Source organism: Episyrphus balteatus, chromosome 1, assembly GCF_945859705.1.
Source record: "Episyrphus balteatus chromosome 1, idEpiBalt1.1, whole genome shotgun sequence".
Taxonomy (NCBI): Eukaryota; Metazoa; Arthropoda; class Insecta; order Diptera; family Syrphidae; genus Episyrphus; species Episyrphus balteatus.
Genome location: NC_079134.1, coordinates 99104416 through 99176504, shown reverse-complemented (window position 1 = coordinate 99176504; position 72089 = coordinate 99104416). Strand labels below are relative to the sequence as shown.

Sequence of the window (72089 nt, the reverse complement as noted above, 5' to 3'; positions counted from 1 at the left end):
CACATTCTGGACGAAATTAGACGAGAATTTGACCAAAAATGTTTAACTTTACTTTGCCTTCTTGACTTCTCAAAAGCCTTTACTTTGCCTTCTTCACTTCTCAAAGGCCTTTGATAGAGTTAATCATTCAATTCTTTGTTGGAAAATGCGACATTACTTTGGCTTTAGGGCGTTACGACTAATTGCCAGTTTTCTGATGGATAGGTTTCAAAGAGTTGTGGTAGGGGACAATTGCTCTAATGTTAGGGCACTGGTTCAAGGTGTTCCTCAAGGCTCAATCCTTGACCCCATTCTTTTCTGCCTGTATATAAATGACCTACCATCAGTTTGCAACTATGCATCTATCCACCTCTATGCTGACGATGTCCAACTGTACTATTCGAAACCCTTTTCTGAATTAGATGAGCTTGTTGCCAATCTGAATAAAGACTTATCATCTATTAACAAATGGGCTTTAATCAATGGGCTTACCTTAAACCCTACTAAATGCCAGGCAATCCCTATTTCTAACCGAACTTTTGAACTTTCTTCTGTACCTAAAATTATTCTGTCAGATTCATAGGATAGAGCTGGTGTTGAAACTGTAAAAAGTCTTGGCTTTATCATAAATCGTAACTTATCTTCTTACAACCATATTAACACGGTGGTTGAGAGAATTTATTCTTGTCTTCGGAGATTATAGATTTCCGCTAGTTTCACACCATTTGAAACCCGAAAAAGACTCGTTGTAATGCTTATCATGCCCATTATTATTTATGCTGAGGTAGTTTATAGCGATCTAGATTCACTTTCAAGCCATAAGCCACAAGTTGCTTTCAATGATTCAGTTAGATACATTTATCAAGTACGTAATTACGACAGAATTTCCTTGATGGCGAGAAATATTTTAGGTTGCACATTAGAACAGCATAGAATTATTAAAAACTGTTTATTTCTATTTAAATTAATTAGTACAAAAACGCCTGACTATCTGTACTCCAAGCTTCAATTTATGCGCTCTGTTAGAACTTTCAATACTGTAACCCTAAGATACAACTACCTTAATTCATCTCGACTATTTTTCATAAATGCGGTCAAAATTTGGAATTCTTTGCCTCAAAACATTAAGCGGATATCAAACTCTGGAAAATTAAAAAATGAGCTGTTGAATTTGTATGCATATCAATGAAAAAAAAAACCCTTCGATTTATCTTTCATTCGCTCCTGATTCTTCTCCTATCTTCTTTTTTCTCCCTTCATTTTCTTTTTCTTCTTTTGTATAATTGTAATTGATTGAGTAAGTAGTATTTGATTGAGTGAGATTATTATTAATTAATATTTTTTTGTTTTCTTTGATTTATAAATGTATTTCTTTGTAATACTGTACTATAAAAGACTTTGTCTTAATGTATACCACTTAAAATTTAATAAACTTAAACTTAAACTTTAGCGATGATTTAACAAAACGCTTACTTTGGTATGCCTTTACTCATGTTAACCCTTAACCACCTACCTGCGATCTCACAGACCGCAACGGTTTTTCAAATGCAAACATTTCTTTGTGTGTAGGTTAGTAAAATGGAACGGGTCGTTATTCTGTATTCCAAAATTCTGTATGACCAACATTCTGTATCTGAAGAACAAATTCTGTATGAACATAATTCTGTATTCCATTATTCTGCTTTTCTTTTATTCTGTATTTCAAAATTCTGTAAATCCAAAATTCTGTTTTTCAAAATTCTGCAAATCCATTATTTTGCTTTTAAAAATTCCTTAATTCTGAATCTCTACATTAAAACATGTCCCTCAATTAAGCAGAGCAAGGTCAGCAGACCATAAGTTTTGTTATTGGACCTTGTAGTGCTAATTAAGTACCCCAAAATTAAATCAAGTGCTCCCCTACTTTTGGAAAAACTTAATGTTCTGCTAACTTGATTTAAAGTTAGCAGAGCAATTACCAGAAAATGCCTTAAACTGTTAGTAAAAAAATTGGGTTCGGTATAATATTTAGGTGCTAATTAAGTGCTCTACGAATCCCAACAAAATTTCCAAAAAAAGTAACTCTATCAAGTAACTCTAGCCATAAACACCTGGTGGTAGCACCTTCAAGATGTTGTTGTTGTTCAAAGATTATAATGAAATTGACGGTATAAAATAGCAGCAATTATGGAAACATACGAAACTTAAACATAATCCAAAAAAAAAATTTTTACAAAAATAATTTTTTTATGTGATTTTTGAAAAAGAAATTATTTTTTTTTTCAAATTATCTTGAATAATTAAGTACTTTACTAATTTGAGTTAAGTACCTAATTTTCGGAAGAATTTTCCGAGATTTTCCATTAAAAAAATATTTTCATTTTCCATACAAATTCATGTGCTACTAACTCCAATTGGTGCCTGGCAAAAATCCTCGATCGAACCCTCCAAGTGGGTGCCGGGCGGACAATGACCACCACAGTTTATGCTTTGTACGATGTCAAAGCGGTGGCAGCTAAGGTTAGGTTGGATCGCTGAGTGGTTCTTACTTCTTAATAGTACAATCCTCAGAAATTCAACTTCACCATAGATTCGGGGTCCCTAATTTTAGTGGTGGTGTGAGCTTTTTGAAACCGTGCCGAAGAATGCAAGACTGGGGGGTAAACCAGTCACTTACGAGCTCTTTCGGATGCCTGGCAAGGTCCGAAATAGACAAGCCTTACCCCGGTACACGGCTCTGCCGGGGCTGACCTTTTCTTTCCGTTTCTACTCGTGGGACCTTCTATGAACGCTTTAAACAAAAAAACAAAACAAACAAACAAACAAAACCAAAAAAACATGGCGGGAAGCAGGACTTGCCGGCCACTTGCTCTAAAATAGCGAGTGATGCGGCAGTCATGCCAACGTCTACTACTTGCAGGACGGAGTCAAATCCTAATGCTAGTAGTACAAACAATCTTCCGGGAACGGCGCCTCTGCTGCCACCGGTTCGCGATGAGGAAGTGAAAAACAACCAAACCGTAAACCTAGGTGGCGGAATGTCTCTCCTGGAAAGAAACAAACTTCCGGAGTTGCCAACTCTGCTGCCACCGGCTAGCGGCGAGGTAGTCAAGAACGACCAAACCGCCAACCAAGGTGACGTAACGTCTCTCCCGGAAGGAAGTATGAAAATGTGTGGAAAGGGGACGGTGTCACTGCTGCCACCGGTCTGTATCACAGACCAAGGTGACGGGGCACCCAAACCAGGAAACAACAATGTCCAAGGGGGGGGGGGGAGGCAGGGATGCTATTAGCAACTCTGTCTCTACCTCCAATGCCCGTAATACCAGTGAGACGGGGAAGAATATCATGGCGGGAGGGGTTAGTGATACTAAAACCGCTGGCCACGATAAGTCATCCTCGAATCCAGCTGCTCCTTCCCTTGGTGGAGCTGCAGTTCTGAACAAGAACTCCAGCTCGGCCAAGGAAGGGGGCAAAACAAGATCCAGACCCGCTAATGAGCGTCGCCGAGCGATGAAGATCATCGAACTCGATGCTGAAAAAGCCCCGGGGGAGAGAAGTCGTTCTGAACTCGGCAAGCTTAAGTGGGCGAGGAAAGTGATGGAAAGGATCAGCAAAGACACTACACAGAGAAAAAATAAGGCAGGGATGACTATGCTTCTGGTATATTTAACTTTATTTCTGGTATATTCAACTTTATTCTGATTAAATATACTAGAAGTAAAGTTATCCCTGGCGTTATGTTTTCTCCGTGTACGTCTAAGCAAGAAAGGTCCTTTGAGGAAGAAAATCCTCAACCCAAAAAAGCAAGGGTGTTGGATGGCGTACCACCGACACTTCGAATTGGGAATACCTTTAGTGACGTAGTCAAAGAAAAGGTTACTGTTGCGGTCATCGACAGAGGCAATTTAGATGGAAACATCTCGCCTGATCATTGGGCGGACGTCAGGGCTCACCTCGGGTTCAGGTTCATCCCTGTTCTCGAGGCGAACCCAGGCCCCCTTCCAAAGGTAAGCGACGGAGGATGGCACCAAAATAGGGTCAAACTCATCGTTTGCGATGATCAGAGATCGTTACATCTCTATAAGCTTGCTGTGGGTGATTTGGGTGAGATCTGGCCAGGTGCTAAGCTGGAGGTTGTGCCAAGGGAGGAAATCCCCTGCAGGCCAAGAGCTCGTACTCTGGTCCCGGCCTTACACACGTCACCAGAGATGGTTCTCCGACTGATTCAATTCAGTAACCCTTCGATGCCCACTCACGACTGGAAAGTCCCAATCATCGAAAAAGAGCCGGTGGGGCGCTATCGTTCGGCTCTTGTCATCATTAACAAAGAATCACTGGATCCTCTGGCTGCAACCGGGGGAGTTATCCAGTATGGATTTGATAGCCTTGTGCTAAAAATCTATAAAAAAGATGAGGAGATGGCAAGGCTTGCAGGCCATATGGCGCAGTCTGAAATGGAGGAATTGGGCATATGTAAAGCACTTTCAGCAATGGAAGTGGATGCATCATGCAGCTCTTCCATTCCAGATCAGCGGTCATCTTCGAAAGTTCCCGAAGAGGGAACAAAACAAACCCCAGTGTCAGTAAATGACACGAACCAAAACCCAGCGTCCGAAAAGGACGCGAAAACAATATCTTTCGTATTGGAAGATGATGAGATGGCTGGAAGTTTGTCCGACATGGACACTGTCAGCGTTGCGCAGGAGGATCTTCTATCTGAGGATGAGCTATTAAACTCTACCTCAGAAACGGAAGACCTTAATGCCACAGTGGTGGAGGTTGATCGTACTGGTTGTAGCCATGCTGCAGGTGGTACAGATTAATCTCCAACACTCCATAAAGGCTTCGGCCGCCCTTCTTCTCCGACTAAGCAAGTCCGGAGAGGATATAGTCCTGATCCAGGAACCTTGGATTGTAAAATCCTTGGTGAGAGGCCTCGGGACGAAAGATTATTCTCTGCTGTATGTGACGGATAAAGGTGAGCCTAGATCCTGCATACTAGCAAAGAAAACACTAACAGTATTTTTACTCCCTAATTACAGCGATCGTGATATCACAACCGCTACACTGCAGACCTCCAAAGGAACATATTGGATTACGTCTGCTTACCTAGGCCATGATTGTGGGCCGCCTCCGGGGGAGACACTTGGGCGAATGATCGCAGCAGCGAGCCAAAAAGTAGATCTCCTCATTGGCAGTGATGCTAATGCTCATCACACAGTGTGGGGGAGTACTGACGTAAATGAAAGAGGTGAGTCACTTTTTGATTTTATTCTAAGTACTAGTCTCCTTATTTGTAATATTGGTAATGAACCTACCTTTGTTACAAAGAACCGACAAGAGGTATTGGACATTACCCTTGTATCACAAACAATTCACCACAAGATAAGGAATTGGGCTGTATCTAATGATCACTCATTCTCAGATCATAGGTATATCCAATTTAGTCTCGAAGATGAATGCACAAAACCCACCGGTTTTCGTAATTATAGGAAAACGGATTGGGTGAAATATAGGGAAACTTTTACTACCTGCTACGATAATCAGGACAATATTTTCCCTTCTAATACAGATGATCTTGACTTAAAAGTCAACGATCTCACCAAAGCTCTAAACAATTCCATGGCTAACTCTTGTCCCCTTACCATAATAAGAGGAAAGAAAAAACCGCACTGGTGGAACAAAGAGCTAGAACCGCTCAGGAAAGACTGTAGAAAGGCTTTCAATAGGGCTAAACAAACAAGGAACCCATTAGACTGGGACCTGTATAAAGTTTCTCTAAAAAGTTACAAGAAACAACTACGGAAAAGTAAAAGATCCTCCTGGAGGAACTTCTGTAGTAAAATTGAAGATTCCTCTGTGGCATCTAGACTCAGAAAAATCCTTTCAACTAATCCAACCATGCCGAGCTCCCTAAAAGACTCAAATGGCGATTGGACTAGCTCCTATGAGGAATCGCTAAACTTGCTACTAGACACTCATTTCCCTGGTAGCTCGAACTCAATAAGTGACATTGGTCACCGACCCAACCAATTTTATCAAATTAGCAAAGATCTTATTTCCAAGGATAGACTAATATGGGCAATAAATAGCTTCCATCCATACAAATCACCTGGGCCAGATGGTATCATACCCGCTGAATTACAACACGTCTCAGATATCATACTACGAAAGTTGGAAATTATAATGATAAGCTGCATAAGCTTCTCGTATATTCCAAAGGCCTGGAGAGAAGCAAAGGTGGTTTTTATACCAAAGGCGGGAAAATGCTCTCATGTCACTCCAAAAGATTTAAGACCTATTAGTCTATAATCTAAGACCTATTAGTCTATTATCTAAGACAGGAAATTGAACCATGTCTGATCTCTAAGGCACAACATGCCTACACTAAAGGGAAATCGGTGGAAACTGCTCTCCATTCTCTGGTAAGCACCATTGAATACTCTCTACACTACAAAGAGTACACTCTTGTCGCCTTTTTAGACATAGAGGGTGCTTTCAATAATGTCAGGAACTCAGCAATCATGAATGCTCTTGACAATCTCAAAATAGAAGACCCGCTTAAGAACATGATAGAAATCATGCTTAGTAGCAGGATTATCAGTTCAGAGTTGGGAAACTTCAAAACCCGTAGAGCAGCCAACAGAGGGACCCCTCAAGGAGGGGTCTTATCGCCTCTCCTATGGAACTTAGTAGTCAACGAACTGCTGCTAGACCTAGAGGGAGAAGGTTTTAAGGTTATCGCCTACGCGGATGATGTGGCAATTGCCGTATCGGGCAAATACCCACAGACACTTGCAGAACTTCTACAAACAGCTTTAAACAAGCTAATTCACTGGGCTAGAGGATGTGGATTGGATATTAATCCCCACAAAACGGATCTTGTCCTTTTCACGAGGAAATACAAGATTCCAGACTTCAAACTCCCTACAATTAAAGAGGTAACACTTACTCTATCCGATCAAGCTAAATACCTAGGACTCATTTTTGATAAAAAACTGACCTGGAAGCTCAATATTGAAGAAAGAGTTAAAAAAGCCAATGTGGCACTCTTTTCATGCAAAAAAGCCATTGGTGGCAAATGGGGATTTTCTCCTAACATGGCACACTGGCTGTACACATCGGTCATAAGACCAATACTTACATATGGGATGGTAGTTTGGTGGACCGCACTGGACAAAACGATAAACTTAAACAAGCTTATCAAAGTCCAAAGGTCAGCAAGTATGTGCATAAGCGGTGCGCTGAGGTCAACCCCTTCTGACGCCCTAGACATACTTCTAAATCTCACACCCCTAGACATCTTCAGCAAACAAGTAGCAGCTAGCTCAGCTACTCGTCTAAAAGCAACCTCTCAGTGGACCAGTAATCATATTGGCCACACAAACATTCTAAACAACTTCGGATTCCTTCCGGATCGTCTAGACTATACCACACCTCAACTGGTGTTCGATAATAATTTCCAGAACTCCATTCCCTCCAGAACTGAATGGGAGAACCTTAGTACTCTGGATAATGACTCTTTACACTTCTATACTGATGGTTCAAAAACAAATGAAGGTGTAGGAAGTGGCATATTTTCGGAAAAACTGAATCTCAGTCTCTTCTTCCGCTTACCAGACCAATGTAGCGTGTTCCAAGCAGAAATTCTGGCGATTAAGGAGGTTCTCTCTTGGCTCAGAGAAAACGTAATATCCAACACGGATATTCGGATCTTCTCGGACAGTCAAGCAGCCATTAAAAATCTTGCCTCTGTCTCTACAAACTCAATCACGGTCCTCGACTGTCAAACATCTCTAAGGGAGATGTCTGAGCAGTTTAACATTCACCTCGTATGGGTGCCGGGACATAGAGACATCCCAGGCAACTGCAGGGCAGACGAACTTGCCAAACTAGGAACAATTACTCCTCTTCAACCAGAAAGGAACAATATAGGAACACCTATCGCTACATGCAAACTTATGCTAAAGCAGGACGCTTTAAAGAAAACCAACCTCAGATGGACTCAGAGTAATACTTGCCTAGCTACTAAACAAATATGGCCTTGTATAGACTTGAAACGTTCAAAGGGTTTGTTAAATTTAAACAGAATGCATATTAGCTCCACCATAGGTGTTCTTACAGGACACTGTCTAATAGGTAGACACGCAAAAAGAATGGGCGTGTTCTCTAACGATTTCTGCAGAAGTTGCATGGATGAAGAAGAAGAGGAAACTGTTCAACATCTTCTGTGCACCTGCCCTGCTCTTTCTAATAGAAGAAAACTCTATCTAGGAGAATTCTTCTACGAATACACTAGTGATCTAGTGAAAACGGACGTTAAAAGTCTATCTTCATTCATAAGAAGCACCGAGTGGTTCGGCTAGTGAGTCCCAACTTGCTAGTCTTTTGTGGTATCACAATGGATCCATAAGGGTCTAAGTGTGTCGGGTAATTTGCCTGACAGCCACTACTACCTAACCTAACCTAACTCCAATTGGTTTTTTTTTTTTCAAAAAATTCCCCTTTTTCGAACAAATTGGACATAAATAATTGAATATTCGACTGATTTGAATTAAGCGCTCCATTTTCCGGTGAATTTTCCGAGATTTTCATAAAAAATCTCATTTTCCATACAAAAAAATTCGTGTTCTGCTGGCTTGAATTTAATTTTTTTATAAAATTTAATATTTTCCATTTTTTGCGAATTCACTTTACATCACGATTAACTCATAACACTTATCTTAAACTGTCGAACGCAAGCTGCTTCAAGGTTCTGCATAGAAAATATCAAAAATCTGTACTCCAAAATTCTGTAAATGATAAAAGAAAAATTGTATTGATAATGAAAAAATTGCGCACTTTTTTCATTATCAAAACAATTTTTCTTTTATCATTTACAGAATTTTGGAGTACAGAATTTTGGAATACAGAATTTTGAAATCCAGAATTTTGTGTTTACAGAATTTTAGAATACAGAAGGTAGTTATGTGACTTTTTTCGCCGTTTTCTACAAATAATTGAATATTTATCGAGCCTATCAAGTGTAGAAATTCTTAAAATGCGAAATACAAGTTCCAGTTGTTATCCAAAATGAAACGGGAGATAGTTTACTAATATTTCATGTAAAAAAAAAAATTTCTTTTGGTGCCCGAGCAAAATTTGCACTAATTGTAGCGAAAAATTCTGAATGTTGGTGCCTTGCAATTTTGTTCAAGATTTTTTTTATTATCCATTTTATATTTTTATTTAATTCTTTGATATTGTAATGTTTTATTTCGGGTTCACAATAAAACTTATTTAATTTCCACTTATATTTCCGTTCAAATAAGAACACACTTTATTTCAAATCAAATTAAATTTATCAATTTACTTTTATTATTCGCTCAAACAAACACACTTTAAAATCACTTTATTTACTACTAACAATTCGCAACACTTTATTTCACTTTGTACTGTACTATTTCACTTTCAAGATTAAACTGTATCCGGTCGGTTTAGTTTTTTTTAGTTTAAGTTTGGTTTATTGAACATTATATATATACAATTTTGACTTATAACTAATTTGATAAACTTATGATAATTTTACATTTGTTGGCACATAGGGGGCCTAACGTTATACAGTGTCTTAAGGTTAACAATTTATAAATAATAAAGTACATGTCAAAAAAAAATTTAAATTAAAAGTCGGCTGACTTTATCGTTCTCAGGGTGTTCATTCCCGGTTGTCCATGTTGTATCCGGTCGGTGTCTACGCTGCCCTTTTATACCGGAATCTCGAGACTCGAGAACGTCCTCGAAGGCTCTCGTCCCTGCCTCTCGAAACTTACTTTCCAGGAGCGGCACTTCATACTTCCAGTCTAGTGGGATATTTTGAGATGTGTTCAGTGGGATATTTTGAGATGTGTTCAGTGGGATATTTTGAGATGTGTTCAGTGGGATATTTTCTTAATTACTAAAGGTCCGTTCACATTTCTACCTTTTCAGTAGTAGGTAGTGTGTTCAGACTTTTATCTTAAAAGTAGTTCAGTAATTCATCGTTACAATATGTTAGTTTATAAGAATAAATAAATAGAATTCCAAATTTAAAGCTTCTACAGTATAGTCTATTGATTATGTCGAAAAAAACAGGGTAGTAAGGAACTAAGACGTTCACGGGTTTTTATTGCAGGAATCGTTCAATGGGTTATAAAAGAACATAAAACCGCGTAGTGCTATGAGAGGGTGGAAACTGAAGATAGGGGTGCAAAAGCACAAAAATGCACACGTAAAAAAGCAAAAAAAACTCAAAAAATCGATTTTTTGGATATTTTCTTATGATTGTTTCGACTATTTTGGTATGGAAATTTTTTTTTTCAATTTTCAAAAAACATTATTCCAATAGGAAATTTAATTCTCTACAAAAAGTAAAGTGCAATATATCAAAATTTTGCTTGGTTTACGAGGTATATTGAAAAAACCAAAAAAGGGGCTTTTGCACCCCTACCTTCAGTTTCCACCCTTTCATTTAATAGCACTCCGCGGTTTTATCTTCTTTTATAACCCATTAAACGATTCCTGCAATAAAAACCCGTGAACGTCTTAGTTCCTTTCTAAACTACATAATCAATAGTCTAAGTAACAGAGTTCAATGTAGGAGCAGAGTCATTTTTTGCTCTAAAAGCGCCAATATATGAAGTTTTTGATAAAATCACAAAACATTAATTTCATTTATGTTATTTTAAGCCTGGTACGCTGCTCGCGCTAAATTTTAGCTCCCATACAAATTATCGAAAATTTTTAGCCGAGATTAAATGGATCCCATACAAGTTATCGATAACTTGTATGGAAATTTTATCTCAGCTAAAATTTAGCGCGAGCAGCGTACCAGGCTTAAGTCTTTAAAATAATGGTTAAATGTATTATAAACAATATTATTGATTTTTAAAAAAATATAATACCAGAATTTGCGAGATAGAGGTAAAATTCTGTAGCGGTCTCCTGGACCCCACGTAGGTGGTTAAGTGACTGAAATAGAGGGTAGGTGGTTAAGGGTTAATGTTAATAACTCCGTTAATTTTTATGATAAAAACTTCATTAATGAGTTATGAACATTAACATGAGTAAAGGCATACCACAGTAAGCAGATAGACAGTTACTGTAGAACAATTTTTTTCTTAGAAAAAAGAAAATCTCCTTAGAAAAAAAAAATCTCCTTATCTCATCCCGGGACACCCTGTAAAATGGATACCTTAACGTAAGAATGTATTAAGCGACATTTTTTTCGAAAATGACTTTTTGATGTGGAAATATAATATGAGTAAAGCGCCACGTTTTGGTAATATTTTGGTTGTTCTATCATTTATGCAAATGAAACTAGAGAGAAATTTAAATTAATTTTCCGATACGTTTCCTCACTAGAATAATATTGTTCTTTGCGTTTCCTGAACAATTTTAGAAATGTCGCTTAATACATTCTTACGGGAAGGTGTCGAAATAATCTTACTTTTTACCTTGTCTCAAACCTTACGCAGACACTTTATTTAGGCATGAACTTCTGGAGGAAGTTTAATTTATTACCTCAATTTGGTGAAATACAAGCTAATGTCAATGACGATAAAAAAGAAGTTAATATTAAAGAAGAAGCAAAATTAATTAATCTTTCGCCAGAACAGAAAATGAAGTTATAGACAGCATAAAAGTTGGGTTTGGGAAAAACTCATGTAGGCATGCACATCATTGATACTGGCGAAGCGGCACCAATCAAATCAAGGCACTATCCATTTTCTCCCGACCGACAAGAGGAAGTCTATAAAGAATTAGACCGCTTGGGGTTATTGAGGAGTGTTACTCTCCATGGTGTTGCCCACTGGTTTTGGTAAGAAAGCCTGGCAAAGTTTTGGTAAGAAGGTAAGAAAGCCTGGCAAAGTTAGATTGTGCTTAGACTTTCGTAAGGTAAATGCAGTTACGGAAAAAGACGCGTACCCCATGCCTCACATTGATGGCCTATTAAGCCGAATAAAGGATACTCACTAGATCTTGTTACGGCTACCTATAGGCAGAAGAAACTCCATTTAGATGAGGACAATTTATAGTTTCTCATCTTCACCCTAATCCTTATTATAAGTTGGGTTTGGGAAAAACTCATGTAGGCATGGCGAAGCGGCACCAATCAAATCAAGGCACTATCCATTTTCTCCCGTCCGACAAGAGGAAGTCTATAAAGAATTAGACCGCTTGGGGTTATTGAGGAGTGTTACTCTCCATGGTGTTGCCCACTGGTTTTGGTAAGAAAGCCTGGCAAAGTTTTGGTAAGAAGGTAAGAAAGCCTGGCAAAGTTAGATTGTGCTTAGACTTTCGTAAGGTAAATGCAGTTACGGAAAAAGACGCGTACCCCATGCCTCACATTGATGGCCTATTAAGCCGAATAAAGGATACTCACTAGATCTTGTTACGGCTACCTATAGGCAGAAGAAACTCCATTTAGATGAGGACAATTTATAGTTTCTCATCTTCACCCTAATCCTTATTATAAGTTGGGTTTGGGAAAAACTCATGTAGGCATGGCGAAGCGGCACCAATCAAATCAAGGCACTATCCATTTTCTCCCGTCCGACAAGAGGAAGTCTATAAAGAATTAGACCGCTTGGGGTTATTGAGGAGTGTAACTCTCCATGGTGTTGCCCACTGGTTTTGGTAAGAAAGCCTGGCAAAGTTTTGGTAAGAAGGTAAGAAAGCCTGGCAAAGTTAGATTGTGCTTAGACTTTCGTAAGGTAAATGCAGTTACGGTAAAAGACGCGTACCCCATGCCTCACATTGATGGCCTATTAAGCCGAATAAAGGATACTCACTAGATCTTGTTACGGCTACCTATAGGCAGAAGAAACTCCATTTAGATGAGGACAATTTATAGTTTCTCATCTTCACCCTAATCCTTATTATAAGTTGGGTTTGGGAAAAACTCATGTAGGCATGGCGAAGCGGCACCAATCAAATCAAGGCACTATCCATTTTCTCCCGTCCGACAAGAGGAAGTCTATAAAGAATTAGACCGCTTGGGGTTATTGCCCAACTAACAATTTGATTTGCAATAGTGTCAATACAGGCTAGTTTTTGATTTGTAAAGTAACAACAGCAAATCTTATACAAACCATTTTGGCGTAAATTATCGAGGTTATTTAGTTGCCTTAAGACTTTCTTTCACAAGTGCTATGAAATTAATAAGCTTTTTTAACAACATTTTAACAAGGTCTTTCAAAAGTTAGCAAAGACACATTTAGTATGTTCAGAAAATGCTATTTAGCTTCTTAAAGAACATCATAATATAGTATGATTAAGGCTTTCATAAAATGTTAAAAAAAAAAATTTTAACATGTGAATTTATTTATTTTATTTATTTCTTTTATAATTTGTATTTTTTCCCTTTTTAGGAACTTCTTCTGCATTTTTTTCTTCTTCCTGAAATGAAATAAATTTATTTTAACTGAAAAAACATAACTTTACTTACATGCCCCAGGTAGGAATTGAACCCACGTATCCCGCATACCAGCCCAGCACGCATCCACCAGACCAAACTCAATGTAATAGAGAAGTGGAAAATTGTGAATATATTGATTTTGTCATTTGTCTTTTACTATATTCTCCAAAATTGAGATAGCTAATACTTTGCAAAATTATTTTGTCAAATAAGCTGAAAATATATATTTGTTTGCATTTTTGTTTGCATTTTTGTTCAATAAAAATAAAATTGGGTAGGTTTATTATTTATAACTTTTTTTTATTCAGATTTTCCACTGTTATTGTTCATATACATATGTATGTAATTCATTAAATATCCGACTTTCTTCTTAAGTTGAGTTTGGTGATGGAGCTATCCGACTGCAAATATCAGCGAAAGCGATTAATATTTTGCTAATTACAATTTTATCATTTCATGATAGCCACAAAACCAATTAAAAGTGCTAAAAAGAGATTTACTAACAAAAAATATTAAAGTAAAATTCAATTGGACACCATTTATGTTTACTCACAAATTGGAAATGTCACAAATTAAACAAGCAAACATTTCTATTAAACGTTTACTTACAACAGCAAATAGCTTTATTAACAAGGCGTTGATAAAATGGGTTGTGTATTTGGTGAACCTCTTTAAACAGGTCTTAATGATGCTTAAACAAACAGGTCTTTTTGTAAGTATCTTTAAGCTGTTCTTAAGAAGACCATTTGTAATTTAAATATACAAGTGTTGTTCAGAACTCTATGAAAAGGCTCTAAAGAGGTCTTTTTTTACTTCCAAATGGTTGAACTGCATAATTAAACTTTAAATAAACTTTTTATTAGCTATACCTTGCCGAATTGAAAAAATCGAACCTAATGAAAGCTAAATTGTTAGTTGGGTGAGGACCCAACTAACAATTTAGCTTTCATTAGGTTCGATTTTTTCAATTCGGCAAGGTATAGCTAATAAAAAGTTTATTTAAAGTTTAATTATGCAGTTCAACCATTTGGAAGTAAAAAAAGACCTCTTTAGAGCCTTTTCATAGAGTTCTGAACAACACTTGTATATTTAAATTACAAATGGTCTTCTTAAGAACAGCTTAAAGATACTTACAAAAAGACCTGTTTGTTTAAGCATCATTAAGACCTGTTTAAAGAGGTTCACCAAATACACAACCCATTTTATCAACGCCTTGTTAATAAAGCTATTTGCTGTTGTAAGTAAACGTTTAATAGAAATGTTTGCTTGTTTAATTTGTGACATTTCCAATTTGTGAGTAAACATAAATGGTGTCCAATTGAATTTTACTTTAATATTTTTTGTTAGTAAATCTCTTTTTAGCACTTTTAATTGGTTTTGTGGCTATCATGAAATGATAAAATTGTAATTAGCAAAATATTAATCGCTTTCGCTGATATTTGCAGTCGGATAGCTCCATCACCAAACTCAACTTAAGAAGAAAGTCGGATATTTAATGAATTACATACATATGTATATGAACAATAACAGTGGAAAATCTGAATAAAAAAAAGTTATAAATAATAAACCTACCCAATTTTATTTTTATTGAACAAAAATGCAAACAAAAATGCAAACAAATATATATTTTCAGCTTATTTGACAAAATAATTTTGCAAAGTATTAGCTATCTCAATTTTGGAGAATATAGTAAAAGACAAATGACAAAATCAATATATTCACAATTTTCCACTTCTCTATTACATTGAGTTTGGTCTGGTGGATGCGTGCTGGGCTGGTATGCGGGATACGTGGGTTCAATTCCTACCTGGGGCATGTAAGTAAAGTTATGTTTTTTCAGTTAAAATAAATTTATTTCATTTCAGGAAGAAGAAAAAAATGCAGAAGAAGTTCCTAAAAAGGGAAAAAATACAAATTATAAAAGAAATAAATAAAATAAATAAATTCACATGTTAAAATTTTTTTTTTAACATTTTATGAAAGCCTTAATCATACTATATTATGATGTTCTTTAAGAAGCTAAATAGCATTTTCTGAACATACTAAATGTGTCTTTGCTAACTTTTGAAAGACCTTGTTAAAATGTTGTTAAAAAAGCTTATTAATTTCATAGCACTTGTGAAAGAAAGTCTTAAGGCAACTAAATAACCTCGATAATTTACGCCAAAATGGTTTGTATAAGATTTGCTGTTGTTACTTTACAAATCAAAAACTAGCCTGTATTGACACTATTGCAAATCAAATTGTTAGTTGGGGAGTGTAACTCTCCATGGTGTTGCCCACTGGTTTTGGTAAGAAAGCCTGGCAAAGTTTTGGTAAGAAGGTAAGAAAGCCTGGCAAAGTTAGATTGTGCTTAGACTTTCGTAAGGTAAATGCAGTTACGGTAAAAGACGCGTACCCCATGCCTCACATTGATGGCCTATTAAGCCGAATAAAGGATACTCACTACATCTTGTTACGGCTACCTATAGGCAGAAGAAACTCCATTTAGATGAGGACAATTTATAGTTTCTCATCTTCACCCTAATCCTTATTTATGGTTCCTTATCGGGGCCTGAACCTGAAGCAAATACACCAACGGGTTCATTTCGGCCGTGGTTGAATTGCTCCAAGGCCAGTCTTCCTTTTCTGGATTTCTAGGATGAGCTGCTAGAGTAATTGGATTAAATAAACGGAGAAAGGGTAATTGGGGGAAAATAAAAAACAATGCTACGTACCAAGAATAAAACCTGAAGAAACTCGGGGATAGGTTGTTGCTTCCGGGTAGGGGATTATTTAAGGTGACTATATTTTTAAATTTCAAATAATGAACTAATACAATAAGTTAACCGAGTTTCTAACGATTGGTTTTTTTTTATTTCCAACCGTAACACAAAAACAAATCTTCCCGAAAATTCAAGTCAAATTCCACATATTTAATAATGTTGGAATTTTTGTTTGAAACTTCCCGTCCAACTAGCTACTGTTGTCTTCTGACTTTTTCCCATAGTGCATTTCACAAAAAAAAAACTTGTTTTGAATGCTCGAATATTCGTCAAAAGCCTCAGTGTCACAAGAATTAAAATCGTTTCTCTTTATACCGACTTCCAAAAAGGAGGCGGTATTCAATTCGTCTGTATTTTTTTTGTGTGTGTGTTTCCTCATAACTTTGGATTGAGTGAACCAATTTTGATAATTCTTTTTGTATTGGAAAGCTGGTGCCTGCAACTTGGTTACAGACGAATTGAATACCTCCTCCTTTTTGGAGGAGATGAGCATATTGGGAGTTGAGGGAGCTTTCGTTCCACTCTCAAACTGAACGGCTTGAAGACTACGAAAAAGTAGAAATAATAATTTTTGCTGCCAAGTGGATGGTTACCTATACATACAAACGACGAACCATCTGTTGCAGGCAGGTTAAATAAAAGATGGCTCGAATTTTTTGACACGATGGGATGATGTCATATTCAACGGAAAAGTCATTTTTAATTTGTCTCGCCGAGTGATCACTTCGCCCAAAAGGGAGATTCCCAGTATATAGTGCGAAGTGCAGAAGTATATCCCAGCGACTGTTATAAGAAATTAGCTAAAATCGTAGATTATAGTTAATATTCCGACTAACAAAATTGCTCCTATAAAGCCTTACAAGTGTTAATGTTGCTCCTGTAAAGCTTTATAGAAGGGATAATGTTTATTGGGATTGTCTTTGCTTTGAGAAAAGGAAAATAAGTATTCATTTAAATCTGTTGGAAAAGGGTGAGCAGTTTAAAAGAAAAAAATAAATTAAGTGATAAGACGTTAAATAGTGATATAAATTACAGTGAGGGTGAATTTTTAGCGGGGAGCGGCAGTCTCCGAGGTCGTGGCCGAATTCAAGACGAGTAAAACAACAAGCATTCCATACCTTCCTTGGATGGAAAATCGAATATATATTGTAACGATGAATTACTGAACTACTTTTAAGATAAAAGTCTGAACACACTACCAACTACTGCAAAGGTAGAAATGTGAACGGACCTTTAGTAATTAAGAAAATATCCCACTGAACACATCTCAAAATATCCCACTAGACTGGAAGTATGAAGTGCCGCTCCTGGAAAGGAAGTTTCGAGAGGCAGAGACGAGAGCCTTCGAGGACGTTCTCGAGTCTCGAGATTCCGGTATAAAAGGGCAGCGTAGACACCGACCGGATACAGTTTAATCTTGAAAGTGAAAGAGTACAGCACAAAGTGAAATAAAGTGTTGCGAATTGTTAGTAGTAAATAAAGTGATTTAAAAGTGTGTTTGTTTGAGCGAATAATAAAAGTAAATTGAGTTGAAATAAAGTGTATTCTTATTTGAACGGAAATATAAGAGGAAATTAAATAAGTTTTATTGTGAACCCGGAATAAAACATTACATATATATATATATATATATGGGCCATATTATTAGGCCCAAGCGAAAAAAATACATTTTTTTGGTACATGTTATTGGATTTTTAAAGTTTTTGTCGAATAATCTCAAATTTTTTTTTGTCTCATTTACTTACACTTACCATGTAGATACGGATTGACTAAAAAAAAGTTAAAGAATTGATACTTTTTCATACAAAATAACGTACAAAAGGGGAAAAGCTCAAAAAGACGTTTTCTATGGAATTAATGCCTAGAAATTTACAAGACCGGTCTAATACTTAAATTTTTGTACCGAGGAATAACGTGACATTCTTAACTTTATGACAAAGACCCCATCTTGCATAAATATAGAAGCTCTGATCGTCTGGACAGTAGGTACGTAATATTCCAAGATTTGTGGTAGTTTTTTCTTTCTTGTAAGATCAGACGAGAAGAGCTATTCACAGTTCGTTATTCCAATAGCAAAATATCCTCTTATCATTATTGGCTGTTCTGCTATCTTAGGAAAAGGATAAGGTTCCTTTTATATTGTGCAAAATGCTCTAACTCCGAACCAAAACAAAAAGGTGCTTGGAAACGTTTTGATTCTACGATTTCGAAATAGGCTCGAGGCTCAAAGCTTATATATTTATGCAAGGTGGGGTCTTTGCTATAAAGTTAAGAATGTCACGTTATTCCTCGGTACAATTAATTCCATAGAAAACGTCTTTTGGAGCTTTTCCCCTTTTGTACGTTATTTTGTATGAAAAAGTATCAATTCTTTAACTTTTTTTTAGTCAACCCGTATCGACATGGTAAGTGTAAGTAAATGAGACAAAAAAAAATTTGAGATTATTCGACAAAAACTTTAAAAATCCAATAACATGTACCAAAAACATGTATTTTTTTCGCTTGGGCCTAATAATATGGCAAGGTACTGTATATATCCTGAGTGCTCAAGTTCCAGCGTTCGGTTAAGTTCACTGTGGGTGGAAAATTTAAGTCCGTGTAAGACCCGGACCACACAAGTAAAAAGAATTATCATTATTAATTGTAAAAAAAAAACGGCCCACGAACATTTGTGCGACTGCGCTAGTCAGTAGTTACGTGTAAGACCCACAGACAAAACAAAGTCACCCTCACCAAACAGATTAGAACGCATAGTATTAAAGCGACCCAAATTTTGTGGTGTCATAGGCCCTGACGGATCTGGGTCAGAGACCAAATACAGCCAGCGCCAGAGGCGGCGAGTTCCGGAATAGACTGTTGTTATATTTATAGAAAAAAAAAAAAAAGAAATCGATTGACGTGATTTAATTAATTACATTCCAATATCGACTTCTAAAGACAGTGGCATAAAAAAAAAGAGGGCGTGATTATTACTTTTCCATATATTAGGTGTGTTTTTTATTACCACCGGTCTTAACTGGACAAAAAAAAACGCTTCGGGGCTTAACCTTAAATCTTGGCAGCATTGCATATGGAATGTTCCGAAAACAGCAGACACAACAAAAATTTAAAGTTATAATACTTTTCGCTTCCGGGTTTTTCTTGTATTTTTCTACATTTTTTACAAAGAGATACAAAAATGGATGCAAGCAAAACTACTTAAATACATTTTGTCATTCAAAACTAACGTTTTCACGTTTGTAAACAAATTCTAAGCAATTTATGAAAAAATGAGTTTGGTAGCACAGATTTAAAACTGTTCAAAAAGTTAAGCCCAGAGAAATCTCCGGGCTAAACAACTAAACAACTAAGCCCAAGGGGCTAACGTGTTGTTGTATTTAACATGTAAATTGCTTAGCCCAAACTGCGTTTTTTTTTATCTGTTAAGACCGGCAGACACAACACAAATTTAGAATTTTCATATTTTTCGCTTTCACCTTTTTCTTGTATTTTTCGTGTATGTTTTACAAAGAGATACAAGAATGTATGCTAGCAAAAATAGTTTAATACATTTTATCATTCCAAACGTCAGTTTTCAGGTTTGTAAGTAAATTCTAAACAAATTATGAAAAAGATAGTTTGGTAGCACCGATTTAAAACTGTTCAAAAAGTTAAGCCCAGAGAAATCTCCGGGCTAAACAACTAAGCCCAAGGGGCTAAAGTGTTGTTGCATTTAACATTTAAAATGCTTAGCCCCGACTGCGTTTTTTTTGTCCATTTAAGACCGGTTGTAATAAAAAACACACCTATTGTTACCGCTAGCCTGAAGTGGTTTAGGTTCTGCTAACTACCCGTTATTGTGGCAACATTTTTCGAATCCGTAAGATACTTATAAAGAGCTCTCTATAGGTTGGAGATTCGGGCCGGGAATCACCTTCGAGATTGGAAAGGAAGGTGCTCTCGCAGAAAAACAGGGATTTAATGAACCTACATCCCGGGCTCCTAAAATTGAATAGCGACGTCTTAAGCTGAAGTAAGAAAATTTTTCACGCTCTTGGTATTTTTTTGGTCATTCGTAATAACTAAATATCATTCTTTAAATTTTTTGTCGAAGAAAGTAAGAGAAGAAGGCCTGATTTTGATAAGTTTAATTCTATTGTTTGGGTTTCAACGAAATTTGTAATCGAAAATAGATGTAAGGTCATTGTCATTGTGTAAAATTATTATTATTATTATAATTATTATCATTAGGTGTGTTCTTTATAACCACCGGTCTTAACTGGACAAAAAAAACGCCTCGGGGCTTTACCTGAAATCTTGGCAGCACTGTATATTGAATGTTCCGAAAACAGCAGACACAACAAAAATTTAGAGTTGTCATATTTTTCGCTTTCGTCATTTTCTTGTATTTTTCATGTATGTTTTATAAAGAGATACAAAAATGTATGCTAGCAAAACTATTTGAATACATTTTGTCCTTCCAAACGTGAGTTTTCACGTTTTTAAACAAATTGTAAACAATTTATGAAAAAATTAGTTTGGTAGCACAGATTTTAAACTCTTCAAAAAGTTACAGGCCGCCTCCACAGGAAATAGTTTTTGTCATGTTGAAGTGTCTTAACAAGAAATGTCTTGTGGAGGCTCGCCATTTCTTGTTATGATTCAATGTTAGACAACCGTGTCTTCGATTTTGTCTGAACTCGATTGTCTAACATCGAATTTGACAGATGTGTTTTTTTTCAGATGCAGTTTTTTCATTATTTTTTGTCCTCTCATGAAGAAGGTTGTCTCCGTAGTAGCGGACGACAAAATATATTGTTAATTTTGGGAATTTTTGCATGTTTTATGTTGAAATGAATTAGATTTCATGAAATGGTGTATACTTTTTGAATGTATTTAATAATTTTGAATTTATTTAACAGGTATTATAATTGATTTTTATAAAAATAAATTGTTTATTTTTTGGAAGGCAAATAAAAACAGATGGGTACATTTGCAAATTGAAAAAAATTAAAAAAAAAAAGAAGTATTCATACAAAATTGACCATATAAAATAAATTTTGTCCGCAAAAAATCATACATCATCCTTTGGCGAACGAAGCATATGAAATGAATTGTCCGAACAAAATTTGCCCAGCCAAGAAAAAAAAAATTGTTATGTTGTAGATGTTAGACATTGAGTTAGAGAAAAATATCTCCTGTGGAGGCGGGGTGTTAAGCCCAGAGAAATCTCCGGGCTAAACAACTAAGCCCAAGGGGCTAAAGTGTTGTTGTATTTAACATGTAAATTGCTTAGCCCAGACTGCGTTTTTTTTTGTCTAGTTAAGACCGGTTGTAATAAAAAACACACCTATTATTAAAAATGATATTGTTTAATTGTTTAGTCTTTTTTTAAATTTATTAATAAGGCGGTTTGTGAATCACGTCAAAGATTGAATATACAATTTATCTTTTTATTGAGCTTCTAAGACGCTTAATGGCTTGTTAAAAGAAATTTTCAGGGAGTGCGGCAAGACTGGCTAAAGCCTAGGTGAAAATCCGGCATGTGGTAACGACGATCTTCTTGAACCGCGAGTCCGGGGAATTTGAATTTTCAGGTGGCGACGGATTTCAGGATGGGAAGGCATAGGCCATCCGCTGTGCCAACATCTACAGCGCCCGAGGTGTGAACGAAAGTGGTGGTGAATTTTGAGTTGTTTTTTTTTTTGCTCCGGCATGTTATATGTTTTGAAATAGGTGAGGTCCGACTGCGGGGGTAAGATCCCCCCCTACTTCCGACGAACTGAGCAGTGCAGAACGAGCATGCCGACGTCTCCGTAGTGGAGACTTTTAACTAGAATTTTTAAGTAAAAAAAGTGATACAATTTTTTAGTTGAAAATATATGTTACCTTACATAAAGAAAATATTACTACAGGTAAAGTTTGTACTACTTTATTTTGTTCACTATAATTTACTTGTAAAAATTACTTTCATTTGGAGTGAAAAATACTATATTCATTTTTCTTCGTCTAGTCAGACATGGTACCTTAAAAACTGATCCAGATAAGATTGAAGCGATGGTAAATGTTCCCATTCCCAGTTTTCAAAGGCAAGTTAGACGATTCTTAGGACTTACTGGATGGTATCGTCGTTTTATTAAACACTATTTTGATTTAGCAGCACCGTTGACGGATTGCTTAAAGAAGTTTGAACTCAGTCCTAGAGCATTAGAAGCTTTTAACAAGTTAAGAGAAGCCCTCTGTTCAGCACCGGTTTTGAACCAACCGAATTTTAAAAGGCCTTTCATAATACAGTGCGCTTCCTCGGAAGGTATCGGGGGTGTTCTCTTTCAACTTGATGAAGAAATGAGAAACCCATAGCATATATTCCAAAAAAGCTCAACAAAGCACAAAAGAACTATACAGCAACATCGTTGGAAATTCTTGATGCGGTCTTAAGCATAAGAAAGTTTCGAGCATATGTTGAGGGATAACCTTTTCGTGTGATAACTGATCACTCAAGTCTGAAGTGGCTAATGTCACTGAAAGACTTAAGTGGGCGAATAGCTGGATGAAGCTTGGAGCTGGAAGGTTTTCATTTCGATATAGAACACCGTAAAGGATCTCTTAACGTAGTGCCCGATACTTTATCTAAAGTACATGGATGGTATTTCATTCCGGATACTTGATAATATGCGGAAAACCATTGTACAAAGAGAGTTCGTTTTAGAGATGGAGAAGTGGGCGAAGAAGATTCACTTTGGCGACTTTGGTTGCCAGAAACATTAACTCGACAGGTAATCGAATCAGCTCACGATAGCACGCTGTGTTTGCATAGTGGTTTCGGTAAAACATACGGAAGAATTCGCGAAAAGTATTATTGGCAAAAATGGTAAAAGATATGAAACAGTATGTGAGTTTATGTGAGACTTGTAAAACAGTCAAAGCTCCTGTTTGGGTCACCCTGCATTAATATAATCTCATTTAGCCCAATTGTTATTAAAATCACTCTCATTATTATGTTGTCTTTTTTTTCTCTAAAACAACCTTGAATAAATGAAGAAATATACATAGTTGATAATTAGGTCGAACGAGTTGGTTGTCTAATTATTTTTGAAGAGAAATAAATACAGTTGTCTTACGGTGGTTTCAAAGAAGTGATTAAAGTCTAAGTACACATATATCGACATATAAAGAATAATTTATAAATTTTTCTTTGTTCGTGTAAATCAATACGGAACATTTTGGTGCCGAAACCTGGGATTAACTCCTATATAAAATATAAAAAAGTAATAAAAATCTAAAATACTTGCTTAGTAAACTTGCGATCGCAGTTTCTTATAGTAAGGCCGTTTGTGAATGGCGTTAAATAGTTAACACCGTGTAAAATTTTTGACACTATTGAGGTGATAAAAATTTTCCAGCTGTTAAAAATTTAATGGGCTCTGGGACCTATTTAAATTAGGTTAAATTATTTTTGCAGATGGTTTTGTTTTTTTTTTATCAAAATGCAGTTTCATAGCAGAAAAGAGGCAGATAAAAATATTAAACAATAAGCCATACAGCTGAAAATTTTTGTATTCACCTCAATTGCGTCAAAAATTTTACAGGGGGTTTACTATTCAACGCAATTCACACACGGCCTTAATACCCTTTCATATAAAACTAAGGCCGTGTGTGAATTGCATTAAATAGTTAACACCGTGTAAAATTTGTGACACTATTGAGGTGAATTTAAAATATAATCACCGCGGAGCCGATTGCATATGTATTGGTATTACGACGAAATTTTATTTTACGATGAAATTTTATTGTGAACCCGAAGTAAAACATTACAGTAATTTCACCACGATTTCTCTTTCGACTTTGTTTTCATACACAAAAAGCTGCAAGTGTGTGAGTGCAACCTCGTTTTTCGCGTTTTGAGGTGGGAGTGTCTTTTATGAGCTCGGGAATGTTTATAATTGCTGGGAATTATATTTATTTGCAAATTTCTTGGTAAATACTAATTTGAAATCTTTGAACTTGTTTGGGTATGATGCACCTCATAAAATATATGTTTTTTAACTAAAAAAAACGACAAATGCTTAAAAAGCAATATAATTACTCCAAAAATATTATTTGTCTTGACTGTAATACTACTTTTCCACATACCATCCGAGATTTAGCTAAGTAGATTTAGAATAAATCTCGAGATTTATTTTAAATCTACTTCGCTTTATCTCAGATTTGGGTTCAGCTACCCTGAATCTAAGATTTTCACCTACTTTCAATCCGAGATTTATGCTAAATCTACTTAGCTAAATCTCGGATTTAGGGTAGGTAGAAACATAGGCTTCATTTATACCGTGCTCATCTATAATTACCCCGTTTGTATGACCGATTTAAAGATCGAATTGAATCTGAATTGAAATTCGATCCAGGTATATGACTATACCAGATCGAGGAATCGAATTGAAATAGAATCGAAAGTACAATTTTTCTTTTAAATATATTTGCAATAAAATAGAAAAATCTAACCAAAAACAAAGTTCAAGTAAAACTAGATATCATAATACATACATACAGTGAATTTGCAATTTGCAAATAAGAAGACAATCACACACAATTATTTCCACCATAAATAATATCTCGAGAATTCAATTCGTTAGGTGCATATTTTCGATTCGATTCAGCTTCCCGAGTCGGATCGGATCGACAAATCCGGATTCAATTCAAACCAGGTATATATAGATCTAAATCCTGATTCAATTCGGATTCAAAACACCATACAAACGGGGTAAATGTTGTATGTAAAACATAAAACAAAAAAAATTAACTCGAAATGCAAGGAAATCAAATAAATGTTCTATGTCAAAACAGAAAAACGTTAATTAAACAGATTTCCAACATCAAAAAAGAAATTTCAGCATTTGAATCGATAGATTAGGTGTGGTTTTTATTACCACTTTTCTTAACTGGACAAAAAAAACGCCTCGGGGCTTAGCCTGAAACCTTTGCAGCACTGCATATTGAATGTTCTGAAAACAGCAGACACAACAAAAATTTAGAGTTGTCATATTTTTCGCTTTCGGGTTTTTCTTGTATTTTTCATGTATATTTTACAAAGAGATACAAAAATGTATGCTAGCAAAACTATTTAAATACATTTTGTTATTCCAAACGTCAATTTTCACGTTTGTAAACAAATTCTAAACAATTTATGAAAAAAATAGTTTGGTAGCACAGAGTTAAAACTGTTCAAAAAGTTAAGCCCAGAGAAATCTCCGGGCTAAACAACTAAGCCCAAGGGGCTAAGGTGTTGTTGTATTTAACATGTAAATTGCTTAGCCCAGACTGCGTTTTTTTTGTCCAGTTAAGACCGGTTGTAATAAAAAACACACCTAATAGGTGTGTTTTTTATTACCACCGGGCTTAACTGGTTAAAAAAACGCCTTAGCTTGGCGAGGAAAATTGGCAGCACTGCATACTAAATGTTCCGAAATCAGCTGACACAAAAAAATATAAAGTTGTCATATTTTTCGCTTTTGGGGTTTCTTGTGTGTTTTTGAAAATAAAAAGTTCAACTAACTATTAAATAAATATTTAAAATAATAATTGTCCTTCCAAACATCAGTTTTGATGTTTTTAAAGAAATTCTAAGCAATTTACGAACAAGTTTATTTGGTAGCACAGATTTAAATCTGTTGAAAAAGTTAAGCCCAGAGAATTTTCCGGGCTTAACAGCTAAGCCCAAGGGGCTAGAGTGTTGTTGCATTTAACATGTAAATTCCTTAGCCCCGACTGCGTTTTTTTTTGTCCAGTTAAGACCGGTGGTAATAAAAAACACACCTAATGTCTAACATCTAAAACATAACAATTTTTATTTTCTTGGCTGAGCAAATTATGTTCGGACATTTCATTTCATATACCTCGTTCGCCAGAGGATGATGTATGATTTTTTGCGGACAAATTTTATTTTAAATGCCATCAATTTTGTAGGAATACTTCTTTTTGTTAATTTTTTTTTTCAATTTATATATGCACCTGTTGCTTGGTTTGTTTTTTTTCCTTCTAATAAATAAACAAGCTGTTTTTTACAAAATCAAATAATACCTGTTATATAAATTCACAATAAATAAATAAATTCAGAAAGTAAATACCATTTCATTAAATCTAATTCAATTCAACAACATAAAACATGCAAAAATTCGCAAAACAAACAAATAGATTTTGTCGTTCGCTACTTCGGAGACAACCTTGCTCACGAAAGGACAAAAAATCGATGTTAGACATTCGTGTTCGGACAAAATCGAAGACACGTTTGTCTAACATTGAATCATAACAAGAAATGGCGAGCCTCCAAGAGACATTTCTTGTTAAGACACTTCAACATGACAAAAACTATTTCCTGTGGAGGCGGCCTGTAACTTTTTGAAGAGTTTAAAATCTGTGCTACCAAACTAATTTTTTCATAAATTGTTTAGAATTTGTTTAAAAACGTGAAAACTCACGTTTGGAAGGACAAAATGTATTCAAATAGTTTTGCTAGCATACATTTTTGTATCTCTTTGTAAAACATACATGAAAAATACAAGAAAATGACGAAAGCGAAAAATATGACAACTCTAAATTTTTGTTGTGTCTGCTGGTTTCGGAACATTCAATATACAGTGCTGCACGGAGAAAAAATAAGGTATGAGCTACCTCATTTCTGGTATATTTAACTTTAATGTAAAGTTTAAATAGGGATGACTCCCCAATAAAATGGAATTCACCTTACTTTTCTAGTAAATTTATAGCTTAGGATTAACTTTACAGTAAAGCCTTTTTTGTATGACTTTCTAATAGAAATTACTAGAAAGTTAGGTACATATTTTACCTTACTATAAGGCTGAAAATACTGATTTTTAAAGTAAATTGAACTTCTCTATGGAAGGTATATAATTTAGTTCCAGATTGGATCAAATAAAGTCAATTTCATTTTTATTGATGACATTTTTCTAAATAAAATTGTGTGCATTTATCTTACAAAAATTAAAATAAAAAAGTTGAATTTTGTAATTATTGAAAAGCATAACTAGGTAACACGTACTTAATCCTCAAAGCTATTTAGAAATAAGTAACGTATGACCCTGTTATGTTTTTCAATAATTACATAAATTACCTAGTTTATTATAATTTTGTAAGGTGCAAACAAACAATTTTATTTAGGAAAATATCATCAATAAAAATGGAATTGACTTTATTTGATCCAATTTTTATCTAATTCTTCATGAATTAATTAGATTGAATGATGTTAATCCATATGGATACCTATATATTTTTCTAACACAAGAAAAAAATATGCTATCCGTAATTACGGAGCCAATAACAACGCCTAAAAGAACACAAAAAGTAATGAAAACATTACACTTCCAAAAGAAAAACACAAATGAGAAAATAATTTTTTTAGATTTTATTTCTTTATTAATTATTCCGCACCCGCACACCTAAAAGCTTTGACAAAAAAAAATTTCCAAAACACATGGAAGACAAAATGGCAGACTTTTCAATGACAGCAATTAAGAGTTATTACTATGTAGGTATAGGGGAAAATTCCTAGAATTAGGTAATATTATTACCTTAGTGTAAGGTAAAACTTATTCACAGAATAGTTAAATTTGTAAAATATGTTTTACTAGAATCTTAAAGTGAAAAGAGTCATACACTTTTTTGGATGAAGGTTTATTTTACTCTACGTAAAGAAAATATTGCTACTCGTAAGGTATATACTACTTTATTTTGTTCACCATAATTTTCTTGTAAAAATTACTTTACGGAACCAAGAAATGTTCAATACGTAAGGTAAATTTTACTTAAAATCTAGGGCTTTTTACTTTAATTTCCTTACTAGTCATATGGAGTATAAAATACTAGATTCATTTTTCTCCGTGTGCCAAGATTTCAGGTTAAGCCCCGAGGCGTTTTTTTTGTCCAGTAAGACTGGTGGTAATAAAAAACACACCTATATTAGGTGTGTTTTTTATTACCACCGGTCTTAAGTGGACAATATACAGTGCTGCCAAGATTTCAGGTTAAGCCCCGAGGCGTTTTTTTTGTCCAGTAAGACTGGTGGTAATAAAAAACACACCTATATTAGGTGTGTTTTTTATTACCACCGGTCTTAAGTGGACAAAAAAAAAACGCCTCGGGGCTTAACCTTAAATCTTGGCAGCACTGTATATTGAATGTTCCGAAACCAGCAGACACAACAAAAATTTAGAGTTGTCATATTTTTCGCTTTCGTCATTTTCTTGTATTTTTCATGTATGTTTTACAAAGAGATACAAAAATGTATGCTAGCAAAACTATTTGAATACATTTTGTCCTTCCAAACGTGAGTTTTCACGTTTTTAAACAAATTCTAAACAATTTATGAAAAAATTAGTTTGGTAGCACAGATTTAAAACTCTTCAAAAAGTTAAGCCCAGAGAAATCTCCGGGCTTAACAACTAAGCCCAAGGGGCTAAAGTGTTGTTGTATTTAACATGTAAATTGCTTAGCCCAGACTGCGTTTTTTTTGTCTAGTTAAGACCGGTGGTAATAAAAAACACACCTATTAAGTCAATGTTAGGTGTGTTTTTTATTACAACCGGTCTTAACTGGACAAAAAAAACGCAGTCTGGGCTAAGCAATTTACATGTTAAATACAACAACACCTTAGCCCCTTGGGCTTAGTTGTTTAGCCCGGAGATTTTTCTGGGCTTAACTTTTTGAACAGTTTTAAATCTGTGCTACCAAACTATTTTTTTCATAAATTGTTTAAAAACGTGAAAACTCACGTTTGGAAGGACAAAATGTATTAAAATAGTTTTGCTAGCATACATTTTTGTATCTCTTTGTAAAACATACATGAAAAATACAAGAAAATGACGAAAGCGAAAAATATGACAACTTTAAATTTTTGTTGTGTCGGCTGTTTTCGGAACATTCAATATACAGTGCTGCCAAGATTTCAGGTTAAGCCCCGAGCCGTTTTTTTTTGTCCAGTTAAGACCAGTGGTAATAAAAAACACACCTGTTGTTAAGACACGTCAACATGACAAGAATTATCTCCTGTGGAGGCGGCCTGTAATAAAGAGCACAGCTAAGCTGTGTTCACTGACGCTGTGCTGGACTGTTCTAGGCAGAAAAGTACAGCTTTTTGCTGTTCATTGAGTTTTTTTCTGTGCTGAACTGTTCTAGTTTGGTGTTCATTGACAAATCTAGAACAGTTTAGAACAGGATTTTCTGTTCTTGCTTTTGAATCAGATCAGGTTAGAACAAATTCGTGAGAAGTATCAAAAGCAAAGCTGTCATTTTTTGTTTTGATTTAATTGTGCGAATATTTCTCGAGTGCTCGTGGTTTTTATAACTAAAAACAATTTTTAATTATATTTTTTCGCAGTAAAACACAAAAAAAAATAAACGAGAAACGATAAACAGAAAATTCGTATAATTTAAAATTTGTTTGTTTTTTTTTTTTAATTTGTACAACTGACGTTTAAATGACTGTTCTAACTTGTTCTGACGTTTCTCACGAAACTGTGCTGTCCTGTCCTGTTCTAGAAAAATCCTCGTTGAACATACTTCTAATGTTGTTGGCAATTCGGAATTTCGCTCATCTCATCAGTACCAAAAGAACAAAAGAAAATAGAAAAAAATATCTCCTAAACTGGGTGAAGATCAAAACAAACCATATTTTTCAAGGACGCGCGCAATTTTAAAGAACTGTTGTTTGTAAAAAAAAACTCATACAAATCGATTTCACGTGTTTTTTGGTAGTAACGTTCTACTATAACTTAATTTAGTGTCTAAAAATCGAAAAAATTACGGAATTTAAAATATATTTCTATGCTGTATTTTTTGCTTTTTTGTTTTGTTGGTTTGTTTTTGCTGGTTTGTTTTGATTTTCGCCGAGTTTAAAACGTCAAAATGGTAACTGTAAATAGAAAGAGAAGACAAGGACAAATCATAAACAAAAAATACCAAGACTGGTAACTCGGCGGTCAACTGACGTTTGCCTACAAGCTGCGAGGTGTGGTGAATGTCGTGAACTTATCGTTGTGTTCGTGTCCGATGTGTGGTGAATGTCGTGAATCTATAAATGTGTGCGTGTTAACGTCATTAACCAACGTGGTGGCTTTCACATATATTCACAGACAGCACTGTACACAAAAGGGTTTTGGGGGGAAAGACGTACGAAAGTTTCCAGTCTTGGTATTTTTTGTTTATGGGACAAATGTTCGAACTTCCCTATAGCTCAATTTCCGATAAGTAGCCAATCTGGCAAGCCTGCCTGGAAGTTCTGGAAATAAATTAAATTTTAGATAACAACACTGTTTTCTGAAAACTAAAAAAAGTATACCCTTCTCTCATTTATCTTTCTCCCTCTTCATAACGCCCGTCAAAACTCTGCTGTTCTTTCTGAACTAATTGTTTGACAGTTTCTAAACTTTCAATAAATTAAAACTTTGTATTTATTTCAAAATTAAATAAATTAAACTCTCGTGTTATTTTATTTAATGAAAGCGAAATAAACTCACTGAAAGAAAACATCAACAAGTTGATTAAAAAGCCATCTATAGAAGTTTTAGCTACTAAAACGAACTACAAGCCAAGCAATGAAATAAAGTGTACCTGTAGACAGAACAGAACACAGAAGAAAAAAAATAAAATTCAGGACTAAAACGTCTGATAAGTTAAGGTAACATTCATGGCTTTAAGCCTCGTGTCGGTTTTTTATTTTTCACATTATGTTAATGGAAAAATATTTTTTTATATATAGTTTTTGATATAAAATGTATAAAATTTCAGTAAGTAGGTATTTGGTTCTTTTTCTTTGTAAAAAGAGTTAGCAAAAACATCGACTTGAAAGTGGGTTTTAGCTTATTTGAACGGTTCTAATTTTCAAAAGTTCACATGCAAAATAGACGGAGAACCCGGAGCAGAATTAATTGTGAGCGATGGGTTTGTTTTTTTGTAAAGTTCTTTTCAATTGTTTGAGAGATTTAAAAGTCTTGCATTCCCTAGTGGGGGTATTTGGAAATTAAGGAAATTAAAGTGGAATAATACTGCATTTTTGTACACACGACGTTAGGTCAAAAAGTTCGCCGAATGGCAGGCAACCAAGAGTTCAAATTCACATATCTGATCTGTAAGGCAGTCGTCACAAAAAAAACTTTTGAATATTTTAGTTTTGTATTGCAAAACCAGATTCCCTTGTGTTCTTTTCTCTTTGATTGCCTCTTTTCTACTTATCCATTCCTTATCCCAAAAACTTGAAGCCATGATTTTTCCAGAGAGAATCATGTTTAATTGCCTTATTTAAATGGACAATGCCATTTATATCCATTTGTTTTTCCAAGGTGTGATTCCCAGTAAGCAATTGACATTAATGGCACAAGTTGCTCAATAAAACTCAACAAACAAACATCTCTTCGAAATAATCTGCGAAGTTTTTTCGTTGTCTAAAATAAAAAAAATAAATTAAATTCATGCAATAATTTTGTCTCCGATTAATTTGCTGACTAATAAAATAACTAATGAATAAACTTGGAACAATTTTCTCTAATTAATATCCACAGAATATGAAGTACAAAATATCTTCGACATAATCCAAGACAAATCTTTCTTCCACGATTCCAGAAGTTAAGTTTTTACTTGTTTTCTTTTAACCATTAAAAACACTCATATTCACATTCATAATTTGACTGAATTTCAAAAGCTAAAATTTCTAAAATAAGATAGGGAAGATCTATCATAATGGCAGGCAATTGATAAAATGTAGAGTTGTTGTAAATGAAGCTCTAAATAAATTCCAAAAGCTCCGGCATGGCTAGCAAGAACAGCACATCTCATACATACAATTTGAACAAGGTATAAGAGATTACTTATACCATATAATTTGAAGACCTATTCATAAATACCTTTGATTTGTTGCTATTACTATTTGTTGCTATTGATTGTATGTGTTTTTTACTTGCTCTATAGGGTAAGTATTGGTTTCGTGCCGAAATTTTAATCAAAACCAACACGGTTTTCCGTCATTCCGTTTGCAAAATATGCCACATCTCTTTTATTAAAATCGTCTGAGGCTGGACGACTCTCCGTACCCATCTCTCGTCATACTCCTTAATGAAGGAATCAATCTAGCTGCCAATGGGCTATAAACTTTTACCAGAAAGTCATAATTGGACAAAACCGTGGTTCAAAAGAAAAAAAAAACACAAATAAAAATAAAGCAAAACAAAAAGTATTTAAATCGTTTAAAAGAAAATCTAAGAAATAATCAACATAATGAGCTGGCAAAGCTTATCTGTCTTACCTAGACTATAAGTATATTCTAATTCCTATATGTATTTTATTTATTAATGCTCTAAACTTTAAAGTAAGCATATCAACTTTAAATAACTGAATTCAAAATTTACAAAAACCAGTATTGTTCAGCTTGGGACAAAATGGTAGTTCTCATCATTCAATTTTCCCTATTTTCTTAATTGTATAATTTCGTATACCCTTGTATTTGTATAAAATTTTGTAGCTTTTTTTTTAAAGACCATCCGCATCAAAAGATAAATAAAAATAGCCTTACGAGCAAAAGCTTTCATAATATATAACAAAATATAGCCATATTGGCAATTCCATTGTGAAACTTGCCATACATTATAGCCTCCTATATTATTCATCCATTGTAACTTAAGACTAAAAATACTTTCGTATTTTCAATAAGATTTTAAATCTAACAAATTATCAAAATCTCAATAAAAGAATCTGAATCAATTATTAGGTCTGTTCCAGACTTTTTGTACACTAAATTAGGAAGTCTGTCAAATTAATGAGAGTTGGGAGAGAATTTTCTCAGAAGGAAATAAAACTACGAATGACTGCAAGAGTCTCGATCAAGTTGAACAACATTATATATTATTCTAGCTGACCCGGTGGACTTGGTTCCGCCTTTTCTAGTATTTATTTTCAATTTTTGGTCCTGTAATGTAAACAACGTGAGCACAAACTTAAAACTGTTTTAAATATTAACAAAAGGAAATCATTTGTTTGACAGCTATTATACATATTTATTGGAATGTGTACCAAGTTTCATTAATATTATTATTAAGGTATAAGAACACATCATAAGTGGAAAGCGAAATTGTTAGTCCTTAAAAAATTCAATGGAGTTACAACAATTTTGCTTTCTTAGACGATATTTTTGTACGTCATTGTTTGCGAAAGGTGCAAAAGTGAAAGATTTTTTCTCTAATTGGCACGGGTTTTTTGCGGCAGATACATAGTATGTAAAAATATTGTTTTTAAAAACAAAATCATGTGTCGAACTCTTTTCATTCACTCGCAGTCGCTACTAAAATTCGATACATTTAGGAAATTCAATAAGGAGCAAATTTTGTTTTGTAAATTAATATGTATTCACTTTTGTGAAACGATTTCATCTTTTATATTTGTTTATTTTTATCCAAAATTGTCCCAAATTGTAGTTTGGTTTGACGTTTTGCAAAGTAGAAGCAGAGCCCGACTCAAGACAACACGACTTTGTACACCCCAACTCACGACAGCCCGATTAAACCCATAGTCCGACTCAAGATAGCCCGACTCATCGCAACTCGACTCAGGTAAGAACTCGACCTGAGTCGAGTTGCGATGAGCCGGGTTATCTTGAGTCGGGCTATGGGTTGAATCGGGCTGTTGTCGTGAGTTGGGGTGTACAAAGTCGTGTTGTCCTGAGTCGGGCTATACCCTTCCCATCCCTTGCGCACAGGGGCACTGTCAGTTTTTATTTCATGGATCGATAGGGGTATATTTAAAAGGCTTAAACCCAATTTCTCATCACCTGATCATTCTTTTTAGCGGAGTTATTCACAAAAATGCAAAAAATGAACATTCATTCTCTTCCTTATAATATTTTCTATCTTTTAAAGTAACTTTATTATTTTAGAGTGAGTAACTACAAAATGGCAGTCAGTTTAATGATATTCCAATTTTTATTCATTTAATATTCGAACATAAACCATAATGCTCCTATTAGAGCCACTGACTTACATTGGCATGCTTGAATGACTTAGGTCGTCGTTGGGTTAAATACTCATGCCAGAACTGGACAAGGACATTCATATACATCCTTTACTTTCTAAAATCTTAATGTTATAACGGACGGACATCGTTAGACATTGGCTGGTATATAGATGTTTAATACCGAGTACATTGATCCCACCCTGCGTTATGCCTTGGTAACACTGATACTCATGTTTTATGCTACCCCTAACTAATCTTTTTTGACTCACCTCACTTGACCTATCGACACCCCATCAATCCCCAAATAAAATAATTTAATTCTTCATATTAAATTTTATAAATTTTATTATACTAATTCAAGACATTTTGTTATCATTAAACTAAACCGTTAAAGAAAATAATTGAAGGTTGTAACCAACCATAAGAAACTATTAAGACAATGAAACCACAATTGGTTGCAGATATAATTTGTAATTAGGATATTAAGGATAATTATTTAATATTATTGAAAATTGAATAATAGTATTAAGATATGTATTGAAAAGGAATTAAAAATAATAATGGATATATTTGTTGTGAGTTTCGAAATATAACAAATTTATAAAAAGACACTTACATGACTCCTCGATGATGTGCGCACAAAATCCAGGTCCTTTTGGCTTGATTTAAGTTTAATTAAAAGTTCTCACAACAAACACAACAATTAAGATTAGTAAGATAAAGTATTAGAATTTAAGTTACAAAATTAGTAAAATAGACAATTAGATACAAATTATTAATTAAGCAAAAGTAGGAAAATTCGAAATTTTAAGTAAAAATGTTAAGTAAAAATATTTAAATTTGTCAATTATCAACTATAACAAAGGCAATGTTTCTCGAATTGAACAGGAAACCGGCACTGTTTTATGTTCACAATACCAGATTTTGTATTATAAATCTTGAAAGAATTGTTTTTTTTTTTTTTTATTTTCAGATTGTGTTAGTAATTCTTCTCTCAAACTATTGGCACTGATTTTGTAACCCGCAACTTCAAAACAATTGTATTTATTGCTAGGGTTATTGATCATTTGATAAATTCGCAAAAGGATATCGGAAACTGCGTCCGTCGTAGTCCTTATTCTTGCAAATCCTAAAGACCGAATGGTCGGATAATGCTCATTGGAGCCGCTTCTAAAAATTCTTCCTTTTTTTTTGTTTATTCTCCTCAGCTTTAGATTTTTAGGAAGGCTAAAGAAAGAATTTCAAATATAGAAATTATTTATCGAAAATTATCGAAGATAATTCGTATCTTACTTTTATGTTATTAAAACACGACTTGCAGAGAATATTTTTCTACTAGAAATTTCTATTTCTTATTCCTTTAACATTATTTAAATTTTTCTTAAATTTTTTTTTTTTTGACGGGAGGAAATCTTCAAAAGACACTTGGCAGTATTCGACACCAAGTAGTGTGGGACTCTTAACCACTAAAACCACCTCTTTATCAGGACCAATCTTGAGAGATCGATATCAGATTTTTCTTTCTTAACTTTGTAAAATCACTTTGGGGGAAGTTTAAACTTTTAATACTTTCCCATGTTTTTTTAGACCATAAGCTCATGAGGCTTGGTTCTTCTTAATCTCCGAACATGGTTTCTTGTATTCAAGACGGACATCATTTCAGAATTGGTATGACTTTGCAGTCTCTGATTATGCGATACAGCGTATTTTTTAACAACTTCTGTAACCGTTTCTATTTGTAGGTCACGATGTAGATCGCTATTTCTTATGTACCAAGGTGCATTAACTATTCCACGAAGGACTTTGTTTTGGAATTTTTGGATGATTTCGGTATTTGTTTTCTTTGTACAGCCCCATAATTGGATACCATAGGTCCAAACAGGCTTTAGTACTTGATTACACAGCATTATTTTGTTTTGGGTTGATAAATCAGAGTTGTTACCAAGTAACCAGTACATTTTTCTTTATTTCAAGTTTAGTTCTTCTCTTTTCTTTTTGATGTGCTCTTTCCACTTTAGCTTTGCATCCAAAGTCATTCCAAGGTATTTGGCCGTATTGGCGTAAGGTACAGCTGGATTATTAATGAATATTGGAATATTGTTTATCTTTTTATTTGAAAAGTTTATATGTGAAGATTTTGTTTCATTGAGTTTGATACGCCATTTTTCGGTCCAATCTCTGACTGTGTCGACGGCATATTGCAGCTTTACTGCTCCCCTAGAGACACATTTGTCGGGTACCAAAATTGCGGTATCATCTGCAAAAGTAGCCGTTATGGTGTGATTCCCAACTGGGATATCTCTTGTGTATAGTAAATACAGGGTAGGACCTAGGACACTTCCTTGTGGTACACCGGCTTCTATTTTCTTCAATTCCGAATATTCTTGATCGTACCTTACTCTAAACAATCGGTCTGAGATGTACGATTTTAATATTTCATAGTACTGTCTGGGAAGATCCCTTTGCAGTTTGTACTCAAGTCCCTCATGCCAAACCCTGTCAAAGGCTTGAGCAACATCTCAGAAAATAGCTGAACATACTTGTTTTCTTCTAATGCTTTTTCTATTACATCCGTTATTCTATGAACTTGGTCTATCGTGGAATGTTTATTTCTAAAGCCAAACTGATGATTTAGGATTAACCTTCTTTCTTCTATAATTTTGCTAAGTCTCTTCAGAAGCAGTTTTTCAAAAACTTTTGCCATAATTGGTATAAGCGATATTGGTCTGTAAGACGTCGCTTCTGTAGGTGGCTTACCTTGCTTGGGTATGACAATAACTTCAGCAATTTTCCAATGGTGTGGGACATACCGTTGCTTAAGGCATGCATTTATTATATATTGGAGTTTTATGAAGGCTTTCAAAGGCATTTCTTTCATAACCTGAGCAGTAATTAGATCGTAACCTGGTGATTTTTTATTTGATAGTTGATGTAAACACATACTTTTTATTTCTTTTAATCTTACAATTTGTATTTCACTTTCATCTATCTTATCAACTAACTGTAAGCTATTTTCAGCCGCGTTTGTTGGGTATGGCTTAAAAACATTCGCAAGATGCTCCGCGAAAAGGTTAGCTTTTTCTTTTGGGTTACCGATCCATTTCCCATCTTGAGATTTCAAGGGAGAGTTTAGCAACTGCGGTCTTTTCAGGCGCTTGGCTGCTTTCCATAGCGAAAAATCGGTTGAAGCATCAGTCGTTAAATTCTTTAGGAATGTACTGAGTGAATCATTTTTGAATTTATAAATTTGTCTTTTAAGATTGTTGCTTATACGGTTAAACGTTGTTTTATCATCTGGAAATCTAGTATTTTGCCATTTTCTTCGAGCTCTTCTTTTCTATATTATCAACTCTCTTATCTCTAAAGGATATTTTATTTCATTTTGTCTTCTATTAGAAAATGTTGGAGTACTTTCTTCAGGGGCCTGTTGCACATCAGCAATAAATTGTTCCACTTCATGGTCAATTTGCTCGATTGTATCCATGGGAGATCTTAAATTTATAAAACTTAAAAGCCTTTCTCTAAAATCACTCCAGTTTGTTTTCTTATTTACAAGCTTTGGATTACTTTTTTCTATTACTTCCGATTCACTTAGATTTAGAATCACTGGAGTATGATCTGATGACAAATCATAATTACCTTCGACACTAATGTGATTTCGTTTGATTCCTTTAGCTACGAAAAAGTCAATAAGGTCTGGTATTTTGTTAGTATCGGAAGGCCAGTAAGTAGGCGACCTGGAGGAATAGAATTAGCAATTGTATTTACGGCCTGCTTGGAAAAGTCTTTTGCCTTTTGTTGATATAAGTCTTGAACCCCAATGGGTGTGTTTCGCATTGAAGTCTCCACCAACAAGAAATTTATGCCCAAGAAGATTTAATAGATCTGTATAGTCATCTTCTGTCGGGGAGCGCCTTGGTGGGCAGTATATAGCTGCTATCTTAAACTCTTTCTTTTTCATACCAATACTAATAGTTGTTACTTGCATATCCACCTCTTGCCTTGTCAGCTGGATGTGGAGCGTGGTAACATGAATAGTTTTCTATTACATTATCTAGACTTTGCCCACTGGAGAAGTGAGTTTCGGACACCAGGCAAATATCTATATGTTCTAGATCTAAAAAGATTTTTATTTCGGATAAGTGTTGTAAAAGACCGTTTGCATTCCATGTAGCGATTTTAATTGTTCTGTCCATCATTGTTTTTTAAGAGCGACTCTTTCGTTTAACTGTTTGATATTCAAATCCTGTTTATCAATTCTTTGAAAAATGAGGTGTAGCATTTCTTTTTTGGAAGTCTCTTCATTCTTCCGCACATTTTTTAGTATCTGAGAATAGGCTTTATTTTCATCGCTTTTACTTTGAACAGCTTTTTTAGGCGGTTCATTCTTAGTATTGTTTTCAGCAGTTAAATCGGTATTTACTGTGTTTCTGGGTTTGTCTCTAGCAGATGTATTTTTGCTTCTGAACTCTTGGAATTTTTTGGCAACTGGGCAGCCTCTATAGCTTGCCGGGTGATTACCCTGGCAGTTCACACATTTTGCTTTCTGATCTTTGCTCATCGGACAATTTTTAGTTGCATGTTTTCCTTCGCACTTTACACAAGCAAACTCGCGGTTGCAGTATTTTTGGGTATGACCAAAAGCTTGGCAACGTTTGCACTGCGGAACAACTTTAGATTTTCGGAGTGGTTCAATTTTAACAGCTATGCCCAAGATTGATCTTACTTTATAAATCTCCTCGACACTTTGTTTACTATCAAAAGTTAGCATGAATAAAGGTAGTAACCTCTTACTTGTCGTCATTCTTAAATAGATTGACTGCATCTAGGGCTTGGAAGCCTTTTTGTACAAGATCTTCCACTACTTCCTCGGGAGAGCACGTGGAATGAAGACCTCTGGCTACTACTTTTATTGGCCTTGTAGCTTTGTTCTCATATGAGTGCCATTGAATTTGGTGTTTGCTCAGTTCTTCAGTGACAGATCTATACTCGTCGGCTTCTTCGACTGTGACTTTCCAGTTGTCTTTGTTGTACGATGTGTATTTACAAGCTTTTTTAGTACATTTTTCTATTATTTTCTTAAGATCTCCAAAAATTGGAAATCCTGAGATCATAATTGGTGGTGGTGTAATTTTTTTGCTGCCTTTAGCGTGAGAACTTGATTTAACAACAGCTACCACATTATTCGTTTCTTTAATTTTTGTAAACAACTCTTTATTATTTTCTGTTTTAGAGCTTTTCTGATTTCTTGAACAAATCTCAGGACTCCCGTTTGGTTTACGTTTCTTTGTGATACGCTTATTTTTCTTTTTGTCAGTTTCAAACAAGAGCTCTTCTTCATCAGTTTGAAATTCACGCTCAATATATTTTGGACTTAACTGAAGCGTGGACTCTGAATCTTTCTTGTCAAGTAAGGAAACTTTCTCTTCGAGTTTTTTCACTTGCAGCTGAAGACTTTGAACTAGAACTTCAAGTTGTTTTCTTGCCGCTATTTCAATTTGCCATTCTTCAAAGTAGTTCTTTGATTTTGATTGGCCTATCTCTTTGTCTTCGATGGAACTCTGTTGATCTGTAATGTCGATCTCTTCATTTTTCTTGGTCCCTTTTTCGCTGATGTGTTTAACATCAATTGTATTGTTTTGGGTTGTCGGTGATGTAACCCCTGAAGTAAATTTGTTTGGGGGAGTTCTTTGCATTTTTGAACTCCGTCTCTCAATATTTATAAGCAATAATTGGTCCTCCCCAGAATCCATAGGACCGACCTATAAAGAGAGTGGATTTACCAGTTTAACTGGATTGCCACCTGGGGTATTTAATCTAGTCGTTTTGTTCATTGCCATAATTTTTTTAACTTTGTTTTCGTACCATAAATAGGTCAGTTACTTCTATCCATAGTTTATATTCAGCCGCCCCACAGGGTACAGACGCTGACCAGTGTGCCGCACAATATGTGTCAGACGCTCTTGGACTTAATTGTGAGCTGGTGCATTCAGAGCGATATTTCTGTTCTTTTGCTCCTAGTTCCTGAAAAGATAACTCAGGTGACTCAGCTCATGGATCGAATGGATCCAACGCTCGTCGTTAGTTGGATATCCAGCGGGCACCGCGAGGAGGTGACCATGCGATTTTGCCACGCCAAATCTTAAATGACTGCCACGTTGAGAATTATTCGAAAAATAAAAATTTTCCACGTCGAATTTATAAAAACGAAACCTACGCCTACTTGATTTTTTAATTTTATTTTGTTTGGATTTATTTATTTTTTTTTTTCAAGTGCATTAGCAACAGGTGTTTTTTAACGCTTTTTTTTTAATGATATCCCATTCACAATATTAAGTCAAATTCTAGTAGCTAAAAAACAAATTTTTGTTTTTATTTCGAAAAAAAGCTTATATTGTGATGAACATTTTTCTTAAGTATCTGCAATTTAAAAAAAAACAAATTAGATCTCTACGACCCACACGACACACGAGGCGAAAAACATGAGACAAATTCTCTTATAACGGCCATTCCATTTTAACTTTTAGGACATTTTGACGCTTGTTATAAAGTATATCTTGCTGAGGAAGCAATCTTTTTTTTTGAATCTTGGTGGGTTTCAAGGGCTCATGATAAAGTTTAATTTCCAGAAATTTCACGAAAAACTAATAGAATATAGCTTGATTATACACAGATAAAGACGGTAACGGAGAAGACGAGTACGCGTCCTCTCCGTTACCGTCTTTATCTGGGAATAATTTGGCTACATATTATTTGTTTTGCGTGAAACTTCTAGAACATCAACTTTATCATGAGCCCTTGAGACTCACCAAGTTACAAGACAAAAGATTGCTTCTTCAAAGAGATATACTGGAAACAAGCGTCAATATGTCCTCTCCGTTACTTTGGAATGGCCCATAACAAGAAAAAATGAAAACAACCCCTCTTACTGAGAACTAGTATTCCACTCATAAACAAGGGAATTTTTTTTTAATTTTCTTACGGATTAATGCTTTCTTAAAATTATAATAACTCGGCTTCCGTGGGTCGTAGAGAGCTAACTTTTTTTTAATTGTAGATAATTTAAAGGACTACAATAGTATTCTATTTTGTTAGCCAATACTAAATACCAAAATAATAAGGCAAGAGTTTGCTAAACAAAAAAAAACGTTTTCGACTTAATATAATTTTTTTTTATTTGTTTAAACAAAAATAATGTGCACTAAATCCATAGAAAATGTTGTAACAAACAATTAATAGCTTTACTTTTTGCCGTAGGACATCCTGAAGCCGATTTATTATCAAAAAAAGATATTTTTGTGTTTATTCGCACCGGTTTTACTTGCGTTCATTTATCAATTGAATTATTGTGGGTATGGGGAGAAAGCGAGGAAAAACGTCGCACAGACTAGGTACTGGTCGTTTATGGCTTTCTTTTTTATTATTTTGACGTGATAACGTCTTATAAATCGATAAACCATGGCAGCATCCAAAAGTGACGCCATTTTCTCTCGTTCCAATTGTAAACTCAAAATTAAAAATAAACTATTAGAGATACAAAAATCATCTATAGCTTATTTGAAAGATAATAACCTAAAGGTATTTTTAAAAATTCAATCATTTAATAGGGTAAATAGGGGTAAAACAAAATTGCAAAAAAGTGGATATTTTCCAAACGCGACGTTGTAGAAAGTTGAATTTTGTTTTATCGATAGATACATTTTTTTGAAAAAATTGAAAAAATTCTAGAAAATTTTAAAACTATGTTATAGACCGAGAGCCGGCAGCATATTTTGGCAGTTTTGATATAACCGAAATTCGAGTGTGCATACATATATCTAGATATGCATAAAGGTATGGGTGCTTTCATAATTGCATGGTTGCTTTGTTTACATGCGGTCATTTGCGATCAGACTAATGTCAGAAAAACTATTTTCGCATGTATTTTACTTTGAATTTATGAACACTTTTTCTGATTTGCGTCATTTGTCAAAAATTTTAAGTTGCAATTCAACCTCTTCTGCAAAATTAACAATATATTATCTTAATTCCATCCTTTAAGAAAAAAAAACTTTTTTTTAAACATTTCTGTCAATATTTACAAATTTATTATATGAAGAAATTCGCGGCTATTTTTGTTATTTTGACTTGAACTTTGAATTTCCAATTAATATTTTGACAGAATTGAGAAACAAAGAAAAGCTGTATCATCTTTTACGTCATGTACATGTTCCTTCTTTCTTTAAGTTTAAATTCATTGCGAAAGGCATAAAGACACGAGTCTTAAACCACATTTTGTACAATCGCACCAAGAGTCTTTTGGCCGCCATTTTTTTTTTTTAATAAAAATTTTAGTTTTTCACATAACTCGCGTATTTTCGAACCTACAGAAAAACAATGTATGACAAACTTGAAATAATTTAATTTTCTACAATATATGTCAAAATGCATTTCGGATTTTTTCCCACACCCTCATATAGCAAAATCTAACTTTCCCGTACTATCGAGATACCTTTTAGGGCGTCTGGCAGAGGGTTGGCTGAAACAAAATGGCTTAAACTTACATTTTCTAAATCAGGAAAAGGCAGAGAAAGTTAATATTTGGCCATCATATGGTTACTCTAAACCAAAAAATATTATTTCAATTTTATAAGAAATAAAATGCACGACTGGGGTCGCACGTACTTGCTCTTATGATAAAGGAGCTTTTATGTCAAAGCTTTTAAGGAAAAATATTTTGAATTACATAGTAGTAATTTGATTTTTTAAGGAATTTCATCAGAAATACAAATATACGTTCATTTTTTTTATAATTTCTTTCGCCATATTTCCATTATCCGTATTTTTTTAGTAAAACTAAAAACGCAGTTATGTTAGATTTACGTACAACATTACGTGTGTTAAATTTAATCAAAATCTTTAGAGTAGTTTTCAAGAAAATTGCAATAACTCATAAACAATGTACGGGAAGAGCTGACATTAGCGATTAAAAAAAAAATAAAATTTTATATTTCCATTATCAGTACTTTTTGAGAAAAACTAAAAACGCAGTTTTGTTAGAACTTTGTATAGCATAATGTGTGTTAAATTTAATCAAAATCGTTGGAGCCGTTTTCGAGAAATTTACATAACTCGAAAATTTTGTATGGGAGCTATACGTTCTAAGCAAGATATTAAAAAAAACCAACCTTGGAAATTACGAAAAAAACATCTATACCAAATTTCAAGAAAATCCGTCCATCCGTTTAGGCTGTAGCTACTTGTACAGATGGACGCACGGACGCACCGACGCACAGACCGACGGACGTCATGACGAAACCCACTTTTTTGGACTTCTCCATCATCGTAATGTTAGTTTTGATTAAAACCTCGAAACTTTTTTTCGACACGAAACCAATACTTGCCCTATTGAGCAAGTAAAAAACAGAAACTAGGTGTTTTTTGTATGGAAAAACCTGTTTGGGAAACCTTTAAAGGCGTCTGGCAGAGGGAAGGCTGAAAAATATCTGGCTTAAACTTATATTTTCTAAACCAGGAATAGACATAGAATTTTAATGTGTTACCTTCATACGGTTATACCCAACAGAAAATAAGCTATAAGGTTTTTTATTAGAAAAATGCGGGCCGAAAGCTGAAAAAAAAACTTCTGGTACCCACATTTTTGAAATCAGGGGATTTTTTATGATTTTTTGGTGTATCATTTATTTGGTTAATACCTAGCAAAACGCCAAAAGTTGATTTTTGACTGCACTTTGGATGCGTCTGGCAGAGGGAAGGCTGAAAAATGGTAGACTAAAAATTATATTTTCTAGACCTGGAATAGACATAGAATATTAATTTGTTACCATCATACGGTTATACCCAACAGAAAATAAATAATTAGGTTTTTTATTAGAAAAATGCACTTAAAAATGCTTTAAAGCGGTCTGGCGGGGGGAAAGCTGAAAAAGAAACTTGCGGTACCCACAGTTTCGAAATCAGGGGATTTTTTATGATTTTTTGGTGTATCATTTATTCGGTTATACCAAAACGCCAAAAGTTGATTTTTTGCTGCACTTTGGATGCGTCTGGCAAGGGAAAGCTGAAAAAGATCACTGCCAGACTTTTTCCGTTGACATACTGTTATGCATATCTAGATATGTGCACACTCGAATTTCGGTTTTATCAAAACTGCCAAAATATGCTGCCGGCTCTTAGACTATTATCAATAGTTTTTTAAACTAAAACATGGGGTAGACCTTTGACAAAATAGTGATTATAGGTGAGGGAAATTTTTTTTAACAATTTGAAAAATGGCATTCCAAAGATAATGGAAAAAAATAGGGGTTTAATACGGATGTTTTTTTAAGTCTCTAAAATATGAATTTTTGAAAAACAAATACGTTTCCAAGGGTATTTTTAGGTGTTTTTTTTTTTTTTTTTTTGTTTTTGGCAACTTTTTGGAGCGTTCAAAGTATCTCAAATTTAGGACATAAAGGTATTAACCATGCGCATGCATGTGCACAAAATTGGAATTTTAAAATGATTTTTGATTGAAAAAGGGAAAAACAAGTTTTTTTTGTTTTATTTTCATCTTTTTTCTTTAACAGATTAATAAATGAAATTTATATTGTAGATAGCTAATAGGTTGGACTATATTTGTACAAAAGAAATTTCGTATCACAATTTTGAAATAACGGTAAAGTAAAGATTTTTTTTTAACACGTTATTCGTTCTCAGAAAAAAATACAATTAAATATTTTCTGTAATAATTCAACATTTTTTGTAGTACTATTAAATAATAATTTTACGATCTTGTATTTCCGATGGCCAAGATGGTTCTCCATTGTTGGTATTATTTCTTTAAGGAATGGAATTTTCAAGAATTGTTACATACATACATACATATTTGTGTGATCCAAAGAATATTTTTTTTCGATTTTCGGTCGGGCCACCCGCTAAAGTTGTTCCACATATCTATAACATTAACGTTGAGGAATTTCAATGCGCTATGTTAAGCGCAAGAGGGTGCTAGTAACAGTTCAATTTGTAGGTTTTGTAGGTAATCTTGATTTTTTTTTTGAAAATCAAATATATATTTTATTTAAATTTTACTTGTCTTTATAAATCATATAAAATATATTTGTTTTTCGAAAAAAATATAAATTATAAAAATAATAAAAAATAAGCAAAATGTGCAAATAAATATCTCTGTACTACCTGTTGACGAAATTTGCTTGGAAGTGGCCCCAGAAATTATTATTTCGATATTTATTCAGAATAAGTACAACAACCACAACTTTAAAGCAATTTTTAGGTAAAAAAAAATAAATAAAAAAAAATTTTTTTTTTTACTTTTTTCCAAAAAAAAATAAAATTTTTCAATATCGATCAGCACCCCCTTCTATATAAGATAGGAAGCTGGCCCAACATTTATTTGAAAATTTTATTTTTCCCATACAAGCGCGGACCACTCTAAGCTATCTAATCTTAGGTCAACAATTTTTCAAATGTGTGAGATTCCGAAAGGACAATGGTAATTTTGGCCCTGAGACCAATAACGATGTGTCATATGTCATTGGAAAGGTATTTTTGCGTAGATCAATTGTTTATATGGCGCCAAGACTCATTTCGCTGTGGGAAAAAAGTTATAGCTATAAATGTAGAACAGGGTAAAAATAGTTTAAAAGACGTATAGGCGACCGTCGAACGACTTAGCTTATACGGATAGAGGGTAAAACAGGTGTCAAATGGAAGATAAGTTGATGGAGAAAATGAAAAAAATAGGGTTGAAACTTTTAAAATGGGAACTTCTATGTGGCAACCCTATTTTAAAAGAAAAAATGGTATATTACATATATTTGTAGCATGATCAAGTAAGACAATTTTTGAAATGCCAAATGAAAGCTTTAATAAGGAAAAAAATAAAAATATAAAATAAGGAATGTTGGCCCACAGATATGGCAACCCTACTTAAATTGAAAAAAAAAAACCAATAAAATAATCTTTTTGGAACAACAGAGTACAATTTTTATATGGACTAAAAAGATAAACTCTGCTCTCATCTTTTGCTGTCAAAAATACGGGCAAGTACTCGGCAACCCTACGCAAATGCTTAGAAATACTAAAAATATTATTTTTGCTGGCCAAAATGTGTAATATCATATGTTATGTTTTGACCTTTAACTCTATCAAATTCCATACATTTTTGTAAAAAAAAAGTTTTTCTGTGTTTCTTAGCATTCATGTAGGGTTGCCGAGTACTTGCTCATATTTTAGAGGTGGCACCCGACAGGTTTAAGATAGAAGAGAATATCCCAAAGGTTTGTACCTAATCTTTTAAATAAAAAAGCTCTTTTGGTGTGTTTTTTTCGCTCGTTTTAATAGGGTTGCCATATTTGTAGGCCAACATTCCTTATATTATTTTATTAATTTTTTCACTATTTTAGCTTTCATTTGGCATTTTAAAAATGTTCTTATTTGATTCTACTACAAAGATATGTAATATATCATTTTTTCTTTTAAAATAGGGTTGCCACATAGAAGTTCCCATTTTAAAAACGGTAACCCTATTGTTTGATTTTCTCTATCAACTTATCTTTCATTTGACACCAATTTTACCCTCTATCCGTATGAGCTAAGTCGCTCGACGGTCGTCTCTCCGTCTATTAAACTACTTTAACCCTGTTCTACATTTATGGCTATAACTTTTTTCCCACAGCGAATTGAGTCTTGGCGCCATATAAACAATTGATCTACGCAAAAATACCTTTCCAATGACATATGACTCATCGTTATTGGTCCCAGGGCCAGCTCCCATACAAAAATTACCATTGTCCTTTAAAAGAAACATGATCTGTAGCAAATGTCTATTGTACAATAGACTGATCTGTAGCAAATGTCTATTGTACAATAGACTGACTCAAAAAAAATTTTTTTTTTTGTTCAAAGCATTGTTGAAAATATTGTTGGAAATGACGAAAAAAAAATACTGTAAAAGTTTCAGCCCTTAAATTTAACATTTAGTACCGCCGCATCGCAAATTTCTATTTCCCATACGATTTGTATGGGAAAGATTGTGTATTTGTGTTTAGAATTTTTTATCTTTTTAATGGTTCATCCAAAAGGCTTGACAAAATCATTTTCTTTTATAAAATTGTCCGCTCTACAAAAAAGCTCTTAATAATTTTTTTGATTTACCCCCGCGTTGCGAAGTTATTCAACTTTAAAATATAAAAAAGTAGTTTTTTCTCATTTTTTCCTATTTTTTGACGAAATTATTTGATTTTTCAAAAAATTTGGCAACATTTTCAAATATTTGTATTCTATGTTGTGTTTTGGATTCACAGAACTTTTTATATAACTCTCAAACCCCTAATACTATCATATTAGATTTCTTCAATTAATTCGAATTATTCATTTTTTCAACTAAAAATTATTTTAATCAATTTTTCGCGTCCGTTTTTTTTAAATTTTATAAATGCAAATCGTATGGGAAATAGAAATTTGCGATGCGGCGGTACTAAATGTTAACATTAAGGGCTGAAACTTTTACAGTATTTTTTTTTGTCATTTCCAACAATATTTTCAACAATGCTTTGAAAAAAAAAATTTTTTTTTTGAGTCAGTCTATTGTACAACCACATCGTAAATAGAGAGGATTTCTTTCATGCAAATTGATTACATCCACATATGAATGGTACTCGTAACATGAAGTAAATCAAGACGTCTGCTTACACTTTATATTTAGAATTTTGTAAGAAAATGAAATGAAATTCTCCTCAAACTTGTTATTTAAAAATATAGACTGAAAATATAGACTGTTTTCAAAGTCATCCACAAGCTCCACAAGTGTGTTCAGGAAAGACTTAATTCCTTCACTCAGATTCAAGAAATTGATAATGATTGGAGAGCGATGAAAGATCTAGATTTGAATTTAAGTCAAGATGCTGAAAAATTTTGGAAAGGCATTAGTTAAGCTGTGAACACTCTAGCTTTCCCAAAACTACAAAAAATAGTTTTTGAAATATTATCTCTGCCACTTTCTTCAGCCAATACCAAACGCATTCTCTCGAAAGTTAATCAGACCTATGATGGTAGCCGATCGGAAAAATATCCGATCGGAGAAAAGTTCCGATCGGAAGATTTTTGTATTCACGGTACCCGAATTTGAGAAGAAAAATTATTCCAATTTTTTTGGTTTTTATATTTTTCGGATAATCTTTCACGTTTAATTTTCTATCGGGAAGAATCGGAAAGAAAAAAAAGCACAAAGCACAACGCGTCGCAAATATTTTGACAGTTTACTGCATAGCATCGCATGTATTTTAAATTTTCAACGCACCTAAGATTTTTTTTTTCGTAGATCTGTCCGATTTTACTGTCGGAAGGGTAAAAATCATATGAAAATTGAAAAATTCGTACAAATCGGATAAAATTTTCTTCCGATCGGCTACCATCATAGGGCTGAATATGGTCAAAACCCAATTAAAAGGTAATAACACCTTGTAAACAATGAAATCGAGCGTCATTTTCATCAGCGTATAAAACAAAGAAGAAATATTATTTTCTTTTGGTGAAATATTAAAATTTAGCGGTTTTATGGTCTTTTTTTCAATGAATTTTGTTTTTGGAATGAAATAATTTTTTCAAACTAATGCCATTTCTTTAAAAATTAATATTTCAAAAAAATCCTACGTACTTCACTAGAGAATAGTATTTCTAAGCTCCACACAAAATTTCAGCCCAATCGGTTAAAAACTGTAGGAGTTAGTTGGTCGCCGGATTGGAGCACAGGATTTTACTATCATCATGAACTACACCGCCATTTAAAAAATTTCACATCATTAAAAAATTTAACATTAGCCTATTCTGTTACCTATTAATATACTTTATTAAACTAAACAAACACCAAAAGAAAATAAAATTTCTTCTTTGTTTTCTAAGCTGATGAAAATGACGCTCGATTTCATGGTTTACAAGGTGTTATTACCCCTTAAGGAAAATACTAGAAGTCGGAATATTTAAATTTCAACTTTAATGAGTACCTATGAATTATAAAATTTATGTTTTTTATGTTTCGTTGCTGCCATTTTTGTAATTTACTCAATGAATACTATTTTATAAAATATAGTTGAAAGTATTTGTTTTTGACTAACCACTCTCAACCATTCTTATGTGCATGTAATTAATTTGCATAAATGAAATTGGTATACAATTCACCGAGTCCGAACAAACGAACATAACAATGATACTCTTGGAGGCTATGTCAATTCCTCGCAAGAGGCAGAACTACAGATTTTTTTTGTATTTTAGACCTCTGGCGTCATAGTCCATCATACTAACCATCGCTCCACCGGGTAGTACGTTACTTCACTTCGTGGTATGGAAATTTTTTCATTGTATTTATCGTTTCCGATTAGTTTTTAGAACTGTTCGCATAGGGTTGAAATATATGACGTTATTTGAACATAACTAATTTCTAAGTTTTGTGTTAGATAATTTTGAATTTTATTTATAATACATATTTAATAATAATATAATACATTATACATATTTATTTTATAATACATATTTAAATTCATGATGTTGGTCTACGCTGGTTTTCTATAATTCTATGTTGAAAACTGTGGTTGAGCCTGCTTCTCTATTATAAAGGTCCCGCTTACTATTTTTATTTACATATTCCAGATTAAATAAACATCCAAAATGTCTTCAGTAGACTTAGCAGCATGCGTTATGGAAGTAACAGGTAAAGCAAGTTCATTTCTATTTAAACTTACAGCATCACTAAGAGTTTTATTATTTTTAGGTAGTACACGGCAAGTTGCTTTAAGCCTTTTAGCTGCGTGTGCTAATGATGTCCAAGCTGCCGTAAATCTTTTTCTTGCAAACGAAGAAGAAAGCGGTGAAGTAGATGTGGAATCAGTTGCCGACATTGTTGCCCCAGGCGAAGATGAAGTTCGTGCACCTATAGCGCCCAAACGTGAACAATTGATTGGTCCCGATGACGATAACTTTCGGCATGCATCTCAAACAACAGGGGCAAAAGGTAGATCGCTTCCACGAATAAAAGTTTGTCCATTACGTGACTTTGCTCGTGAAGGTAGTTTAATGGAAGAAAGTCTTGCCGGTTCAGATGCAATAATGCTTCCGTCAGTTCTAAATGATCGACCAACCAGATCGAGTAAGTCAACTCGAGCACTAGAGATGTCCAGACGAGCTCGTTCTTCGACATCTACTAGTTCTTCCTCAAATTCTTCAGTGGGCCGATTAGGATTAGGAGATCTTTTTCGCCCGCCTACAGACTTAACTGTTGCTGGAACATTTCAGTATGCCCGCACTAAAGCAACTAGTATAAAACGTTGGCTACTGGTCAATGTACAGAGTGATAACTTTAATTCACAATTATTAAATCGTGATGTTTGGTCTCAGATCAAAGTGCGTGATTTGATAAAAACCAATTTTCTTCTTTGGCAGGTAAGATAAATTTGAGTTTTTTTTAATTTTTTTGTGATATCATGCAAAATATACAGGGTGATTCAGGAGCAATGTTCCAAAAAGCTAGAGCGTGTAGGTTGGGTCGAGACAAGAAAAAATCGTTTAGTGGGGAGGGGCAATTTAAAAAAAAAAAACATTTTGGGAAAAAAAAAATATTAAAAATGAACGGTTACACTTACAATAACGTACTATATCTTTTTGTAAAACCAAAACCTTACATTAACCATTCGTCAATTATTTTTTAAACATTCAGACTTAAATAAGTATACAATAAATTGATACAGTATTGGATTAACCCTGAATGGATCAACTTTTTTCATTGATAACACCTGAAAACTTATCTGAGAATTTTTCTTATTATTTCTGGGGTTTCTTTGATTTATAAAGGTTTCAAGAGAATCATTTTTTCCTAGATAACATTTGAAATCTTTTCCTTCGTAATTTGCCTTTTTTTGTCATCGATTTATCTTTTAGACGTACATTATTATTTGTTATTCAATTTTCATTAAAAAATTGTTAGAAAAAAGTAGTTTTGGTTTTTTGTTAATTTCTCGAAAATGACAAGATATTTTTGAATCCGGTTTTCTGTTTTTGTTTAAAAATAAATAAGAGCATCAAATTTTAAAAACTTAATTGGTACTTAATTACATACAATTTTGAAGAAAATTAGTTTGATATTTTTTTCCAATTTTTTTTTCAAAAATTTTGATTTTAAAAATTAATTTTTCAAAAACTGTGCCGTTAAATGGCTTTGTTTAGAATTTTTGTAAGATACTAGGGTTTTGGCTTAACAAAAATGTATAGCACGTTATTGTAGGTATATCCACTGATTTTTAATAATTTTTTTCCAAAATAAGTCTTTTTTTTAAATTGCCCCTCACCGCTAAACGAGGGGGAATAGATCCCCCCTCCCGTACGATTTTTTTTTTGTCTTGACCTATCCTACACGTTTTAGCTTTTTGACACATTACTCCTGAATCACCCTGTAGTCTTGAGTTGAATAAAATTTTAATAATTTTCTTCCCTCATAAGGTGTCATCTGATACATCAGAAGGAGCTCGTTTTTCCACATTCTACCACTGCAACGAAACTCCTTACATTTCTATAATTGATCCCAGAACTGGAGAAGAACTATGGAAAACTGAACATCCAAATAAAATCGATTTCTTAGAATCATTGCAAGTTTTCCTCAGTGAACATGCATCAGAAGTATATAATATATATTTATATTTAATTAGATTTTATACAAAATCTTCTTATTTTCAATTTCAACCTTAAGGGATTTTTCCAAAGTGATTCAACCAAACCAGGCCCATCTTCGTCCATGCAATCGAATACTGAAAAATCTCTTACGAGAACAGTGTCATCAGCACTTCACCGAAAGCGAACACTATCTAACGATCACGCAACAGAACTTTCAGAAGAAGAACAGATTATGCTAGCTGTGCGAAATTCTCTTCAAGAAAATGGATTTGCAAATAATTCATCCAAGAAATCTAAAACAGTTTCTGAGGACGAAGAAGAAGCCTTTCAGGAAATTTCGGATAGTGACGATGATTCACAAAACACTCCCGTTAAGTATAACGGAATTAACACTCAAGATTTAAACAAAAATGAGAAAGTCATCACTGAATTGCATACTGCATATCTTGGAGCATCAACTGGTAAAAAAAAAAAACAAAATCTTTTAAGTAACAACATACAAATATATGTTTTCTTGTAGATGAAATAACAACTCTTAAGATACGCTTAGTGAACGCAGGCGTTGATGAGAGCGTTACCATAAAATGGCCATCAGATACTAAGCTACGTGCACTTCAACTCTATATTTCAGAACATTTTCCAACGGTCAATGAGAAATTCAAATTAATCTCGCCATTCCCTCGAAAAATTGTTGACCTTGACGAGGAAAACTTAATGCAAACATTAAAAGATGCAAACCTTCATCCATCGTCTACTTTACATGTGCACCTAGATGACTGAATTATTCATACATACTTGTCAAAATAAATCACTATATTGTTTGTTTTAGTTAAAAAATTAAGTTTTTATAACACCAATTTTATTTATGATTATTATTAATTTTAAAATGATAAGTAAGAATTTCGATTGATTGGTTGCAACCAATTACGGCTCTACTGCTTTTTGAATTAAATTAATTTACAGACGATGTAAATTCCAGTAGAATTTGTTGCATATTATTTATTTTGTTATTTTTGCTTATTCACCTTTCCTCTAAAACAAATAAGTTGATTACCTCTATATAAGATGAAATCCTTTGCTGTTATAAACTTAAATAAAAATTCTATTGTGACTATTATAAAAATTCAAGTGCATTTTTAGAACAAAGCTAAAGGTTAATGAAAGCTTTGTTATTCTAACTTTCTTTTAACACAAAACCAAAGCAGATATTTATCGATTCGATCGACTTTTATCGCATCGAAAGTTGAACGACACTCGCAATAAAGGCCATACTTAAGTTCTGCCGAATTTAACAAGGACATGTTTCGCATGCAGCAATGTTCAGGGGGGTCTTTCCATAACTTGACTATATCATCAGACGATTACGTTTGGATGATAGTGTTGCTTCACGTTAAATTGAAAACGTCGATCGCACGATCACATTTTCGCTCTAATTGTTTTGCTTCGCGAAAATCGTCTAAGCGTTCACGTCAACCCAAGTAACAATTTCAAACCTCGGTTACAAAATAACCAAAGTTATAAAATAACTGCAAATAACCGCGGTCAAAAAGCGGCTATAAACGGGTTGTTAAAAGTCTGTGGTTAATTTTAGGTTAGAAAAAAAACCCAGTATTTTCGAAGGTTTGTTTTGGGTTAAAATTATACGTAAAATAAACTTTTTAGTCATAAATTAGTTTAAAAAATTCCATTTTTAAACTAAGGAAATATTTTGGCTATTTATTTACTTTTATTAAACCCAGGTTACATTCTTGTTATTTTTTCAACCCAATTTTTTTGGTTAAATTATAACCTCAGTTTGAAGTTGGTTTTAAAATAACCAAATTTCTTCAAAAGTTTCGGAAAAGTATTTAAATAACTCGTTTTTGACACAAAGTCATAAATAAGTTTTTAAATAACTTCTAGTTTTGTGTTTTAAGGGTTAAAAAATAACCAAATTTTGGCTCCAAGTTTGAAGTAAGTATTTTAATAACTTTTTTTTTCGCACAAAAAGTTTTTTTTTAAGTTAGAATTTAACCAAATCTGATCCCAAAGTTTTAAGTAAGTATTTTAATAACTCTTTTTTTACCCAAAAAGTTATTTATAGGTTATAAATTAACCAAATTTTATCTATAGTTTGAAACGAGTTTTTAAATTACTCACTTTAAGATGGAAGTTGTTTATTGGTTTAAAATTAACCCATTATAGAACCTAAGTTTAAGGTGAGTTTCTAATTAACTTCTTTATTTTTGTCTTTTATGGGCTAAAAAATAACCAAATTTTCATTACAAGTTTCAAGTAAGTATTTAAATAACTCCTTTTTTACACAAAAAGCTATTTATAGACTAGAAATTAACCAAATTTGACCTTAAGTTTGAAACGAGATTTTAAATTACTGACTTTTTACCATTAAAGTTGTTTATTGGTTTAAAATTAACCCATTATAAATCTTAAGTTCAAGGTGAGTTTCTAATTAACTTCTTTATTTTTGTCTTTTATGGGCTAAAAAATAACCAAATTTTCATTACAAGTTTCAAGTAAGTATTTAAATAACTCCTTTTTTACGCAAAAAGCTATTTATAGACTAGAAATTAACCAAATTTGACCTTAAGTTTGAAACGAGATTTTAAATTACTGACTTTTTACAATGAAAGTTGTTTATTGGTTTAAAATTAATCCATTATAAATCCTAAGCTTAAAGTAAGATTTTAAATAACTACTATAAGTACGTATAAGTTTTTAATCAACTCGTTATTTACCTTTTAACAACCCTGGCAATTTTTCAACTAAGTTCCAACCCAATTTCAACTAACCAACAACTCTCCACACATACACATTCACCATACTCGAGCGTCGCGCGTCGCCCATCATATTTTTGTCTCTCATTTTTCTCAGATCTCTCAGTATTCTTTTGTGGCTGGTGGTAGCAAGTTATTGTGCGAGAAAGTTTTTGTGAAAAAATATAAATTAAATAAAAAAAAATATCTGTCTGTGAAAAATTATTAAGAGGTAAGTTATTTGTTTATAATTTATTTTAAATATTGTTATTTGTTTATAATTTATTTTAACCCTTTGCTTCCTAGTGGTTTCAGCATGATACCACCTATTAATTACTTTGTTAGTTTTTTTTACTACAAAATGGACTTTTCCTTTTGTACTCTCAGCTCAAAACATTCCTTATACAATGTTATTACTAGTACAATCATTATTTTTTTCATTTTAGTGTGTTGTTAGAAAATATCAAAACTTTTTTTCAAGATATTTGTATTTTTTTCCGGGAGCGAAGGGTTAAATATTAAATATTGTTTAATAAATAACTTCAGAGTATAAAAAATAACTTCTGAGTTTGAAAAATATCTTCTGAGTTTGGAAAATAACTTCTGAGTTTGAAAAATATCTTTTGAGTTTGGAAAATAACTTCTGAGTTTGAAAAATATCTTCTGAGTTTAGAAAATAACTTCTGAGTTTGAAAAATATCTTCTGAGTTTAGAAAATAACTTCTGAGTTTGAAAAATATCTTCTGAGTTTAGAAAATAACTTCTGAGTTTGAAAAATATCTTCTGAGTTTGGAAAATAACTTCTGAGTTTGAAAAATAACTTGAGAGTAGGCATACAGATAACTTAGCGCGTCTTTTCATTTGTCTTTCTCATTCCGCGTTATTATTCCAAGCTTGACTGTTGATAAAATCACTATAATAAAAATGTATTCTATCATTAAAAATAAAATTTGTAGTAGAACTACTTTTAAAAGAAAAGTTAAAAAAATAATATTAGAAATGCGTGAAAAAGAAAGAATTAAAAATCTTGAACAAGTTTTTCTTAGCAAGAGGTTATTTGAAGTGCAGCAACACCTTTCGGAAAATGAAATAAGTGCTAATTGTGAACAAGGTTTTTCTAACACGAAATTTGAAGAGTTGCAACACCTATCGAATATTATTTCTGAACATGAAAGTGACAGTGAAAATTCTGGAAACAATTGTGTCGCTGTCTCAACTAATTTTGAAGCTATTCCAGAAAAAGAAAAACTTAGTATTATGGGCTATTCAGCATAACATATCGAATATTTGCTTGCGTGATTTGCTTAACATTTTGCATAATTCTCATCCTTATTTGCCATTAGACCCTCGAACATTATTACAAACTCGCGTTTCCCTTGAGAAAATTTTTATCGAAGTTCCACCTGGTAGATACTGGCATTTCGGTTTGGTTCGCGCTCTTACTAAGGTTTTTGAAAGTGTTCAGACATGTCAAACAGTAATATTCTTGGACTTTAATATTGATGGGATTCCTGTTAGCAAAAGTTCAAAGGGCCAATTTTGGCCTATTTTGTGTTCACCAGATGGTTTTCGTGTGCCGCCGCTAGTAATAGGTGTTTACTACGGAATGGCAAAACCTTCAAGTGTTAATGAATTTCTGCGATTATTTCTTGAGGAGGCTGTTAACATTGATGATTTGAACATTGGTTCCAAAAAAATAAGTTTTAAAATCAGGAATTTCATCTGTGACGCCCCCGCTCGTTCTTATTTAAAAGGAATCAAAGGGCATAATGGTTATTTTGCTTGTGAAAGATGTAATGTAGAAGGGGATTATAATTACAAATCTCACCAAATGTGTTTTCCAAACCTATCAAAATCACTTCGCACGAATGATTCTTTCCGGGCTGGGATACACGAAGATCATCATACGCAACCATCTCCATTAGAAAAACTTCCAATAGATATTATTATGAATTTTCCTCTAGATTACATGCACTTGTTGTGCTTAGGTGTCATGAAAAAATTGTTGGTTACATGGATTAAGAATAGAACCCTTAAAACAAAATTCTCGGCAAAAAACATTGAGAGAATCTCTAAGACCTTAGTATCACTACGAAAATATGTTCCATGCGACTTCAATAGAACACCTCGTGGACTTGATGTGATAAGCTTTTGGAAGGCCACTGAATTTCGTATGTTTTTGTTGTACTTAGGTCCGGTTGTTTTGCAAAATGAAACTCATGAAGAAGTATATGCCAATTTTATGGAACTACACTGTGCTGTTTCAATATGTTTGAGTAAAAATAAACAAGTTTTTGTTGATGTCGCACAGAGTCTGTTCAAATCATTCATATATAACTTTTCTAGTATCTATGGAGCTGAAAACATAAGTTATAACGTTCACAATTTATATCATGTCGTAGATGATGTTAAATACCATGGACCTTTAGATAATATAAGTGCTTTCAAATATGAAAATCGTTTACAATATTTAAAACGTCGAATAAGATCTGGAAACAGACCCCTGGAACAAATTGCAAATAGGATTATCGAAGATTTTGAGAATGTAGATCTAATTGATGTAGATGAAAACAAAACTCCTATGCTTTATATGAAAGATAGGAATAAAATATGCAAAATTAAACACTGTGTTGGAATCTATAGAGCAATTCAGCTTCAACATTTTGTTTTGAAGTCGTCACTTGCAGATAGTTACTTCTTAACAAACTCAGAAGAAATTGTTAGAATGGAGTTTGCAACATATCGACATGGCATCCCAGTTATCTATGGTTCAAGCTTAAAACAAAAACAAAATTTTTACGAAAAACCGTTCTATTCTAAATTTTTAAGCGTTTATAAATCAAATGAAGAAGAAAATTTGCCTAATTTTTATAACATAGAAAATATTTCCTCTAAATTTTTCAAAATAACTTTACCAAACACTGAATCTGTTTTTTTTCCATTAGTACATTGTTAATCAAAATGTATTGTGTTGTGGAGACGCTCGAAGATGAAGGGAAGTTCGTGACGGCAGTTCCCAAAAATTGGGTCATCGATGGAACGAAGCTATTATGGCCAAAGTCCAAGAAAGATTCCATTTGCGGTCGGAAAAATTGCATCACAGCATCGGATGATTGGCAAAGCATAGCATGCAAATTAATATTTGATGACATCGGTAAGATACAAGTTTAACTACATCTTTTTTATTTTATTTTTATTAAGTTCACTTAGACCACTTTTCTCCAAGTAAAATTTTATTCGTATCTAAACTTAAAGCAGTTTATCCTGGGGGCCTATTTTTGACAGCTTAGTTACGTTAATTTTGATACACTTTAGGTCCCCTTTCATATACTTAAAGTAATCGCGGTTATGGCCTTTCAATATTTTTATATTTGAATAACGCTTCATAATATTCTACACAATGAGATTTATTACAGAAATTAAAGTTTTTTAGACCGGTCTTTCTTATATAAACACATTACATTGTCATCGAGTGCAATTCAGCATCAGCCAATTTGCAAAACAATATCGCAAATTTCGCGAAGAACAATGGCGCCTTAAAACACGACTAGCAGGTGTTTTTGCGAGCGGGTGCAATAGCAAAACTCACAGCAACCCTTTTTCTCTTCGTTCACGACAGCGTGCGTGAACGAAAAGGCGTCACGGCGCGGCGCCCACGACTACAATCGACATGTTGATCTTGTGTGATCGATACAAGAGCAATAAAACAATAAAACATCGACCTTTTTTCACTTCACTTCGTTGACAAAATCAATAAGTGTACTGTACAACAATAAAACAATAAAACCGCGACCTTTTTTTTACGTCGTCCAAGACAGCGCGCTTGAACAAAGCGCCACCCGCGACCGACGGTCGACTTGTTGTTCTTGTGTGTTCGATACAAGATCAATAAGTGTACAGCGATAAAACAATAAAACAGCGACCTTTTTTTCGCGAAGAACAATGGCGCCTTAAAAAAAAATTTTCGACCAGCAGGTGTTTTTGCGAGCGGGTGCAATAACAAAACTCACAGCAACCCTTTTTCGCTTCGTTCACGAGAGCGCGCGTGAACGAAAAGGCGCCACCTACAACATTTAAATATACATTTTTAAAAAGCTAGAAACTTAGTCATATTTGTAAAATTAAAATTAAGTTAATTGAATTAAGAGCTTTTGAAAGAATGGTATCTGAACTCAGATTTTTGAAAAAAAAAAATTATTGAAGAAATTTTAAGATGTCGTTTTTTAAACTTTTTCGTAATATAAAATGCATTTATTTTCAAATTTTTCTGACCACATTTATTACGATTTGAAATTATAAAAGAAAATGTCAATATGTATTACGGTTTATGAAAAAAATTAAAAAGTATTTCATTTTCGAAGAACTTTTTTTAATAGAAGTTTTGAAAAAAAATTTTACTTATTTGTTTTTTAAAGTTCAACATCTAAATATAAAGTCATTTTTTCTTCAGTCAATAGCCCTTATTGTTGAAAGTTAAATAGCAAAAATTTAAAGTTCTTATTTACCAAAGTCTTTGAGAAAATTAATTATTTCAAAGCAAAAATTCAGTTTTTATAAAAAAAACCCATTGAAATTGAAATTTTTTTCAAAAACTCTTGATTAAATTTAGTGGATTTAAATTTAGGAGATAAGAATGAGCTTCTGGCTTTTTAAAAATGTATTTTAAAATATTGTAGGTGTTGCCGTTGTTTTCAAAATATTTTTTTTGTGTTTAAAGTCAGATTATGAGAAAATTGCATTTATCTCTTAAACGATGGAAGATTGTCCCTTACTCCCTTATATTTTTTTTCCTTAAATAACCTAGAGAATCTTTTGCTATCATTTGTTTTATGAAATTTAAGAAAAAAAATGGTTGTGTTCAAAAAAAATTTAATTGTAATTTTAAAAAACAATACGGTAACATCGGCAATTTTTAATCTATAGACTTTAAAGCATTTTTAATTGCCTACGTTTGAAAAAAAATCGTCAAAATCTGAGCTGTTCGGCCGGTCTTAAGCCGCTTCACCTTTTGAACAAATATTTTCTTGTATCCCTTTCATGCCACTTATATTTACGACAAAACATGTATTTCCTTTTAAGGTTCCTGGGAGGAAGCAGTTCAGAAGGAAAAGGATGCCGAGTATTTGTCTTCTTCTGAAGAAAATACGGAAGAAGTGACCATCGACACCAATTCTTCGGAATACATGACAGATATGAACAAATTGATGTCAACTTTGATTCCTAATTCTGGTAAGTTTAAAATGTATAAACATGGGAACAAAGTTACTAATTTTGTCATACTTACTTCTCATTTTCAAGACGTTTCCTCGTTCACCCCCCCAAATGAAGATGTTACCATCACTAATGTCATTTCCGACTTATACACGTTTGAAGGTAAAAAATGTATTTTAGCACTAGTACAATTTTCAAAGTCGTTTTTAAACTCCAGCTTATCTTAGACTGGGGTTTATCCAATGTTATTTGAATAGGATAAACCCCAGTCCCTCTTAGTAACAGCTGAGATAGCATATTAGTTCTTTCACTAACCGTATTACTTTTTTTTGTATATTACTATAACTCTTATTTTTAATTGTTTATAGGCCCCAGCACCAGTACCCAATTCAAGGAACTGTCGTCCAAAATAGACGAAATTTTGGAAAGACAGCGTTCCACTGAGGTGAAGGTGCAGGCCATGCAAGGAATGCTGGAGGCATTCATGGCGAAGTCCGAAGTTTCGGTCAATTTGTTGGCGTCCAAAATTGCAAAAGAGAATGCAGAGGAAGTGGATGAGGAACTGCAACTGGATGAAATTTTCCCACTTACCTCTGTCCAACAAATTGAGGAAATCGAGGAAAAACTCCATCAAAATGCAGCATTCAAAAAAAAATTGGTAAGTACCAAAATATACGAAATATGCAATTTTCTCACAATCCGACTTCAAACACAAAAAAAATATTTATAAAACAACGGCAACACCTACAATATTTTAAAATACATTTTTACAAAGCCAGAAGCTTATCTTAAATTTAAATTCACTAAATTTAATTAAGAGTTTTTGAAAAAATGGTCCTCAAACTCAGAATTAAAAAAAAAATTTATTAAAAAAATTAAAAATGACTTTTTTCCAAACTTTTTCTAATAAATATTATCAGTTGAATTCCGAAGCAGAAAAGGTAATATATATCACACTTTTGAAAAAACAATTAAAAATAACTTCAATTTCAATTGGTTTTTTTTTTTGATAAAAACTGAATTTTTGCATCCAAATAATTAATTTTCTAAAAGACTTTGGTAAATAAGAACTTTAAATTTTTGCTATTTAACTTTCAACAGTAAGGGTTATTAAATAAATAAAAAATAATTTTATGTTTAGATGTTGAACTTTGAAAAAAAATAAGATACATTTTTTTTCAAAACTTTTATTAAAAAAAGTTCTTCGAAAATGAAATTCTTTTTAATTTTTTTCATAAACCGTAATACATATTGACATTTTCTTTTATAATTTCAAATCATAATAAATGCGGCCAAAAATATTTGAAAATAAATGCATTTTATATTACGAAAAAGTTTAAAAAACGACATCTTAAAACATATTTTTGTTTTCTTTCAGGTCCGTAAGTTGAGCTCCTATGGGGGGGCCAACGGAATGAAAACGATCCGCACTATTTGCAAGTGCATTTTTACGGATCCACTACTGGCAGAACATTCTTGGCTGGGGACTAATGCCAAAAAAAGTTTCAGCCAATACAAATTCCTGTATAAAACTATATTGGAAGCGGTCCGATCAAGGTACCCCACTTATAGTGAAGCTGAGGGTGCTTCATTTTTTAAAGGCTTTTTGAAGCAAGCCCCATTTCGAATGGGAAAACCGTCCACGTAAGTTAAAAAATAAAATTATAATCAACATTTAAGTTAACATTTTTCTCATTACAGAAATACCAGTTCCAACACCAGCTCCTCTGCCTCTGACGGGCAATCCACAACATAATTAAGTTAAGCTATTTTTTATTTTTAGTTTTAGTTTTACTTTTACTTTAAGTTTTAGTTTTAGTTTTACTTCATTAAATAATGTTTCACTAAACTTAAATTTCAGCGTTCTTATTTCAAATATTAAATTTTCAGCTGGGAAGAATCTTATGGTTTGCAGCATGTTGGTAAGCAAACATTTTATAGGTTTTTTAAAATCTGTAAATAACCGGTTATAAAAAAGCTGTGAAGTAACGTTTATTACAGGTTTTATAAGAACCTGTACGAAGTTATTTACAGGTTTTATAGAAACCTATAGGTAAGCGGTTATAAAAAAAACCGTCAAATAACGTTTGTTATAGGTTTTATAAAAACCTGTACAACGTTTATTACAGGTTTTAAAAAAACTGGAAGAAAACGGTTATAAAAAAAACCGTTAAATAACGTTTATTACAGGTTTTATAGAAACCTATAGGTAAGCGGTTATAAAAAAAACCGTCAAATAACGTTTGTTATAGGTTTTATAAAAACCTGTACAACGTTTATAAAAAAAACCGTAAATTAACGTTTAATACAGGTTTTAAAAGAACTTGTTATATTACAGGTTTCAAAAAAACCTGTAATAACGTTAATTACAGGTTTTATAATAACCGTAGTAAAACGGTTATAAAAAAAACCGTCAAACAACTCAGTACAGGTTTTTTTTAAACTGTATAATAACGGTTTGTAAACGGTTATAAAATAGCCGTAAATGGTTTATTTCAAGTTTTTCTTTGACTAAAAATAAACAGTTATTTAATAACCGTGAAAATTAGGTTTTTAAAAACCCAGTATTTGTAGAAAAAAGTGGGTTTTTTAAAAACCCGATTTAGACGAAGTTAAAAAATAACTGACCATTTTCGGTTGTGGAGACGTTTCTGGAACGTCTTAAATACGTTTATTTAACGAGTTTAGTAACTTATCCGTTAAATAACCAGAGTAAATATCCGGTTTATTTTCCGCTTTCTAACCACAAAATGTTATTTGGGAAATCATTAACGTTTGAAGGATAGCTAAATAACCATTAGCCGTTTTTTATTATCCCACTTGATCCATATAGATCATTAATTAACACTAATTACAACAACTAAGGCCGTGTGTGAATTGCGTTAAATAGTTAACACCGTGTAAAATTTTTGGCACTATTGAGGTTAATACAAAAAAAATCAGCTGTATGGATTATTGTTTAAAATTTTTTCTACCATGATACTAATTTTTTATAAATAAAATTAATTTAATAAAATTAAAATTATTTGAGTTTGTCCCGACAGATTTATGTATGTATTTTGACTGTTCTATCAATTTTTCTTTTAATTACCGGTTTTAAAGATTATTTGAAAAATTGCCAAGGAAACAATCAAAATTTAATTGATACAAATTTAAAACCAAATAGGTTGTATTTGAATTTTGCGATTCTAAAATTTGCCTATGGTAAAAAGCAAGTAAAAAATCTTAATATTATAGAAAAGTGGAATTTCTTTTATTTTGCTGTTTTTCATTCTGCGGGTGACACCATAGGCATGTTTTTTTGGCAAAGCTATCCGCAGTAGGATTTCCCAAATATCAACAATGATGAAAAATTTATATGCACTCCAAGAGAAAGGAAAACGTAAACTTATACACTTCGTCAAAATTCTATCCGCAGCTTGGTTTAGCTTGTATTCCTATCGGCAGCTGCGTGTTGTTTTTGTAGTGCATGTAAACGCCAACGCCAACTGCGGATTCGGAAGGATAGCAAATAGCAATGCCAAAAAACACACCTCATAATTGCCGGCTGGGTGCCACCATCGACAAACTATACCAAGACTGGAAACTTTCGTACGTCTTACCCCCCAAAACCCTTTTGTATACAGTGTTGTCTGTGAATATATGTGAAAGCCACCACATTGGTTAATGACGTTAACACGCACACATTTATAGATTAACGACATTCACCACACATTGAACACGAACTCCGAAGTGAGTCCGCGCTGGGCCTCGCATCGGGCTCCACGGCGGCTCAAATTAGTATGGAAATTGTAATCACCACGGAGCCAATTGTATATGTATTGGTGTGGCCAATTGTATATGTATTGGTGTGGTGAAAATCTTCACTCCGAGAAAATGGAGCAAAAGTCATACCTGTGCCTACGAGTGGCGAGGCGTCGATAATTTCAAAAGGGAAGTCGATACAAATTAATTATCTACAAAAGAAAATTTTTACTATCTACCTGAAATTAAACTAAACATAGGCAAAAGATTTTGTATTTGCATAGGTACTTCGTTTAAAGAAAAAAAAGAGTTTTTTACCAGGATCCATTGCACTTCCTCAAAAAATATAAAGTACATATTGCCAGAACCAACATAATAAAAGAAATAAGACATTCGAAAACATTTATTAAACAATTTTATTTAACAGTAACTCCACGCATAATGTTTGCAACAAATATTAATAAATAAATAAATAACTAACATTGAAGCTGATTATCTTAACAGCTTTTATTGTCTCTTTCCCAGGACTAATCAAATACTAAATATTATTCAAGATTCTTCATCAATTAGTTTTTTTCATGCACTGAAATACCTATAAAATTAGAAAGAAACAAACTTGATATTTTTTCGTATCAAGTAGGTATTTTTTCTTTTTAAATCCTCTTCAATTTTCTTAAGCTCTTAAAATCAACCTGAACCCACAAATTGATGGATCGAATTTTTCGGTTACCTAACGACAAAAAATTTCCTGAAAGATTCATGTCGTGACTCAAGGAAACACATACTATTGTTCTTTATTATATTTTTATTTGCTTACCTCTTAAACAATATTTTCAAACAGTAACAGTCAATCTCCCCATTAAATTTATCACAGAAGCGCCGCGAGATACATACAATATTCCTCAAATATAAGTTGATGAAAACCGTCTTATCCTGTTCGTATAACAACCCTGCAAACCAAACCTCAGTAGTTTAGGGGAATTTACAACCACCAACAAAGTCTAACTTTGTAGGTGTAAGTGTTTCTTATTTACCAAAATCTCTCCCCTCAAAATATTGTAGTTTTGTTTCTCCTGAAAAAAATAAACTCTTTGGTAAATGGGAGGAAAAGAGCGCGATGTATGCAATGCACAAAGTTTTGTCTCTTTTGCAATGGCGGCGCGCCATTGATTTGACTTTTCCTGCATTAGTGCATTTTATATTTTCTAGTGAAACCTTGATAGCCACAGCAACATATTAGTTAAGAAAAAAAACATTTCTGTGCTCCATTTGATAGATAAATAGAACAATTTAACTTAAAAAAATACCTAAATAATCTTCTGTGTTATTTGTGAAAACTATTTTCTAAAAAAACAATCTACCGCACAAATTCTTTGGCACGCCACATAAATTCCACCACCATTTCCACCATCAAAATGCACAGCCTCAGCCTTGTGCATTTAGAAAAAAAAAATCATAAAAATATGACACAAAAACCACCAACAATTGATTTGGAAAATAAAGGTATGTTTATTTTAAAATTGATAAATTATATAGTTGTTGATTTTTTCTGTCTTCTAGTGGAGATCAATTCCAGACATCAATGACTGAGTTTACAGTTCAAAAGGTTTCTCCACGCTATCCCGAACAAGTGAAATGAATCTTATGTTTAATAGAGACTACAATACAATACTTGAGTGTGATCCACATTCCACAGACTTGTAGTGTAAGTTAATAAGATTCCCTTCTGCGCTTTGTGAAGCTGATAGTATTATTTTTTTCTCAGGTCTGCTCTAATCCTAGACAAAAACAACATTCAACAATAGGGAAGTTCGAACATTTGTCTTTCTATTTACAGTTACCATTTTGACGTTTTAAACTCGGCGAAAATCAAAACAAACCAGCAAAAACAAACCAACAAAACAAAAAAGCAAAAAATACAGCATAGAAATATATTTTAAATTCCGTAATTTTTTCGATTTTTAGACACTAAATTAAGTTATAGTAGAACGTTACTACCAAAAAAACACTTGAAATCGATTTGTATGAGTTTTTTTTTTTTTACAAACAACAGTTCTTTAAAATTGCGCGCGTCCTTGAAAAATTTGGTTTGTTTTGATCTTCACCCAGTTTAGGAGATATTTTTTTCTATTTTCTTTTGTTCTTTTGGTACTGACAGATGAGCGAAATTCCGAATTCTATATCGGGTATAAACAGAGCAGCGTCAGAGCAGCGTTGCCAGATTCCCCGATTTTCGTATTTCTCCCGATTTGTTGAGCTATTTACGATTGCCCGATTTTAGCCGTTTTTTATTATCACTTGATCCATATAGATCATTAACTAAAATGTATTATAACAACTACATGAGATCTTGCTTTTTATCAGGATCACGAATCGTGATCTTGCTTTTCATCAGGATCACGAATCGTGATCTTGCAAGATCTCATGTAGTTGTTGTAATACATTTTAATTAATGATCTATATGGATCAAGAGATAATAAAAAACGGCTTTTGTGTTTAAAAATTAGGTTTTCTCCCGATTTTCAATTCAAAAAAGAATGTGCTACCTTAACATCGTCACTTTTTTCATAGAAACCTTTAAAATTTTATTTTAAAGTTGGCAGAACTTCAATTAAATGTTATAAAAATTCCTTTCGTCTTATTTGTTTCCTTTTTTTAATTTGTTGGTTTTAATCTATCAAGAGAATACCTGAGTAACAAAAAGGATCATTCCACAATTCGTTATCGACAGACGATATCGTTATGACGATAATCTTGCTTCACTTAAAAGCGATAGTTAACTTTTATCAGACGACATCGTTTTGACGATTGAAAAATTTTTTTCTGTCTGGTCAATAATATTTTAAAAAATGTCTTTAAAACGACAGCGCTTATTGACGATAGGTAAAGGTCTCGTTTTCATTTATTTGTTTTTTTTTTTTTTTTTCATGGATATTTTATATTCGATTTAACCGAAGTTTTTAGGATTTTATTTCATTATTACACCAGAGCGGGCTTTATAAATATAAATAATTTTTTTTTGCAAATGAAATAAAATTGCGTTAAAAAAATGTTAATAAATTAAATAATTTAAATAATTAAAATAATTAAATAATTTAAATTAAATAATTTTTAAATTTCTTTAAAAAGAAACGTTTTAAAATCGTTAGACAATTCAAAAAAAAGCGACAAATTTGATTAACTTTTCTTCTACTAATGCAAACAAGAAAATTCTCATTTTCAAGGACTATTTAATTTAGAAAATTTTTTACACATATATAATATAAGATCTGTTTGGGTACTGTCTTAAACAGAAATATTTCTACTTTTTACAACATTATTAAACTTTTTCCTGTTATTTAAGAACTTTGAAGTTTTAAAGATTTCAAATATTTTTGAAGGTTCTCAAACTGTGATGTGGCAAAAAACTTTTTGTGAAGCAAAAAAACGGGCAACCACGTTAACAATAATCGTTTTTTTCGATTTTATCAATTCAAAAATTACGGAACGACACCCCCAGTTTAAAACTCAAAATATTTCAAAACGACAAACAAGGTCGAAAACAACAAAGAATTCTTTTTACTCTAGTTAAATATTAAAACAAAACCACATCTCAGCCTTTGCTCATGAAATAAAAAATGTCTAGGCCGGAATTTGATGATTTATTGTTCTTCAACTCAGAACTTGATGACAATGCTATACAGGAAGTTTTCTATCGAAATTCAAGATTCTGTTTTATTTAAAATCTGTTTTATTTAAAGTCTTGATTTTTTTTAAAATTTTTACTGATTCCCCGATTTTCCCCGATTTTTGATGTGGTAATCTCCCGATCTCATAAAATATTTTATGGCAACACTGCGTCAGAGACTCCTTGCTCGCCACAGTATTCGGAATTTCGCTCATCTGTCAGTACCAAAAGAACAAAAGAAAATAGAAAAAAATATCTCCTAAACTGGGTGAAGATCAAAACAAACCAAATTTTTCAAGGACGCGCGCAATTTTAAAGAACTGTTGTTTGTAAAAAAAAAACTCATACAAATCGATTTCAAGTGTTTTTTTGGTAGTAACGTTCTACTATAACTTAATTTAGTGTCTAAAAATCGAAAAAATTACGGAATTTAAAATATGTTTCTATGCTGTATTTTTTGCTTTTTTGTTTTGTTGGTTTGTTTTTGCTGGTTTGTTTTGATTTTCGCCGAGTTTAAAACGTCAAAATGGTAACTGTAAATAGAAAGAGAAGACAAGGACAAATGTTCGAACTTCCCTATTGTATGCAGTCCGTTCGAGTGACAATCAAGATGTGCACGTTCGTATTACAAACACATTGCGAGGCATGCATTTTGTTCCCCTCAACAGTTGTGTGGGTAGATATGAATTTAGAGAAATTCAACATTTCTCATAGTGTCACACAAGACGTATGTTTTGATATTATATAATTCGACTGAATAAATCTAAATCTCTAACCAAAGTTTCAACTTCAGAGTTTATTTGTAATTTCATGTGTAATTTCAAAAGGTTTAGATTCACTAGGAACTAACTACTTCTTTTACGTACAAATTTTACCACATAATTACGTACTTCCAGATTCGAAGTTTCAGTGATTATTCTGTAGCCAAAAAAGTACTGGCAAATATACATCAGAAGCACTTCCAGATGGGCTTCGCTGATGTACTTTTGAAGTACATTTTTCTGTACTTTTAATGGAGGGGAAATTTATTTCATCTTGCATGCGAGAAAGAGATAGCTGCTTCACGTATTCTTATATACTGAAAGTATATAACTGAGTTTTTTCCCGAGCTCCTATCTTTTTTCAGTGGAAAAGAAGTACTTCTTTTACGTACATATTTCACCGGTTTTTTCTGTAGTTCTGCGTTTGCTGGGAAACTGAATTTTTCAAACAGAAAACTACGACTACGAACTTCCTGTGCATATACATTTCTCTGTTTGAATATTCTGCTGCTGCTTGTGATTATTAAAAATATTGTGAGATACACACAAATTTTTTTTCAAAAAAAGACGATAGAAACCGTGTTATTACTTTGCATAAGAGAGCGTGCGTAAAACAGAGAGGAGTTAAACAAAGTAACTTATAAGGGAAAAAAGGAAAAGAAAACAAATTTGTTATATCCAGCGATAAGGCGTCTTTTTTCGTGTTGCCTTTCTGTTTGTTGGCTGTCGCTGCGCTGTAGCTTTGATGATTAGGTGTGTATTTGTGCGGAATATTGAAAAAATAAAGGCAGACTATTATGCGCATATAAAAAACTTGAGTTCAATTGAATGAAATATTATTAAGTTATAGAATTATAAAAGGTAAGACGGAAGGAATCGTCTTATATGGACTATTCGCCACTGGTGCCTTCGTTCTGTAACTTTCGCATGGAGAAATTTTTCGCATGAAACACGCAAATCGGAAAAAAAAATAATTTGAATCGACACAAAAAATGATCCCGAACTTTGCAGACAATTTGTCGGCTGAGGTTTGGACAGCCAGCAAAGTCGCAGAACTTTTCTGATTTTGAGAAATTAAGCGTACGCCAATCGTTTCGTTAAATCAAAATCTAGGGGCGATATTTTTTAATTTTTTTTGTATTTGTCTTAACAAAAAAGTTATAGCCCAAAAACGCAAAAAACATCAAAAAATTATTTTTCAAAATTTTGGACTTTCGTCACCACCAATGGACTGATTTTCATAAAATAAATGCCAATCGCTTCGAATAATCAAAATCTATTAAATAAATGCGTTTTTTGGCCATAACTTTTTTGTTAAGACAAATAAAAAAACTGACAAAAAAGTTATGGCCCAAAAACGCAAAAAACATAACAAAAATATTTTTAAAAATTTTGGACTTTCGTCAACACTGTAATAATGGACTGATTTTCATAAAATAAATGGCAATCGCTTTGTTTTTTTAAAAACTTAGGGGTGATATTTTTTAGTTTTTTTTTATTTGTGTTAACAAAAAAGTTATGGCCCAAAAACGCAAAAAACATCAAAAAATTATTTTTCAAAATTTTGGACTTTTGTCACCACTGTTATAATGGACTGATTTTCATAAAATAAATGGCAATCGCTTCGAATAATAAAAAACCTATTAAATAAATGCGTTTTTGGCCATAACTTTTTTGTTAAGACAAATTAAAAAAAACTAAAAAAATATCGCCCCTAGATTTTGATTAATCGAAGCGATTGCCATTTATTTTTTGAAAATGGGTCCATTATTACAGTGGTGACCAAAGTCCAAAAATTTTTAAATTAATTTTTTTGTGTTTTTTGCCTTTTTTTAGCCATTACTCTTTTGTTAAGACAAATTAAAAAAAATATCGATCTAGATTTTGATTTAACGAAGCGATTGGCGTTTAATTTTTCAAAATCAAACGAGTTTTGCGACTTTGGTGGCTGTTCAAACTTCAGCAAACAAATTGTCTGCAAAGTTCAGGATCATCACAAAAATCATTTTTTTACACTCGCTTGTGTCTTTCTATAACAAATTGTCTGCAAAGTTCAGGATCATCACAAAAATCATTTTTTTAAACTCGCTTGGGTCTCTCTATAACAAATTTTTATCGACTTGAAACATTTCTGAAAAAAAATGCTATGAAGACTGGAAAAATGTGAAATGGCTCATCTTAATAGGTTCATAAGCAAAAATGTTAATAAATGATGAGTTGCATGGACTCAAAAGTCAAAATTGTGTCTGTCAATAAATCTGATTGTGTATAACCTGTAAGGACGAAAACGGGTCGGGAAAAATCTTTAGGCGCAAAAAAATGGGGAAAATAAAAGAAGTCTTTGAATTAGACCGAAACCAACGATGCATTGGGACAAAAACAAACAGAAGTTAAAATTTAGTAAGCAGTTATTTGCGCAATATCCAAGGGTATAGAAACAACATTAAAAGTCGAAGTTACTCAGTCACAACATGGGCCGATTGATGTGCAATGATCAGAACAGCATGACTTCGCGCTAAAAATTAAGCTGAACACCGGTATAAAATGCAGTTCAACGACGCCAAATGGGTTGCCAGAAGTGTAATACATTTGAGAAGAACAGATCTTCGCAAAAATTACCACTTTACAAACCATGAAAAGAAACTTGAAAAGCAAGCTGAATTTGTAAATTTTTATTTAGGAATTTTTTGAAGATAAATAAATTTTCTATCGATATGCATCCTTTTAAATTTTTTTTTCAAATTAAAACATTGTAAAAAACTTAAGAATAAACTATTCAAAAAGAGAAAAAAAGACATTTTTGATGTTTATTTCTAATATTTTTTTTTGTATCCTTTGAGCGTTTTTAGATATAGAGGAGAAAAGAGAATACTACTTTGTCTTTCAACATAATGGTCAAAAAAATTAAATACGGCTAAGATTACATAAAATATGGACTTTCAAAATCTAGGGGGAGTACGGGAGACTTGAGCCACTTTTTGTTAAATTGTTCATACAAATTTCCCTATTCATCTCAGCCAAATGTTGTATACATCTTCGTAAAGATACATTTATCTGCTTCATGATAAGCCTCATAAACCCTATGTCAGCTATTACATGAAGCCTCAAGATTCGCGCCTCTTTTCAAAACTAATGAGTGCAAGAGAGAAAGAAGATAAACAAAAAATTATCCGACCGGAGAGTCGTGGGCCAAAATTCTCAGACTCTTTTTTGACGTTTCTTTTTCCACTCTTTATTTTTTCAACATTCCCTTCCATTTCTTTTTGCTTCTTGGTGGAATACAACAACAACAATACTTAAATTAAAGGATAAATGTCAAATTTGAGTCTTTGACTCAAGAGGCATCGTGTAATAGTACGCGCCTCACAGAATGATTATCAAAAGAAAATTCGAAAAAAGAGTCAAGCCTCTTGAGGCTTCATGTAATAGCCGACTATGCACACCCAAAGGATTTTTGCCAAACACCAAATGAGTGGGAAAAGATTTTTGGCTCAAGTCTCCCGCCTAGCCGGGAGACTTGAACACCTCCTTGGTGAGACTTGATCATACCTAATTTCTTCGAGTAAAACAAAAACAAAGTTAAAAAAATCAGTTCTTATCTTGTGAAAACTAATTTTTAATATATTGAGGTGTCAGGTGTTTTGAATGAATGAAAATAAATAAATAACTTATATATAAATAAAAAAAGGGTTCAAGTCTCCCGCTCACGTTTTTTCACAATTAATATAAATAACTTTTGTTAAACACAAGATAGCTTAAATTTGTTTTAATATTGACAAAGTTGAATAAAATTTGTATGAGTAAATGTTAACTATTTTTACTTCTAACTTTAACTAAACTTTTTATCTTGAAAACAAAAATAAAAAATAAGTTGACTTTTTGAGCCAAAAAATATACTTTCTCTTTACCAGCCAAAGTCAATGGAATATCTAGAATTATTTTTGTGTGCAAGTAGAACATCATTAGATGCAACTTTTGAGTATACTCATGAATGATTTGAGTGATATTTGCGTGAGTTATTTAGAGTGGCTAATGTCTCCCATATGGTCAAGTCTCCCGGTTTCCCCCTACTGTTTTTGATCTTTTCAAGCCATTATTCTTCAACACATTTTACAAGTAGCATAGATATTGTTTATCCTAAATCAG

General features: G+C 33.1%; 2 protein-coding genes and 1 long non-coding RNA gene across 4 annotated transcripts; all 3 read left to right on the top strand.

Moving 5' to 3' along the window:
* Positions 1 to 30515: 30515 nt before the first annotated feature.
* Positions 30516 to 52930, top strand: LOC129915251 (UBX domain-containing protein 7). Its single transcript, XM_055994738.1, has 6 exons — positions 30516 to 30826; positions 49795 to 49855; positions 49916 to 50583; positions 51637 to 51813; positions 51884 to 52268; positions 52328 to 52930. Exons 2-6 carry the CDS (start codon positions 49813 to 49815, stop codon positions 52585 to 52587), a joined length of 1533 nt encoding a protein of 510 aa, XP_055850713.1. The 5' UTR covers positions 30516 to 30826; positions 49795 to 49812; the 3' UTR covers positions 52588 to 52930.
* Positions 52931 to 53518: 588 nt separating this feature from the next.
* On the top strand, positions 53519 to 62002 carry LOC129915237 (uncharacterized). Of its 2 annotated transcripts, XM_055994726.1 has the most exons (7): positions 53519 to 54792; positions 57506 to 57714; positions 59640 to 59789; positions 59859 to 59933; positions 60140 to 60429; positions 61150 to 61415; positions 61473 to 62000. In XM_055994726.1, exons 2-7 carry the CDS (start codon positions 57522 to 57524, stop codon positions 61525 to 61527), a joined length of 1029 nt encoding a protein of 342 aa, XP_055850701.1. In that variant the 5' UTR covers positions 53519 to 54792; positions 57506 to 57521; the 3' UTR covers positions 61528 to 62000. The 2 variants fall into 2 exon arrangements, with proteins under 2 accessions (XP_055850701.1, XP_055850694.1); XM_055994719.1 differs by having other exon boundaries at positions 59640 to 59933; positions 61473 to 62002.
* Positions 62003 to 64692: 2690 nt separating this feature from the next.
* On the top strand, positions 64693 to 66403 carry LOC129905747 (uncharacterized). Its single transcript, XR_008770645.1, has 3 exons — positions 64693 to 65018; positions 65076 to 65220; positions 65281 to 66403. It is a non-coding gene; the product is annotated as an uncharacterized LOC129905747 (long non-coding RNA).
* The last annotated feature ends 5686 nt before the right edge of the window (positions 66404 to 72089 follow it).

Excerpts from the sequence above, each read along its gene's own strand:
- LOC129915251 (XM_055994738.1), top strand. The coding sequence starts at position 49,813 with ATGTCTTCAGTAGACTTAGCAGCATGCGTTATGGAAGTAACAG. Across the intron at positions 49,856-49,915 it reads ATGCGTTATGGAAGTAACAG|GTAGTACACGGCAAGTTGCT; the intron begins GTAAAGCAAGTT and ends TATTATTTTTAG. Across the intron at positions 52,269-52,327 it reads ATATCTTGGAGCATCAACTG|ATGAAATAACAACTCTTAAG; the intron begins GTAAAAAAAAAA and ends GTTTTCTTGTAG.
- LOC129915237 (XM_055994719.1), top strand. The coding sequence starts at position 57,522 with ATGTATTGTGTTGTGGAGACGCTCGAAGATGAAGGGAAGTTCGTGACG. Across the intron at positions 57,715-59,639 it reads ATTAATATTTGATGACATCG|GTTCCTGGGAGGAAGCAGTT; the intron begins GTAAGATACAAG and ends TTTCCTTTTAAG. Across the intron at positions 61,416-61,472 it reads CGAATGGGAAAACCGTCCAC|AAATACCAGTTCCAACACCA; the intron begins GTAAGTTAAAAA and ends TTCTCATTACAG.